We start from the raw sequence: 60948 nt of genomic DNA on the forward strand, positions 1-60948 counted from the left end.
AGCTCTCTGACTGAATCTGCATGTGCACAAACACAGCCGTGGGATCGGGGCGTGCATCTGGGCCCATCAAGTGGAGACCCCACAGACCCGCATACAACATTGCAGGAGGCCATGTCACCACACACAAAACCACGGTAGCCCCAGTATCTACACAGCACACCATTCCTCCATGGGGTCCTGAGACCACACACCCCCTCACCAGTCCCTACTCAGGTGGCAGGAGTCACCTTTTCCTCTGGCAGCTGGTCCTGAGGGGGCTAGACTGCTGTCAATGTGGACATGGCCCACGTCCACAGTGGGTCCTGTCAGTGTGGATGCAGACCCACATCCTCTCCAGCTTGTCCTGTCACCATGGGAGCGGCCCATGTCCTCTAGAAGTCTCCATAGCAGGTCCTGAGGAGGCCAGGCTCCTGTCCCAGCTCAACTGCACAGGCCAGGCTTAAGGCAGGAGCTGGGGTCCTGCAACCTTTGCAGGTGGTGGAGGCAAGTGCAGAGCTAGGGGAGCTCACCTTCCCAGGGTCCAACTGCTCCTGCTCCCTCCCAGGGTCCAACTGAAGCCATTTCATTCTGGAAATTCAAGCTGCATGGAGCCCGATATCCCCCAACTCCTCCAAAAATAGTGAAGGAACAATTAATCAGAAACAATATGGAATGACAACAGTCCCAGACCCAAACGGTGACACCGAACATGAACCTGGCTCTGACGCAGACCCACTCTGACCTCAACTTGTTCTCAAGCCTGGCCCTGACCCAAATCCAAGACCCTACCCTAGCCCCCAACACAAACAATGTTCACAAGAATCAAAAGGTTAAAACTGCAAATATCCATCAATGGTGAATGCATAAACAAAGTGTAGTGAAGTGTTTGAATTTAGTTTCAGGGTCAGGTTTCAGTCAGAGTTCCAGATCAGGCTTTGGATTTGGGGTAAGGGTTAAGATTTAGAGTGAGGGGCAAGGGAACAGTTAGAGTTTAGGGCTTTATGTTTATGATTTAGGGTTTAAGACTCAGGGCTTCTGGGATACAGTTCAAAGTCAAATTTGGGGTTTGGGTTCATGCTGGGATTTGGGTTCAGGGTTCATGGCTCAGAGTTCTAGTTTGAGGTTTGGGTTCGTGGTTCAGGGCTTGGATCCAGGGCTCAGGTTCAGAGTCCAGGCTTTGGGTTCAATTTCAGGTTTGGGATTCAGGGTTCCAGTTTGAGCTTTAAGGTCGGGTTAGGTTTCATTGTTAAAGTTAGGGGTTAAGATTAGTTTTAGGGATGACACATTTTCTTAAGTTGTCATCATGGATACAAAATTTCTACGAGAAGTTTCTAAATCTGAAATGTATTTCATCTGGGTGTGAGGAGATGGTTTAGAATTTGAGATCTCAGTAACTCCTTACCAACAGCATTCAGATCCAAGGGTCTCCCAGTCACCCACAATTCTCGTTTGTCTTGGCTCAAACATACCCTTGGCTTAGAAGGGCAAGCTGCTGCCAAAGTTGTGATAACTTCACAATAGTAGAGGTGTGAAACCAAATATTGGGGAAATGTTCGTGGAAAATGAAACAGGAAACAAGTAATTGGTCGACTCCTGATTCTTCCACAATAACAAAGACCAAGTTTCCAATAGAATCTGATAATGTTCCCTAGGAAGGCCTATGGTATTACCAGCACAGAAAGAAGGCCCCCTCCCCAGCTTTAAACTAAGAATTACAGCAGGATACTTCCTACTTTGTGTCAAAAATAAAATTTTATTTGGCTGTTCCAGTGTACAAATTGAGGAAGCACTGACAACATTTTCCTTTCTCAAATCCTCATCAACACATGGGTAAAATGCAGGCAATGTTGTAATGCACTGTTCATTGGAATACCAAGTACAAGGAGAGCTATTAGTAGTAATAAAAAGATATTGAATGTGAAACTCGGAAAAAGCCCCCTTTATGGGCACTTAATGAGGATCCCTAACCATAAGATCTAACATTTCATCCTATGGAATTTACCCATAACAATCATCAATAACAATAGCCTGTTGACCACTGTAACCACCTCACCTCTTGACCTCTAGGCTTGTAAAACACTCCAACCGCTAGAAACACACTTCTCAGAAGCAGAACAGGACTTGGCCACTCCTGGTGGACCAACTCTTACAGTGAAGTCAAAAAAATCCCACTAGGGCGCCTGGGTGGCTCAGTGGGTTAAAGCCTCTGCCTTCGGCTCAGGTCATGATCCCAGGGTCCTGGGATTGAGTCCCGCATCGGACTCTCTGCTCAGCAGGGAGCCTGCTTCCTCCTCTCTCTCTCTCTGCCTGCCTCTCTGCCTACTTGTGATCTCTGTCTGTCAAATAAATACATAAAATCTTTAAAAAAAAAAAAAATCCCACTCCTTGGAAATCTCAGCCATTAGGACAAAGTCACAGAAACCGCACCCAGAACTCAATAAAGGACAGACATCTCATGAAGTGGATGCTGCAGATCACCACCACTGCCACGAACACCACTAATCCCACCACTCCACTCCCACTCTACAGTGAACTCCAGATCTGTCCCTTCCCCAGGATTACAATGGGCATCGCATTCTTCCAATACTCCATCCTCAGAACAAAACCGTGAACTTTCCTCATCAGTCCTGTGTGCAGGCCCACAGTGAGCCCTGCAAAAGCCAGACACCTTCTTGAGAGCACTCAGCCTCTCACGCCTATCCTAGCAGATGGAGGGTGTTGTCCTAGCAGATGGAGGGTGTTGCTCTCCCTGACTTCTGACTTTTGTACCAACTAGAGAATACTTGGAACAAGTCTTGCCATACTCCATGCAAAAGGCATATTCTTCATCTGCAAAAATGATGGATGATGAAACACCAAGGATTTCCTGCACCTTCTTGAACCTTGGTAAATTTGAGATATACCTTGGCCAGAGCTATTATCCCCAATCCCCTACACACTTCCCTTATGCACTCCAGACCAGTTTCTGTCCACTTTGCTCATTCTCAGCCATTGTCTCTGCAGAGTAGTACAGTAGTACCAAGGTGCTGGGTCTGAGGTGCGAGGTGCTAAGTCAGCACCTTGGACCCACTTACTATCAGAAATTAATATTCTTTTTATTAACAGGTACATCCCAGAAGATCTTGCCACCACAGCCATTAGAAAAATCATTATAACAAAGGTCCTAACAATCTGTGCCAATCTCTTTGGCTCCACTCCCTGGATCCAGGGATTGCCTCATCCATGGGCATGTGACCTGGTTTCAGCCAATGAGGTGGGAGGAACCTCAGATCTCAGCCTGCAGAGCCAAGCGTAGGGTGGACCACCCAGGCCAGGGACTTTTCCATTGCACTTGCAGAAGTGGCCTCAGCCAGGCCCATGCCAGTGCCACAGAGGACCCAGGAAGCCAGGTGCCCATAACATTGCTGAGGGCTGTCGTACTTGTCCTGAAGCCTGCACATGCCAAATCCTCCACTAACTCAGGAGAACCCTACATGTGCTCATGGTCTTGCCTGAACAAGATGACCATCTCTGTGGTATATAACCTGCAGGATATACCTGCCAGGCAATGGGGACATACTCAGCCAAACAATACCTACATGGAATTCCATCACAGACAAATATTTTATGGAAAGCTCAAGGCCTAAAGAGAAAGGTGGGAGAATTCCTTAATTGTTGTCTTTTTTTTTTTTTTCCTTTCAAGTGGAGGGGTTGGGGTCAGGAAGGATAGATCCCAGTGTACTCCCCCTCTGACACTAGGAAAGTGTACACCCACTCTGCCTTTGGAAAGGAAGAGCCCTCTCTCTCATCATCCATCATGTTGCAAATCTGAAGTGTGGGAAACTACCACCCGTGGGCCAAATGGGACCTCTCCCTGTAATCTGTCAATCAAGTATGGTTAGAACATTAGTTATGGAGGTCTATGGCTGCTTCCAAGCCACAGTGCAAGAGTGGGGTCATTGTCAGAGACACCACATGGACTGCAATACCTAACAGAAAATCTTAACAGAAGACTTTACAGGAAAGTCTGTGCCAATCCCTGGTCTCAAAGATCCTAGGATCATGTCCCTTGTTTGAGTAGAACATAATGCCTTCTGTGTAAAATCTAATTTCTTCACCCTCAAAGGCAAGGGCTTCCATCCTTTTAGCCAGAAGTCCATCTCCATTCTCCTCTATTTACACCTTGAATGGCACATCTACATGTCTGCAGCCCAATGGGAATTCACTGTCGTTTACTTGGTAGTGATGCTAAGAAACAGAGGTGTAAAGGTGAACTTGTGAGGGTGAGCATGTGTTTCCTTTTTATTAGCCACAGTGTGCAAGGAGAATACAATGCAGTAGCATGCTTTCTGTCCCACAGGAATGGCCATGCAATGTAGTTCCATAATGATCTCAGAAGGAATCCACCTTCATAGAATAAACTTCATTTGGGAGGACTCCCAAATCCCTTGTCCTGGACACTATGTTCCACTGAGGCTGGGGGCACACAGAGGAACAGAGACTCGCCCCACCCATCAGGGTTTTGAAGGATGCCTGCTGTTCCAGGGCAAAAGATCCTGAAACTATTCATCTGCCTGTCATCCTGCCAGGCATCTGTTTGACAGAACTACTCCAAGCAGAAAGGGCAGACTGACAGACAACACATGATAGCCTTGTGTGACAAGTGCCACAACAGGGGACACTCAGAAGGACTGGGGGTGTGCAGGGTTGGCCATACCTGGGGGTAGGGGGACCAGGAATGCTCCAGGAGGGTGATCACAGCTATGTCACTATGGGGGATGCTCGGGAGGACTGGGGTATGCAGGGTAGGCCAGACTGGGGAGCAGGGAGACCAGGAGTGCTCCAGGAGGATGTCACAGTTGTGCCCGTGTGTGGCTACATGTGTCAGCGTGACCAGACATGGGCCAGACCAGAAATGAAAGGGCAGGTGGGTGAGGGGTGGTGTCCCTAAACTGTCTTCTGCAAGGCAAAAGTTTGGTAATGAGATTTCTCTCAGTATGATTTCACTTCACATGCATCTTTGAGTCCCTAAAGCTGATTGTGTAGAACATGAAGTATGTAGTTGGCCATTGCTTTCAAGTCTGAGGTGCCAGGGGCAGAGCACACTGGATATTTCATACTCTGCTTTCAGTATGATGACTTTTCCCACCTTCATTTCTGACCCAAGGACAGGGAAGAAAGGAAAAACAGATCTTCATTTTGAAATGTCAACAAAAATCCACAAACCCAAATTCTCACAGGAGCTGAAGGTTCAGGACCAGGGTGACAGGAAGGGGAGCAGATAGCAAGGAACCAAAAGAACGCATCATGTGCATGTGAGCTGGCCCACTTCTCTACCTGTCGGAAGCAAGCCATGCCTGATAGGGAGGAGTCACACCTGCACCTGGTCTGTCTGTTTACTGCCTTTGAGCAGAGCAGAGGATGTGCTGAGCTGGGTGTGGGTGTCAGGGGGAGATGCCCAGCTGGCCACAGATTCTATCTGCAAGTACCTGTAGGACCAGTTCCTGGTCCTCAGCTAAGATAAAACAATAATTATGTTTAGTTACCTATTTCCTGAGACAGGTAATGTGCTCAGTGCTTTGGTGACTAAATCCTCTCCCGTTTTATTTTTTTTAAACACCTAAGGCAGGAAAGATTGATGTACAAAAATCTGCCCATAGTTAATGTATGTAACTTGACCCTGACCCTAACCCTAAAAGCTAGTTAAGATATACTCAATTTAGAATATTTCTCATAATTAGAGGATGGTTTTTAGGAGCTAAGGAATTTAGGGACCAACCTTCTCTGTTTTATTCTCCCTTGAATCTGGTAAGTCAGAGCACTTTTGACTAGTGCTATCTGGAGAGTGGCCACACGGGGGAAACAGCGAGTAAACATTGCCGCAAACCCCACTGCAAAGACAATTCTTCCTTCATCCTGTGAAACTTTGTTCATTCAATGTTTACAGATCATTGTAGAGATTATGAAAAGTGTGACTTTGCTAAATTTTTTAAAAACCAAACTAATTCTTTCAACCTGTTAAGAATAAAAGATGTTTTCTAAAATCTCAAACTTGGTGAGCCCATGAAGGCCCAGGTGCCTGGGAAAAGGCTATTACTATTGAATATATTCAGGTCTACTTAGGAAACAAGGATGACTTCTATTCCACTTCTTTTCAGGACGAATTTGCGTTGACTAACTGCACTGAATCCAAACAAAATAGTGCAGTTCAGAGGATTACAAAGAAAAATCAACAGCCTCCAGAAGAATGAAATTATTGGAAAAATTAGATAGCTATGTATAGAATGAAGCTTGACCATTCTCTTACACCATACACAAAGATAAACTCAAAATGGATAAAAGACCTCAAAGTGGGCAGGAATCTATCAAAATCATAGAGGAGAACATAGGCAGTAACCTCTTCAACATCAGCCACAGCAACTTCTTTCAAGACATGTCTCCAAAGGCAAAGGAAATGAAAGCAAAAATGAACTTTTGGGACTTCATTGAGATCAAAAACTTCTGCACAGCAAAAGAAACAGTCAACAAAACAAAGAGGCAACCCTCAAAATGGGAGAATATATTCTCAAATGACACTACAGACAAAGGGCTAATATCCAAGATCTATAAAGAACTCCTCAAACTCAACACTCAAAAAACAGATAATCATATCAAAAAATGGGCAGAAGACATGAACAGACACTTTCCCAAAGAAGACATACAAATGGCTAACAGACACACAAAAAAATGTTTATCATCATCAGTCATCAGGAAGTGTCAAATCAAAACCACATTGAGATACCACCTTATACCAGTTAGAATGGCAAAAATTAACAAGACAGTAAACAAGTGCTGGAGAGGATGTGGAGAAAGGGGAATCCTTTTGCACTGTTGGTGGGAATGCAAGTTGGTGCAGCCACTTTGGAAAAACAGTGTGGATATTCCTTAAGAAATTAAAAATAGAGCTACCCTAAGACCCTGCAATTGCACTACTGGGTATTTATTCCAAAGATACAGATGTAGTGAAAAGAAGGGCCATCTTTACCCCAACGTTCATAGCAGCAATGGCCATAGTCACAAAACTGGAAAGAGCCAAGTTGTCCTTCAACAGATGAATGGATAAAGAAGATGTGGTCCATATACACTATGGAGTATTATGCCTCCATCAGGAAGGATGAATACCCAACCTTTGTATCAACATGGATGGGACTGGAGGAGATTATGCTGAGTGAAATAAGTCAAGCAGAGAGAGTTATCATATGGTCTCACTTACTTGTGGAGCATAAGGAATAACACAGAGGACATTGGAAGGAGAGGAGAAGGGATTTTGGAAAAATTGAAGGGAGAGATGAACCATGAGAGACTGCGTGTTGGAGGGGAGGGGGTGGGGGTTCGGTGAATCTCATGGTGGGTATTAAGGAGGGTATGTATTGCATGGAGCACTGGATATGATGCATGAACAATGAGTCTTGGAACACTGAAAAAATAAAAAATAAAGTTTAAAAAAAAAAGAATGAAATTATTCTGCTTCCTTACACCATACACACAAATAAACTCAAAAGAGTTTCAAGACCTCAATGGAAAACCTGAAACCATAAAAATCCTGCAAGAGGACACAGACAGTAACTTCTTCACATGGACCAAAGCAACATTTTTCTGGACTGTCTCCTAAGGCAAAGGAAATAAAAGCAAAAATAAACTACTGGGACTATATCAAAATAAAAATTTTCCACAGAGCAGAACTAGGAAGAAGTAATAATAAGAAGAAAACCTACTGAAATGGAGAAGATTTTGCAAATATTCTATGCAGTAAAGGGATAGTGTCCAAAATACATGTACAACTCAACACCCATAAAAATAACAATCCAGTTAAAAAAAATAGTCAGAAGACATGAACAGACATTTCTTCAAAGAAGAAACACAGATGGCCAAAGGTCCCATGAAAAGATGTTCACCATCACCAAGCTCAGGAAAATGCAAATCAAAAGTATAATGAGATATTACCACATACTGTCAGAATGGCACTCATCAACAGCACAAGAAAAAACAGGTGTTGGGAGGATGTGGAAAAAGGCGAACCCTCATACACTGTTGGTGGAAAAGCAACCTGCTGCAGCCACTCTGGAAAACAGCATGGAGCGTCATCAAGATGTTAAAAATAGGACCCTAGGATCCAGCAACCACACTACTGGGTAAATACCTAATTACTGGGTATTTATCCTCAAAAGGATGTATGCACCCTTATGTTTTTTGCAGCATTATTTACAAGATCACAATATGGAAGCAACCCAAGTGTCCATTGATAAAGTGATAAATGAGATAAGAGATGTGTACACACACACACACACACACACACATGCACACACACACACAGTGGCATATTACTCAGCCATAAATAGAGTGAAATCCTGTTATTTGCAGCCACATGCATGGATTTAGAGAGGATTATCCTAAGTGAAATCAGTCAGTCAGAGAAAGACAATACCATATGATGTCACTCTTAGGTAGAATTGAAGAAACAAACATACATAAATAAAGGAGAAAGAAGAGACAAACCAAAATACAGATTCTTAACCATAGAGAACAACCTGAAGGTTACCAAAGGGGAGGTGAATGGAGGGATGAGTGAAATAGTTGAAGGGGTCGAAGAGTACCCTTTTCTTGATGAGCAGTGAGTAATATGTAGAATTACTGATTCACGCTATTGTACACCTGAAACTGATATAACACTGTATGTTAACTCAACTGGAATTAAAATAAATGATAAAAACAATTTTTCTTTCAGTAACCTATTTGAAAAACCTTTGGTACACAATGTTCAGACACCCTACTTGGGAGTATTTCCTTGACAATATTTATTCACTCTATTCCTCGAGTTCAAATTTCACTGAATTCTTACATTTTACCCGTTAAGCCTAGCCCACAAAAGCCATGGTCCCTTTCCATCCAGGATCAGCACCTACGGATTCAAGAGAGTTTAAGTAGAGATATATGCCACATCATAATCTAGAAAGTTATTACTGTTTCTGTTTTAGTATGAGATGGTCACAGAGTATGGAACAGATTTCAGAGCAGGTTTGTTCTTTGTCCTGGATCACTAATTCAGTGGTTGTTACTTGGATCCATTTGGCTAATAGGTTCCCTGTGGATGAGCTTGCTTCCAAGCACATCCATGGAAGAAACAAAAGTGGGTGGGCTCAGTACAGGATAGGAAGAGGATCAAGTACAGACAAGGGTATGATCCCTCCCCTGATCCAGGAATTGGCATGGGTGCGGGTATGGGGACAGAAGCAACAGGAGAACACCAAGCTCATCAGCTGAATGCAGGAGACACAGGTCAAGTGACCTCATGATGTGAGGTGTGGAGGCTGCTCTGATCTATCTCTGAGAGGGAGAGGGGGAAAGGAATATGGAAGAGAAACTGCCTGCACCTGGCCCATGCCAGTTGCCCACCACTCCTGGCACATCTCAGTCTACACTGCTGACACAGCCTGGGCTCAGGATGGGCTGGCTCAGGTCCTTCAACACTCAGTGAGCCAGCTAACTCCAGGGCTCAGAGACATGCTGAGGGTGGTGGCAGGGAAGGCTGCCCCTCCGAGGTCATCCCTTCCTTCTTTGAGCAGACAGCCCTGCTGGACTGCTGAAAACCCACTGAGACGTTTAAAAGACATGCCATGGATGAACTAAGGCACAGAAAAACAGAAAACAATATAGATTTTAAAGCTCAGAGCTGTCAGTTGAGGAGGTGGGAAGAGCTTCTCTGAGGAGGACTGAGGGAAAGGCAGGCCAGGCTGAAAAGGAAGGCATGGCTCTCCTGATTGGAGACCTGCAGCCCCCTTCCAGGGCAGGGCATCATCCTTACTTCATAGGGGATCCATGGAAGTGTTCCCTCAGGGTGACAGAGCTGCCTCTTGAAAAGTCTACCCTGGCATCGAGTTGCACAAGGCAGAGGGGGAGGGCCACATGGAGGAAGGGCAATACCCCAGGACCATGGGGCAAGAGCAGAGGCTCATGATCATGAAGATGATGAAAAGTAGGAGGTGGCAGCATGGGAGCCCCAGCATGAAAGTGCCATGGACACAGTGCCCACAGCTATAGTGACTAGGTGCCTTCTGTGCCAGGCACGATTCACTTCAGTGGACTCCAGATTAGTCCTAGCCACAACCGAGGAAGTGTGCACCACCACCGTCCTCCTCTCTCTATGCTGCTGCTAGGAATCATAGTCACCAGATCCTGATCAGATTTCATGGAAACTGAGCACTGGCTTTCACACACTGTCCCCCGGTGGTGGTCTAGTGCGACCCTCATGCCTGGCCAGAGACTGCTGTCTACCTGTCCCCACACAACTTAACAGATGGGGGGGTGTCCCTAAATTCCCCAGGTACTGATGAGACAGATCCACAGGCCCCACTACCCCACCCACCACCAACACCCCGTGGGTCACTTGGGACCTCAGCTATTGTCACAAAACTCACCATGCCCTGTTCCTGTCACTTCCAAAAGAAAATTGGGTTCTGATCCCCCAATTTACCATACATCCTGGTTGCTGACTTGGGGCCATGCCATGAACCAACATGGCACCCTTCTGTTAGAGAAGGCCACCCTGCACCCCCCGGAAAATGTTTCTAAGGAAGTACAAGTCCATCAGGGCTACAGAGAGAATAGTAGTACACAGCCTGCATGGTAGTAATCAGTAATCTAACAAGGGCTGACCAGCCCCCCCCCCCCACCACCAATCTCACAAAATCCTTCTCTGTTCCCATGGAAGTCATGGTCTCGCCTGAGAAATACCCCAGGAAACTAACCTTTAAACTGAATGCTCCCTTCACACTTTGGTTCAAATCTTTTCCCACCACAATAGTATGAAAGTAGAAGTCAGTCACAAGAAGAAAATGGGACAGTCAAAATATGTGGAAATTTAGCAGCATGCTAGTAAACAACCAATAGTCAAATAAGAAATCAAAAGAAAAATTTAAAAGGACCTTGAGACAAATAAAAAAGAGAACCTATGAAAAGTTATGGGATGCCTCAGAAGTAGCTCTAATGGGGAAGTTCATAGAAATTCAGGTCCTCATCAACCCACCTGAAAGCTCTCCAATAAATAACCTAATATACATGGGAAAGAAGTGGGGTGGGGGGACAAGCAAAGCCCCAAATCAGTAGATAGAAGGAAATAACAAGATGGAAAGTGGAAATAAATCCAAAGGAGACTAAAAAGACAAAAGATCAATGAAAATATGAGCTGCCTTTTTTGGAAAGATAACCAAAACTGACAAACTTTTAGCTAGACTCACTAAGAAAAAGAGAGGGCTCAAATACAATTAGGAAAGATAATTGATTCCTGTGTCACTTCAAAATCCTAGAGGAGAACACAGAAAACAACCTTTTCAACCTTGGGCACGGCAACTTCTTGCAAGACATATCTCTAAAGGCCAAGGAAACGAAAGCAAAAATGAACTATTGAGACTCCATCAATGTAAAAATTTCTTCACGGCAAAGGAAACAATGAACTAAACTTAAAGGCAAACTACAGAATAGAAGATATTTGCCAATGGCATGACAGATAAAGGTCTGGTATCCAAGATCTACAAAGAACTGCTCAAACTCAACATCCAAGAAACAAAGAACCCCTCAAGAAATGGGCAGAAGACAGGAAGAGATACTTCTCCAAAAAAGACACACAAATGACCAACATTCCATGAAAAAATTCTCCACATCACTTGTCATCAGGGAATTCAAAACCACAGTGAGATACCACATTCCAGCAGTTAGGATGGCTAAAATGAACAGGACAGAAAACAACAACTGTTGGTGAGGATGTGGAGAAAGGGGAACCCTCTTGCACTGTTGTTGGGAATGCAAGCTGGTGCAGTCACTCTGGAAAACAACATGGAGGTTCCTCAAAAAGTTAAAAATAGAACTGCCCTACTCCCCAGCAATTGCACTCCTTGGTATTTACCCCAAAGATACAGATGCAGTGAAAAGAAGGGGCACATGCTCCCTAATGTCCATAGCAGCAATGTCCACAAGAGCCAAACTGTGGAAGAAGCTGAGATGCCCTTCAACAAAGGAATGGATAAAGAAGATGTGGTACATACATACCATAGAATAGTATTCAGCCATCAGAAGTGATGAATGCTCACCATTTGCACTGACATGGATGTAACTGGAGGGGCTATGCTAAATGAAATAAGTCAAGCATAGAATGACAATAATCATGTGGTGTAATTCATATGTGGAACACAAGGAATAGTGTGGAGGACCACAGGGGAAGGGAAGGAAAGCTGAATGGGAAGAAGTCAGAGAGGGAGACAAACCATGAGAGACTCTTAATCATAGGAAACAAATGGGAGGAAAAGTAGGCTGGGTGGTGGGGTAATTGGGTGTTGGGTATTAAGGAGGGGACATGTGGTGATGAGCCCTGGATGTTACATGCAACTAATGAATCACTGGCCATTACATCAAAATGATACCTTGCCTAAGTTAATTTAAATTAAAAATGTGAAAAACTTTTTAAAAAAGAAACATAAGCTATTACAATGAATATCACTAAAACACAAAGGATTGTTAGACAGTACTATGAGCAAGTAGGAGAAAACACCTTGGACAACCTAGAAGAAATGGGTAAGTTCCTAACAACAACCTAGAATGAACCGTGAAGGGAAAAAAGAAATCTAAACAGACTGATCACTAGTATAAAGAGTGATTCGATAATCAAATCCTCCCAACAAACAAATGTCCAAGACCAGACAGTTTCACTGAGGAGTTCAACCAGATGGTATAAGAAGATTTAATACCAACCATTGTCAGACTGTTTAAAAGATAGGAAAGAAGGGCATCTGTCCAACTCATTTTATTAAGACAGCATTACCCTCCTACCAAAACAAGAAAAGGCACTCTGAAAAGGAAAGTCCTATATGTCTCATGAACAGAGATGCCAAAATTCTCAACAAATTATTGGCAAAATTAATTCAACAATACATCAGAAGAATCACACAACAGGATCCAGTGGGATTTATTCCAGGGATGCAAAGATGATTCCACATCTGCACATCCACCAATGGGATACACCACCTTAATAAAATAAAAGATAAAAATCCTACAATTGTTACAAGAGATGCAGAAAGAACACTTGACAAGAATCAATATACATTTATGATAAAGAGTCTAAACCATCTGAGTATTGAGAAACATACCTCAGCCAAAGGCCCTTTATGAAAAGCCCATAGCTGACATTATACTTGAGGGTGAAATGCTGAAAACTTTTCTACTACCACAAGAACAAGATAAAGATGCCCCCTCTTAGCACTTTCACTCAACATTGTATTAAAAGCCCTAGCCAAACAATTTACACAAGAAAACAAGACAAAAAAAGATATGAACTCTAAATAGGAAAAGAAAATGGTCACTATTTGCAGATGACATGATATTATATGTGGAAATCCCTAAAGAGCCCACAAAATAACAAATTTTTTATTAACAAATCAACAAATTTGAATAAATTAGAATAAACAAATTCAGTAAAGATGCAGGATACAAAGTCAGTATACAGAAACCTGTTGCATTCCTATTTTAAAAGAATGTATTTATTGAACACAGAGAGAGAGCACAAGCAGAGAGAGCAGCAGAGGGTGAGTCAAAAGCAGACTCCTGGCTGAGCCCAATCCCTACTGGGCCCAAGGAGCCCAGTGCCAGACTCACTCCCAGAACCCCAGGATCATAATCTGACCTGAAGACAGACACTTAACTGGCTGAGCCACCCAAGTCCTCCAATTTGTATTTCTATATACTGATGACCAACTTCCACAAAGAGAAATTAAGAAAGCAATGCCATTGATAATTGCATCAAGAAAAAAAAAATCTAGGAATAAAAGTAACCAATAATGAGAAAGACTTGGTATACTAAACACATGCTGGAAAAGGAAGGAAAAACATGTGCATGTTGTGGGGGGTAAAGGTATGGGCCAAATATTTGGAAGATGACACAAATGGAAGCATATGCCATGCTCATTAACTAGAAGAGTTAATAATGTTAACATGTCCACCATACCCAAAGCAATCTACAGATGTGATGAAATCCCTATCTGAATTCCAATGGCATTATTCCAAGAAATAAATGATAGTCCTAAAATTCATACGGAATCACAAAAGACCCCCAAATACCCAGAGCAATCTGGAGAATGAAGAGAGAGAGAGTCCAAGATGGCAGAGGACTAGGAGACCTTCATTTTATCTGCCACGAGGAATTTAACTAGATAGTTACCAAATCATCCTGGAGAGAGGGCAAGATGGGAGACCCTGTTTCAACTGGTCCCCTAAAGTGAGCTAAATATCTACCAGAACACTCTGAACACCCATAAAATCAGCCTGAGATGTAAGATTATACACTTCTGGATCTCTATGGGGGCAGAAGAGAGCAGTGGAGAGATAAGCGGAGTGGGAACACTTGGACTGATATTGGAGAATAAGCAAAAGAGGGAGGGAGCCACTAGAAGCGACCCACTGTAAAGTAATACTAAAAATGCCCTGTGGTGCCACAAGGAATTTAGCTATCAAACCATTCTGAACACCTGTAAATTCAAGCATAGATCCAAGAAAAGAATAGCAGCAACTCTACAAACAGAAAATCAACCAGTTTCCACGAGGTAGGAAGTACAGACAAGTGAGGCTAAGCTGATAGGTGGGAAGATAAACCCTTGGGGGAAGGAGCCTCTGTCAGCCAGCTACTGCCAAATGCTAGGGGCAGCAGAGCACAAAATCAGAACTTTTAGAAGTATGCACTGGTGAGGGATGTCACTCTGGCGGCTGGGCAGGGGTGGAACCCTCGATGGAATAGTGTGGTCTCAGGATCCTCGTGGTCCCAGGAATACCAGGGGTGCTTGAGGGCAGCAGAGCTCCCAGGTATCAGAGAGGGAAACCAGCTGCAAAGAGTGAGCCCGGGAGTGGGCTTTAAGCCGGAGGTTGCCCTAAATTGCAATCTACAGCACAGTCTGGCCACTGCTCTTTGAGAAGAGGCCCAAGAAGAGGCACAACTGGGGAGAGCCCACTTCCTCCCCCAGGAGGAGTTGGTGCCTGAGCAAGTTGCAAGAGTCTACTGGGTTTGGAGACTCCAAATGGGATTATGTACCAGAGATAGAAATGCTTGGTCACAGGTCTGATGAGCACGGAGTGTGGACAGAGACCAGAGAGACAAGAAGGATTGACCACTTCTCTGTGAGGGCACACTGAGGGGTGTGACCCTGAGCCCTCAGCTCCAGAGCCAGAGACAGGTAGGCCACCATGTTCATCCTTACCTCAAAAGGTTGGGATCATTCCGTGCATATTTTCAGACCACAACACATTGAAAATGAAACTCAATCACAAAAAGAAAGGTGGAAAGAACTCAAATATGTGAAGGCTAAAGAGCATCCTACTAAGGAATGAATGGGTCAAATTGTCAGTTCAAGATGAATTTTAAAAATTCATGGAAACAAATGAGAATGAAAACACAACTGTTCAATGTCTTTGGGAGGCAGCAAACTGATCCTAAGAGGGAAGTATATGGCACTAACAGCCTTTCTGAATAACCAAGAAAGGTCTCAAATACACAACCTAACTCTATACCTAAAAGAGCTGGAGAAAGAGAAGCATGGAAAGCCTAAACCCAGAAGGAGAAGAGAAATAATCAAGATTAGAGCAGAAATCAATGAAGTAGACACCAAAAAAACAGTAGAACAGATCAACAAAACTAGAGCTGCTTCTTTGAAAGAATTAATAAGATTGATACAACCCTGGCCAGACATCTCAAAAAGGAAACAGAAAGGACCCAAATCAATAAAATCATGCATGAAGAAGGAGTGATCACACCCAACACCAAAGAAATACAAACAATTATGAGAACATAGGATGGCGACTCTATGTCAACAAATTGGGCAGTCTTGAAAAAATGGATGCATTCCCAGAAACATAGAAATGACCAAAACTGAACAACGAAGAAAAAGAAACCTGAAGAGCTCCATAATCAGCAAGGAAATTGACACAGACATCAGAAATCCCCCCAGGAATTAAGAGTCCAGCACCTGATGGCTTCCCAGGGGAAGTCTAACAAACATTTAAAGAAGATTTAATACCTCTTCTGAAACTTTTCCAAAAAATAGAACTGGAAGGAAAACTTCCAAACCCTTTGGTGAGGCCAGCATTACCTTGATCCCCAAAGCAGACAAAGACCCAATCCAAAAGAAGAATTACAGACCACTATCCCTGATGAATAAGGATACAAAAATTCTCACCAACATACTACCCAATTGGATCCAGCAGTACATTAAAAGGATGATTCACCAAAAACAAATCAAATTTATTCCTGGGCTACAAGGGTGGTCTGACAACTGCAAATCAATCAGTGAAATACACTAGCTTAACAGAAAAAAGAACAACCACAGGATCCTCTCAAAAGATACAGAAAAAGCATTTGACAAATTATAGCATCCCTTCTTGATCAAAACTCCTCACCGTGGAGAAAGAGAGGGTACATACCTCCACATCATAAAGCCCATCTATGAGAATTCACAGGGAGTATCATTCCCAACAGGGAAAAACTGAGAACTTTTCCCTTCAAGTCAGGAACATGACAGGGATGCCCTTTCTCATCACTGTTGCTCAACATAGTACTAGACTTCCTAGCCTCAGCCATCAGACAACAAAAAGAAATAAAAGGCGTCCGAATCAGCAAAGAAGTCAAACTCTCACCCTTTGCAGATAATAGGGTACTTGATGTGGAAAACTCAAAAGACTCCACTCCAAAATTGCTAGAACTCATCTAGGAATTCTGTAAGGTGGCAGGATATAAAATCAATGCATAGAAATCACTTGCATTTTTCTATAGCAACCATGCAACAGAAGAGAAATTAAGGAGTTCATCCCATGTACAACTGCACCCAAACCATAAGATACTTAGGAATCCATCTAACTAAAGAGGCAAAGGATTTGTATTCAGAAAAATATCGAGTAGTCATAAATGAAATTGAGAAAGACAAAAAGAAATGGAAAAATGTTCATGCTCATGGACTGAAAGAACAAATATTGTGAAAATGTCAATGCTACCTAGAACAATACACAGATTCAGTGAAATCCCTATCAAAACACCATCCAGGGGCGCCTGGGTGGCTCAGAGGGTTAAGCCTCTGCCTTCGGCTCGGGTCATGATCTCAGGGTCCTGGGATCGAGCCCCGCATCGGGCTCTCTGCTCAGCGGTGAGCCTGCTTCCCCCCTCTCTCTCTGCCTGCCTCTCTGCCTACTTGTGATCTCTGTCTGTCAAATAAATAAAATCTTAAAAAAAAAAAAACACCATCCACAGTTTTCATAGACTTGGAATAAATCATCCCAAAATTTGTGTGGAAGCAGAAAAGACCCCGCATAGCCAAAGGGATGTTGAAAAAGAAAACCAAAGGTAGTGGCAACCCAATTGAAGACTTCAAGCTCTATTACAAAGCTGTAATATCAAGAAAGTATGTACTGGCACAAAAACAGACATACAGATCAAAGGAGAAGAATAGAGAAACCAGAAATGGACCCTCAACTCTAAGGTCAACTAATCTTCCTCAAAGCAGGAAAGAATATCCAATGGGGGAAAAAGTGTCTTCAATAAATGGTGCTGGGAATATGGGACAGTCATTTGCAGAAGAATGAAACTGGACCATTTCCTTATACCAGACACAAAAAAATAGATTTCAAATGAATGAAAGACCTCAATGTGAGACAGGAATTCATACAAATCCTTGAGGAGAACAGAAGCAGCAACCTCTCTGACCTCAGCCAGAGCTACTTCTTCCTAGACACATCTCCAAAGGTGAGCAAAAATGAACTGTTAGGATTTCACCAAGATAGCAAGCTTTTGCACACCCAAAGAAACAGTCAACAAAACCAAAAGACAACCAACAGAATGAGAGAAGATATTTTCAAGTGACATATCAGATAAAGGGCTAGTATCCAAAATCTAGAAAGAACTTACCATGCTCAACACCCACAGAATAAATAATCCAATCAAGAGATTGGCCAAAGACATGAACAGACATTTCTCCCAAGAAGACATTCAAATGGCCAACAGACACATTAAAAAGTGCTCAATCTCTTGACATTAGGAAAATACAAATCAAAACCATAATGAGATGCTACCTTACACTAGTTAGAATGGCTAAAATGAACAAGTCAGGAAATGACAGGTGTTGAGGATATGGAGAAAGGGGAACCCTTTTATACTGTTGGTGGGAAAGCAAGCTGGTGAAGCCACCCTGGAAAACAGTATGGAGGTTCTTCAAGAAGTTAAAAATAGAGCTAACCTACAATGCTGCAATTGCACTACTAGGTATTTACCCCAAGGATAAAACTGATCTGAAGGGGCACCTCTACCGCAATGTCTACAGCAGCAATGTCCACAATAGCCAAAGTATTCAAAGAGTACAGAAAGCTCAGAAACTGATAACCATAGTACTATTGGCAAAGTTTATTCATTCATATATTAAAGGTATATTTAAACTTAGTTCTAATAGAATTATTAACTCTGAGTGGGAATTAATAATATTTATGTCCTGTTCCAACACAAAGTAAATGGAAATAAAGTACAGCAGATGCTCACAGACACAATTCAAAGTGCTGGCGGTTGGCTGCAGGGAGCAGTGCCCAGGAAGGAGTTGGTTGGGGTGCACACCGCCTCTATAGTGGTTCCCCACAAACAGATACTGAAGGCAATGTTCACTTCTTGACTTTTTTCATAAAAGGAAAATCCTCTTCAGCTTTCCTCCTGCTACTAGAACTGGGTAATAACGTAGATCTTTTTCCTGTCAGTCATATGCATTGTGGACTTCATTGGCAACATCTTCACACTCTTTGTTAGGACCTTTCTCTGACAACTGTGATTTGCAAATGAGTAGCTGGATCTATAGCCTTTAACAGGTTGAACATTTAGGTTGAACTACTTAAGTAGTATTCTATTCTTTCATCAGACTACAGATCGTGTCTAATTGTCTTCTTTTGTGATGTTCTCAGTTCTGATGATGGATATCTATATTTCCTTCTATATTACCTTCCATGGTAGTTTTACTAAAGTGAATTTAATTTTTCCTTAAAGTATGGATTCTAAATTATCCTATTTCATAATATATATTTAAATGAAACAGCATGTTTAAAAATACATTTATTAGAAGCAAACGTTGGAACAGCATTGGGCTCCCTGCTCACCAGGGAGTCTGCTTTTCCCTAACCCTCTGCTTCTCCCCCTGCTTATTCTATTTCTCTCTGTTAAATAAATATATTCTTTAAAAAAAAATGTGGGGTGCCTGGGTGGCTCAGTGGGTTAAAGCCTCTGCCTTTGGCTCAGGTGGTGATCCCGGGGTCCTGGGATCGAGTCCTGCATCAGGCTCTCTGCTCAGCAGGGTGCCTTCTTCCCTTCTCTCTCTGCCTGCCTCTCTGCCTACTTGTGATCTCTGTCAAATAAATTTTAAAAAATCTTTTTTAAAAAAAAGAAATGCAACATGTCTCTGTATATTGACTTTGTATCCTGCAGCTTTACTGAATTTGTTTATTCTAACAGGTTTTTTTATTTTTTGTGGACCTTTTCAGGATTTCTATGTGTAGTATTATGTCATCTGCAAATAGTGACCATTTTCTTTTTCTATTTAGAGTTCATATCTTTTTTGTTTTGTTTTTTGTCTAAGTGGTTTGACTAGGGCTTTCAATACTATGAGGAGTGAAAGTGCTAAGAGGGGGTTATCTTTATCTTGTTCTTGTGGTAGTAGAAAAGTTTTCAGCATTTCACCCTCAAGTATAATGTCAGCTATGGGCTTTCCATATAGGGCCTTTGGCTGAGGTATGTTTCTCAATACCCAGATGGTTTAGAGTCTTTATCATAAATGTACATTGATTCTTGTCAAGTGTTCTTTCTGCATCTCTTGTAACAATTGTAGGATTTTTATCTTTTATTTTATTAAGGTGGTGTATCCCATTGGTGGATGTGCAGATGTGGAATCATCTTTGCATCCCTGGAATAAATCCCACTGGATCCTGTTGTGTGATTCTCCTAATGTATTGTTGAATTAATTTTGCCAATAATTTGTTGAGAATTTTGGCATCTCTGTTCATAAGACATATAGGCCTTTCCTTAGTCCTTATAAGTCCTTGTCTTGTTTTGGTAGGAGGGTAATGCTGTCTTCATAAAATGAGTTGGACAGATGCCCTTCTCTATCTTTTAACCTGTTGAACTCCTCAGTGAAACTGTCTGGTCTTGGGCATTTGTTTGTTGGGAAGATTTGATTATCAAATCAAAGTTTTTACTAGTGATCAGTCTGTTTAGATGTTTACATGTGTGTGCGCACGCGTGCGCATGTGTGCGTGTGCACGTGCACACACACTACATCTTTATCTATCTGTCAATGGAAATCTGGACTCTTTCTGTAGTTTGGCTATTGTAGACATTTCTGTTGTAAACATTGGGGTACATGCGCCCCTTTGGATCACTACATTTGTAACTTTGGGGTAAATACCCATTAGTGCAATTGGTAGGTCATAGGGTAGCTCTATTTTAAACTTTTTGAGGAACCTCCACACTGTTTTCCAGAGTAGCTACACCAGAGAAGCATTTTCCTGATTAATGGAAAACAACTCAGTTATGCTTATCTACCCCTTCTAGAATGTTATGCAGTAACATTCTAGTTAATATAGTACATAATAAAAACAATGAAAGAGTAAAAAAAAAAAAAAAAGATAATCAGGCTAAAGAAGAAAAATAACATAATCATATCAATAAATGCTTTTGACATAATCTAACATGCATTCATGATTAAAAATTTGATAAACCAAGAAAATAGGGGAATGTCCTTAACTTGACAAAGAATATCTACAAAAATCCTACAACTAATATCATAGCTAATGGTGAGAAATTTGCAGCTGTCCCTCTCAGATCAGATAAAGAATGTCCCCCTCACCACTTCTTTTCAATACTGTACTGAAAGGTCTAGCAAATTAAATAAAGCAAGAAAAGGAAATAAAAGTTATACAAATTGGGAAAGAAAAAATAAAGTTATCTTGGCTCACAGATGATATAGTCACCTATGTGGAAAATCCAAAACAACCAACAAAAAACTCCTGAAACTAAGAAACAGTTATAGCAAAATTGCAAGGTTTATGTATAAAAGTCCTTCACTTTCTATATGCCAGAAATGAATAAGTGGAATTTGAAATTTAAAAACACAATACCAGGGGCACCTGGGTGGCTCAGTGGGTTAAGCCTCTGCCTTTAGCTCAGGTCATGATCTCAGGGTCCTGGGATAGAGCCCCACATCAGGCTCTCTGCTCAGCAGGGAGCCTGCTTCCTGCCCCGCCCCACCTGCCTCTCTGCCTACTTGTGATCTCTGTCAAATAAATAAAGAAAACCTTAAAAACACACACACACACACACACAATACCATTTCTTACCACCTCAAAATAATGAAATACTTACATATAAATCTAACAAAATATGTACAAGATCTATGAGAAAAACTACAAAAATTTGATGAAAGAAATTTAAAAAGAACTAAATAGATATTCCATGTTGATGAATGAGAACACTCAATATTGTCAAGAAGTGCTTCTCAACTTGATCTATAGATTCAAAGCAATCCCAAACAAAATCCCAGCAAGTTATTTTGTGGATACTGACAAACTGATTCTTAATGTTTATACAGAGATGAAAAAACCCCAGAATAGGTAACACAATATTGAACATAAGAAAAAAACTGAGAGGTGCCTGGGTGGCTCAGTCAGTTGAATGTGCGACTCTTGGATTTGGCTCAGGTCATGGTATCATGGATTATGAAATGGAGTCCCACGTCAAGCTCTGCACTCTGTGGAGTCTGCTTGAGATTCTCTCTCTCTCCCTCTGCCCCTTTCCCTGCTTGTTCTCTCTCTCACTCTCTAAAACAAGTTAAAAACAATCTTTAAAAAAATGAAAAGAACAAAACTGGAAGACCGTTACTATCAAACTTTAAGATTTACTAAAAGTCAAAAATAATCAAGACAGAGTGGTATTGGTAAAATAAGAGATAACAGATTGGTAGAAGAGACTAAAAAGTCTACAAATAGACACATGTAAATAAAGGCAATACAATGGAGAAAAGACAATCTTTCCAACAAATGGTGTCAGAACAACTGTATATTCACATAGAAAAAACTGATTCTAGATACAGACTTTAACATCCTCCACAAAAATGAACTCGAAATGGATCACAGACCTAAATGTAAAACACAAAATTATAAAACTAGAAGATAACATATGAAAAAATATAAATTACCTTGCATTTGGCAATGACTTTTTAGCTATGATACCAAAGGTGCAATCCACAAAAGAAATAATTGATAATCTGGGATTCATTTATATAAAAATTCTGTTCTTTTAAACACGGTCAAGAAATTGAAAAGACAATCCAAACACAGCTCAGCAAAATATAAAAAAGAACTTTTAAAACCTAAAAAAATAAACAATCTGATTTAAAAAAAAATTAACCAGAGGCCTTAACAGAGACCTCACCAAGAAAGGTAAGCAGATGGCAAATAAACATATGAAAAGATTCTCTGTATAATATGTCATCAGGGAAATGCAAATTAAAACAATGAATACCACCATGTAGCCATTAGAATGGCCAAAGTCCAAAACGCTGACAAATGCTGTCAGTGATGTGGAGCAACAGGAACTCTCATTTATTGCTGGTGGGAATGCAAAATGGTACAGCCACTTTGCACTGGAAGTTTGGCAGTACTTTACAAAACTAAATACTTGCAGCATATCGTCTAGCAATCACACTCTTTGACATTTAATCAAAGGAGTTGAAAACTTATGTCCACACAAAATTCACACAGGTATTTATAGCACCTTTATTCATAATTGCCAAAACTGGGAAGCAACTAAAATGTCCTTTGGTAGGTGAATGGATAAACCATGATACATTCAGATGGTAAAATATTATTCAGTGATTTTAAAAAATGAGTTAAGAAGCCAAAAAATGATATGGAAGAACCTTAAATGCATATTACTCAGTGAAAAAAGTCAATTTGAAAGGCTACAGACTGTACAATTCCAATTATATGGCATTTCAGGAAAGACAAAACGGTAAGATAGTGAAAAAAAAAATCAGTGGTTACCAGGGACTGGAGTGAGCAGGCTGAATAAGAGGAACACAGTGGATTTTTAGGACAGTAAAAATACTCTATTATAACATAATAATGGATACCTTCATTTTATATTTGCCAAAACCCTTAGAATGTACACGGAGAGTGATTCCTAATGAAAACTATCAGCTTTGGTGCTAATGATGCATCAGTATGGGTTCATCAATTGTAGCAAATGTACTCCAGTAGGAATGATGGTAACAGGGGAGGCTATGCATGTGTGAGGACATGTGTTCTACAGAAAATCTCTACTCCTGCTAGATATTGCTGTGAACCTAAAACTGTTCTGAGAATTAAAGTCTATTTCAAAAAAAAAAAAAAAAAGAAAAAGAATAAGAAAAATGAACACTGCATAAGATACCTATGGGATGCATACCATCTTATGCATAATGGAAGTCCTAGAGAATATTTGCAGAAATAATGTCAAAAACTTTCCAAATTTGATAAATACCAAACAAGTTCAATAAATCTCACAATGATAAATGCAAAGAAATCTACACATTATATTCAAATTGTGAAAAGCCAGACACAAAAAAAATCTAGAAAATCTAGACAAAAGTTATTTCTCATCAAAACCAAGGAGGCAAGAGGGTAGTAGGATAACATATTTATGGGATACAGAAAAAGAAGTGTTCAGAGGAAAATTTACTATGGTAAATGCTTACATTAAAAAAGAAGAAAGACTACCAGGTGGTGGGTATTGGAGAGGGCATGGATTGCATGGAGCACTGGGTGTGGTGCAAAAACAATGAATACTGTTACGCTGAAAATAAATTTAAAAAATTAAAAAAAAAAAAGAAGAAAGACTGTGAGCCCATAATTTAGCTTTCTGAATGAAAGTATTGGAAAAAGAAGACCAAACAAGCCAAAAGGTAGCAGAAGGAAATAAATAATAAAGATTAGATATAGGAGTTCCTGTGTGGCTCAGCAGGTTAAGTGTCCAGCTCTTGATTTTGACTCAGGTCATGATCTCACGGTCGTGAGATTGAGCCCTGTACAAGGCTCCACACTCAGCATGGAGGCTGATTGAGATTTTCTCTCCCTCTGCCCCTCCCCATACTCACATTTTCTCTCTCTCTCTAGAATAAAGAGATATATTAAATCTTAAAGATTAGAAATAAACATGATAGACAACTAGTAAAACAAAAGAGAATAAACAAAACCAAAAGTTGATTCTTTGAAAAGATAACAAAAATGACAAACTAAGAACAAAAAAGCAAATAACTAAAATCAGAAATAAAAATGGAGATATTACTACTGGTTTTATAGTAATAAGAATAATAAGAGAATACTAAGAAAAATTATATACCAACAAATTATACAGCCTACATGAAATTGACACATTCTTAGAAAGATATAAATTACCAAAACCCACTCAAGAAGACACAGAAAAATTTAAGTAGGCTTACAGTATAGTGCAGCAAGTATACAGATTGAATCAGTAGTCATAAACCTCTTAACATGAAAAACTTGGGACCAGATAGCCTCACTGGTGAATTTTTCCAAACATTTAAGGAAAAATTAACAACAATCCTTCTCAAACTTTTCCAAAAAGTAGAAGAAGGAAGATATCCTAACTCATTCTATAAAGCAAGTATTATCCCAATACAAAAGGCTGACAAAGTTACCATAAACAAACCTACAGATCAATATCCGTTATGAATGTAGATGTAAAAATTCTTAACAAAATACTAGCAAACTGAATCCAAGGGCATACTAACAGGATTATACACCATGACCAAGTGGGATTTATCTCAGGAAGCAAGGGTAGTTTAACATGAGAAAATATACCACATTAACAGAATGAAGGGGAAAATCCACATTATCATCTCAACTGAGACAAAAATTAATTTGACAAAATTTGTCTTTTCATGATAAAAATACTTAGAAAACCAGAAATAGTAGTGAAATTCCTCAACATGATAAAGGACATTAATGAAAAACCCACAGCTAACATACTCAAAGGTCAAAGACTAAAGGCTTTCTCTAAGATTAGTTATAAAACAAGGATGCCTCCTTACACCAAAGATATTCAACACTGTACTGGAGGTTCTGAGTAAAGCAATTAGGCAAGGAAAAAAAATAATTAAAAGGCACCCAATTAGAAAGGAATACATAAAACTACTATATTGTCACAATAGGAAATACCAAAGAATTAAAAGAAAACTACCAGAGCTAATAAATGAATTCAGCCAAGTTAGTAGGGTATAATATCAACATATAAAAATCCATTGTTTTTCCTATATATAAGCAATGAACAATTTGAAAAGAAAATTTACAAAATAATTAATCTGTAATTGCATGCAAAGAATAAAATAACTGGGAATAAATTTAATCAAGGAAATCAGAAATATGTACACTGAAAAATATAAAACATTGCTGGAAGCAATGAAATCATATTTAAATAGATGGAAAGACATCCCATGTTCATGGATTGGAAAACATTATTGTTAAAATGTTAATACTACCTAAAAGAATCTACATCTTCAGTGTAATTGCATCAAAATCCTAGAAGAAAACCTAGTAGAAAATTTTTGTGACCTTGAATTGGGTAATATATGACATTAAAAACATAATACATAAAATAATTGATTGATAAACTGGACTTTATCAAAATTGAAAACTTCTGTTCTTCAAAAGACACTGCTAAGAGAAACAAAAGACAAATATGTATATTGGGGAAAATCTTTGCAAATCATATGCCTAAGAAAAGATGTGATTGTGAATATATAAAGAACTCTCATAACTTAAAAATAAGAAAGCAACTCAATTTAAAACAAGGGTAAATTATTTGAACAGACATTTCATCAAATAAGATATATGGATAACAAGCATATGAAAAGCTGCTCAATAACTTTATCATTAAAGAAAATGCAAATTAAGTTCACAGTGAAACAACACTACACTCCCATGAGAATAACTAAAGTTAAATTAAAATTAAAACAATACCAGGTGTTAACAAGGTTATTGAGGAAATAACTTTCAAACACTGTTGGGGAAAACATAAAGTCACTCTTGAAAATATTTAAGCAGTTTCTCAAGATGTTAAACATACTCCTACCATATGATCCATTCATTTACCTCCTAGGTATTTACCAAAGATAAAAGGAAATATATGTCCATACAAGGGTTTGTACATAAATGTTCATAGTGGCCATATTTGTAATAGCCCCAAACTGAAAACAACCTAAATGTGCCACCAGTGCATGAATGGAGAAACAAATTAGGTATATTCATTCAACGTAAGGTTACTTAGCAATAAAAAGCAACAAACCACTAATATACAAACTACATAAATAAATGTCAATGTAACTATACTGAGTGAAAGAAACCTGGTAAAAAAAAAAAAAAAGAGTATGTAATACATGATTTCATTAATACAAAACTCTGGACAATGCTAATTAGAGTGACAGAAACCAGATCGCTGATCAATTGGGAGTGAAAGGAGGGGAAGGACAGGAGGGACAGAATAAAAGGGGCAGTAGGGAAATGTTGAGGATGAGGGGTATGTCCACTATCTTGGCTGTGGTGATGGTTTCACAGTGTATACATGAAGTCCAAGGTTATCAAATTGTGTACTTATAAAACACGTGATTTATTTCAATTATTGTGCAAAAAAAAGTTGTTTCAAGAAAAAAAATTCATAGCCAATAGGCCAACATTTTAGAACATGCATTATCTTAGGGGATACTATTCTCAGGAAGAAAACTTCAGCAAGCCAGAGATAATTGCATAAATTGTGGCAATAGGATCCATAATGAGCAATGAATCTGTAACTACATAACTGAGCTAAAACAAATGTGGGAATTATGCTAACATATTTGTGAAGAGTATACTACTGTTTCCAGGTTTTTTTTAGCTTCCTAGAATCCATTCCCTTTGCAATGTGACATAGCAGTTGGCTCTCTGACTTGCTTTGGCCAACAGAATGTGCACAGAATAATAGCTCAGAGCTGCATGTGCTCATTATTCTCGAATTTCTTCCATCCTTATGCAGGGAACATGACCTGGCCAACCCATGGCCCAAGGAAGATGACAGACAGGGAAGCAGAGCTGAATCACCTTTCACCCTGAAACCAAATCTACCTGAGCTGAGTCTATATTAATTATCCCTCAGGTGCATGAGAGGGAATAAGTTTGAGTGAGGTTAGGGTGAGTTTAGGGTGGCTCATTATTCAGCATGACTGTGGTAATAGCTATTGGATACATACATATACTGTGATGTATAAACTAATAACATTGAACTGAGTAATTAACAAATAGTAGTAGTGCGGAAAACAGGGAGAAAAGTAAGAGAGCAGATATGCTAATTTATTTCTACTCATCAAAATTTATTAGATTAAGTTGATAAATCAAGTGATAGATGTACAACTATATCTAAAACTACAAAGATAAATATTAAGAGAATATGATTTTAAAAAGGGTAGTAGAAGAAAAGGTGGAAGAAGAGAATTACACTAATTTCATTATTGTTCCTTTCTGGACATTAAAAGAACTGAAAAAATGGAGAATTATAGAAATTATATAAATATATAGTTGTAACAGGAACTAGTTGAGCAAAAATAAGATTTCTAAGTTATAGGATGAAATATACTATAAAACAAAGAGACCTATGGTGAAATATATTTTGAGATATTAAACAAAGGATCTGATATAAAATAACAATATTAAAGCCAAATATGTTTATATTATTAATGGATATAAATGTGTTAAATGACTGTATTAAAAAGTTCTGATTAGGGTGCCTGGGTGGCTCAGTGGGTTAAAGCCTCTGCCTTTGGCTCAGGTCATGATCCCAGGGATCTGGGATCAAGCCCCACAGGCTCTCTGTTCCGCAGACAGACTGCTTCCTCCTCTCTCTCTCTGCCTGCTCTCTGTCTGCTTGTGATCTCTGTCAAGTAAATAAAATCTTTTAAAAAAAAAGTTCTGATTAGATTGTAACACAAAGTCTTATCATGTAACACATCTAATAGAATGTTATCCAGAAAGGTAGAAAATAAAAGAGCAGGTAAAGGCACACTACAACGTTGCAACTAAATAAAAACCACCACCACAAGAGAAACTAGGTTCATGATGTAAGTTCAGAAAAATTTGAACTGAGGGCAAAATTATGACCACTTCATTATAATAAAGAGACAGTTATGAATACCTGTGAGTCAATTACTGAAGTATCAAGTATAAAAAAGAAAGAGAAAGAATATAGTCATATCAGGAGTGGGAAATGATGTGTTGAAATCCATGACACATAAAGAGGGAGAAAATATATAAATTTAAGTGACATTATTTTTTTTTTTAAGTAGGCCCATACCCAACGTAGAGTTTGAACTCAACCCCAAGATCAAGAGTCATAGCTTACTTTACATATGTCATCCAGAAAAAGGAAGATTTTCCCCTTGCCCAGCAACAACCCAGCCAATGAGGAAAAGTCAATATCCCAAACTCTTCTTCTTCTCCTCCAATGAATTTTTGTTCAAAACAACCCCTCCAAACTTTCTCCTTTCCTCTATGTAAGGATGGTCTCCTCCTTTCTTTAGACTTGCTTGGGGATAGCCAGTTTGCTTGTCCTGATTTCCTCTGCTATTCCAAACCAAGGTTGCTTTTGTGGACTAAACTGCTTACCTTCTTTTGATGGTTGACATTTCTTTTTCTTTTGTTTTTAATTAATTTTTTATTTTTTATAAACATATAATATATTTTTATCCCCCTGGGTACAGGTATGTGAATTGCCAGGTTTACACACTTCACCATAGCACATACCCTCCCCAATGTCCATAACCCCACCCCCCGACATTTCTTGATGTTGGAAGTGGAATCAAAGGAGACAAACCCTGGAGAACCCAGAACTATGCACAGTACCCACTTGAGCTCTTCATACTCTTTGCAAGGTGCATTGTCTTCTTCTATTTTGATTTGGGTAAGTCTCCTCTCTGATTCAAGCTCTCTCCTTTTGGTCAATCTTTTGGACTTTACTTGGGATCTGTTTTTATAAAAATATCAACCTTTCTGTTGAGTAATCTTTTGTTTTCTAAATTTCTGGTTGTTTTATTTTGTTTGTGTTCTGAGCTCTCCAACTTTACTGTGCATACTTGTTCTCTATTTCTGTTAACTCCCTTCTGTTTCTGTTTCCATTTGTTGAAGCCTCTTGGTAAGTCACCCATCCTGTTCAAAAGATGGGAATACACGTGATTTCTAGTGTTATAAAACAGCTATTGGAAAATAGGGACCCTCATGTTATGTTTTAGAGAGTCCAAAGATAGTTTCCATTCAATCCTTGGACCAGATTCTTGTGCCTTTCTGAAAACTGGGTAAACTTTTGGATACTTTGGAATTAGTAATGGCCATTCTGGGGAAACTTTATTTTAGATAAATCCACCTTAAGGGGATCCCTTAAAAGAGAAGTTTGCAACATCTCAGTGACAATGGAATGCATTCTTAGAATGGAATGCAGAAGATCCTGAAAGACAAAATGATTCCAAAAATAGTTCTGAAAGGATCCTTATAGTATACAAATAAAAAAATCTTTAGTAAAAACTTTGGACATCTGAGGAGGTAACATTAACTTAGGCCATCTGCCAGAAACACAATTTGGATTTAACTATTCTTTTGAGTTTTATACCTGACACATAGCTAAAATTTCTAAACAAAAGTTGTAAGATCTCTGTGTCTGTCTATATATTATGTAGGTCTATGTATGTATGTTATAGATATGTGATATTTTTCTATCTCTGGATGATATTACCAAAATTAATTTGTAAAGAACTCTATTTAATTGGCTTTGAGAAATGCTTCTAGGGGCACCTGGGTGGCTCAGTGGGTTAAAAATGCTTCTATAAATTAAGTAGACTGGTTCAGATGTTTTTTTGAATTCACATGCTCTGAGATAAACTAAAAGCTAGTTTAAGTTTGTTGGTTTCATAAAAATAAGCATGTCCTCAGAGTTATCAGCATTAAATGTAATCAATTAAGTTCATGTTATTTCTGTTGCAAAATTTGTCAGCAAGAAAATTCACTTGAGATTATTGCTGATTTTGTCAAATGTCTCATTAGCTTTTATGAGTAATCTAAACATAATTTTGGGGAGCAAGTGTTACAGATAAATGAAAATGGAATGAGAATCTTTTAAGGTAGAACAATTATGTTTTATGGTATGTGTGCTTAGAACATACCTTCCCCAAATCTTTGGTAACTTGAAACTTTAAATGATGAAATTTCATTGACTATCTAGACCATTTTTCACCAAGACCAAATACTAAAATGTTAATTATTGAACATAAGTTTATCTACTTTGGGGTTTCTATTTCAGAAAAACTGAAGATAAATTTGGGTCTGTGGGTAACAACATCTTGTGCCACATTGAAAGACTGTACTAGTTAAAAGGACATATGCTTCTAGAATTATGAAATGTATTTATAAATAAGTTTGCCAGTCCATCATTTCTTACTTCTTAGCTTTCACTAGGAACTGAAATCTATGGATTAAGAATGCTAGTTGATATATGTAAAAATAAAGCTATCAGAAACAATGGGGGTGAAATAAAATGATTATTTATGAAAGGTAAGCAAGAAAAATAGGATGTCCGTTTACAGCAACAATAAGTATTAGAATGGATATGCATTTTCTTGTTGAGGAAAAAGACAGTAATTTTATTCTAAAGAAAAATGATTACCAGAATAAGAGAGGAAAAGGAACAAAAGTGGAATAGATACAGTAAGTTGTAGAAGGATTGTGAAAAAAGACTCTCCAGAAAGAAATATTTTTGTGGTCCAACTGAAATTGAAATGGGTTTTTTTAAGTTAAAGAAAAAGACAGAGAAAGAATTTTAGTATCAAAAATATACTGGTACAGAATTAAAATTTGGTTTTTTCTATTAAAAGGACAGAGTTTCCTTAGATTATTGCTTTGCTCTTAATAAGAAATTGTAAACAAAGTTTCTTTACCTTTAATGTAATCTGCCTAGGGAACAAAGATTCTGTTTTATCTTTATCAGGTCTTTGATTTCTTAGAAAAATGGAACCTTGTGAGCCTGGTGGTGGGTATTAAGGAGGGCACATTGCATGGAGCACTGAGTGTGGTGCATAAACAATGAATTCTGGAACACTGAAAAGAAATTTAAAAAATAAATAAAAAGAAAAAGAAAAGAAAACTGGAGCCTTCTCTATTAAAAAAAGAGCTAATGCTTTTGGCAACTATAGAATCTTCTGTATTTGCCTTTAAAATGTTTTTGTCACTCTAGTTAGATGGATAATTATGTCTTGTTTCATAATTTTCTGTGGTCCTCTTTGGTCAGGTGTTTAAAATCTTTTCATATTTTTGACAGACTTAACAAAATTCAAATACTGGGTGAAATCTTTTTGAACTTGAGTTTTTTCAGAGGGTTCCTAGAACATCTCAAAGGTTTCTAGAACATTTGTTCTCTCTCCCTACCCAAAAGGAAATTTTAAACTAATTAGGCTTTTATATGAGAAGCTTGTCAAATAAGAAGAAACACCAAACTTTTTTAATGTTATATTTGGATATGTAATTATGTGCTCCAAAATTTATATGATATTCCTAAAATTCTGGTGTCCTGGTAAAATGTTCTCAGTCATAATTTTAAAATATGTGTCACAGAAATAAGCAAATTTCTTGTCAATTCCTCTGTAATGAACTGTCATCAGATATTTAATAATGGGCATTTTTAAGTTACTTGTTATTGTTTTACTCTGATGCTTTTGCAAATGTATTTCATTTAAAGAGAAATTCATAAAAAGAACTCTGACAAATACTGTAGAATACAGGTCTCTCATAGCTTTAGGATCATATAACTGAACTGAACATAAAACTTTTTCTCTTAAGTGGTCTATGGCTTACAAAAAATTGGTAAAATCTTTGTGAATAAAGACAAAATGATTTTTTTCTTCCTAAGTGTTTCCTCCAGAATTCAGAACCTTGTGTATTTTTTCTCGTGGCAGGATAATTATTTGTATGAGTTCTATAAGAATCTATTCTCTTTGTAAACAGGCCAACCGCTTCCATCTTGGCTAAGATCCTATTAGAAAGGATTATTCCTATATGGGGAATTCCCTCTACCTCTCACGTCTGAATTTCCTAGCAATTGAGGAACCCACTTTACTGGTCAGGTGCTTCAACAAATTTGTGCTGTTTGGCCACTTTTGCAACATTTTCACTGTGCCTACCACCCTTGATTTTCAGAACCAGTTGAATTACTAATTCATCATTAAGACTGAATTAGCAAAATTTGTAAGACCCCTTGAAATATCCTGGCCAAAAGCACTGTTTTTGGTTCTTCTGAATCTCAGATTCACCCCTTTTGAAACTGGAAAACTCCCTTTTTTGGGATAATCACAGTATGCCCAAAGTACCTAGCTAGCTCCTGCTTCCTTTGATCCACAGCTGATAAAGGGACATATACTTCCAATTTGCTAAGGTCTAATAAAATCCTAAGAGAATGAGCATACTTGGTAAAACAATCTTTCCATAGTGCTCCCAGGAGACAAAACCATTAGACATCATCATAACCTGCAGCCTGGAGACTTCATCTCCTAGAAAAGACACTTTCAGCAAGAGTCCCTCCAACCTTGCTGGTCAGAAGGGACCTTACCAGGAATTGAAGCAAATGACAGCCAAGGCAGATGACTTTCCCAAATGATTGGGCTAGGCATGTACACTTTTTTTCTTGCTATTGCTTCTTGCCTTTTTTCTTTCTCTCCTTTTTGGAAAGACAATGCTCTTATTTTCTTTTTCCAATCTATTGCAAAAGGCAAATCTTTCTAACAGTTGCATCTATCGCCAGAAACTCTAATCTATTCAAAATGTCAGAGACCCCTTGGTCTTACCTGTCATCAATTTCTCCTTAGTATCAAATACCACTACTGATTAAACCCACAAACTTGTGCATGTTACCTAGGGAGCTAGGTTATTATAGTCAGGTGTTCCCCTACTTACCCCAGTCATAACTATGTTAACTCAGTTAGACACTTCTACCTTTGCCAATCGTACAACCTTTATTTCCTTCCAATCCACATCTTTTCCTTACTTAAATATGATCATTTGCCTGTACTCAAGGGTAATACAAATGGGCTAACTCCTCTTTGCAAGGCTTTTAGAAAAGATAGTTTTAGGATGGGATGGCACTTTACGGAATGTCATCCTAATTTCTCTGACCTCTGGCTTGAAAATTTCAATCAGGAAATTCCAGTTAATGTATCTATTAATAACGAGACCTTAACTGAAGTCCTCTATGCTCCACCTGGTTTCAGTTTTGTCTGCAGTGGATGGCATTTTCATGGGCATATGAATGTTTAGATATCTGGTGAACTGGAGACCAGTGCTTATTGGGACATTTAACCATCCCTGTTAACATCCATAACAAATCAGAACCCATTGAGCCTCTGTGGCTGCCTTAAATGAACTTCCAAGAGGCATCAAGACTCGGTAGGGAGGGGCGCCTGGGTGGCTCAGTGGGTTAAGCCGCTGCCTTCGGCTCAGGTCATGATCTCAGGGTCCTGGGATCGAGTCCCGCATCGGGCTCTCTGCTCAGCAGGGAGCCTGCTTCCTTCTCTCTCTCTCTCTCTCTGCCTGCCTCTCAGTGTACTTGTGATTTCTCTCTGTCAAATAAATAAATAAAATCTTTAAAAAAAAAAAAAAAGACTCAGTAGGGAGAGGTTTTCTTCCTTGGGTTAGAGTAACTACCAATGAGCTCTAATACTAGGAGAGCTAGCCAATTCCACACCAAAGCAGTAGCAGCCCAACACTCATCATTTGACTCATCGGCTAAGATAATTTTGGACAATTGCATAGCCTTTGACTACTTGCTGAACAAGGAGGCATTTGTGCAATAGCAAACACCACCTGTTGTTGCACCTGGATAAATGCCTCTGGAGAGATAGAAACTCAATTACACAAGATCAGGGAACAGGTACACTGGTTACAACAAATTTCACCTGATGTCCCCAGTCCTTTGATGTGTTCAGTTGGCAACCTTCAGATTTGGGTCATGGTTAAGAACCATTATACATTCTGGAATTGTCATGTTACTTTTAATTCTATTTCATATAATTATTTTTAAACTTGCTGCTTGTCAAGTCTCTACAGAAGTAATGCACCAAATAGAATAATGTAGCTCAACACTTTGAGATGATTTCCAAAGCTTACAATCTGGACAAGATACAACCTTAGGAATGGAAAATACCTGAGAGCTCCTTCTCCTACTTTCTTTGTTGCACAAATGTGGTTCCTGTGGTTTTCATCACCTGAAGGTCTCCCCGCAGCCTGGGACAGGAATACCAGGAAAGGTCCTCTCTGCCACTAAGGGACACAGACAGACCTAAATGTTTAATTAATAAGTAAATAACCAACCACATGCTTGAGTAGCAATGAATTCAAGGAAGGATCTTGATCAAAACAGGGAAATGGGAAAATGAATAAAGGAAACCTAATTCAAAATGGAGAAGGGACTCAATGAAGGGAGGATTTTCACTCAGGCACTACTCTTGGCAGCTTACCTTACATACTTCAGCAGGAAGAAACTTACTTTACATATCCCAGCAAGAAGAAGGAAGATTTTCCTCTTGCTTGGCAACAGCTCAGCCAATGAGAGGCTGTCACAACATCAAATTCTTGCTCTTCTTAATGAACTTTTGTTCAGAATAACCCCTCCAAACCTCTTCCTTTCTTCTTAAAAATTGCTTTCTTCTTTCTTCTTCAGACTTCCCTATGGTTCACCATAGTTTGCAACGCCTCCGCTCTTCCTGAAAAAACTCAATTTTGCTTGCTACACTGCTTACTTTTTTCTTTTAATGATTGACAGTAGTCCTGAATGGGAAGGCAACTTTGTAAATATGTCAGTTATCCTCCCAATTAATCTATTAATTGAATACATTTCTGATCAAAATCTTTTTAAAAATTGCAATAAAGTTTGACAAATTAATCCTTAAAAAAACATTTTTGGAGGCGCCTGGGTGGCTCAGTGGGTTAAGCCTCTGCCTTCGGCTCAGGTCATAGTCTCAGGGTCCTGGGATCCAGCCCCGCATCAGGCTCTCTGCTCTGCGGGGAGCCTGCTTCCTCCTCTCTCAGCCTGCTTCTCTGCCTACTTGTGATCTCTGTCAAATAAATAAATAAAATCTTTAAAAAATTTTTTTGGTATGGGATTTTGCAAACGTATTCAAAACTAGAATAATAGTTTAATGTAACCATCACCAAACTTCAATAATTACCAACACGTGGTCAATTTTGGGCAACTTTTAAACTCATCTAAAGGTAGTCATGAAAAGTTTTGAAAAGACAAAAGAGGACAAACTTTTTCTTACTTTTATGTAATAGAGCTCTTGTAGAGAGGCCTTCAATGGACTCATGCTTTTGAGGAAATTTAGAACGTGGTAAAGGTACAGTTTCAAATCAGTGTGTAAAGGATGATTTAAAAATTAAAAATTAATAAATACTGTTGGGTCGGTTGACTACCCAATTGGGAAAAATTGAAGTTAATTAATTTACAAGACCTCAAAAATAAATCTCAGATGGATCAAGGACCTAAATATAAAAAATAAGCCTATAAGAAAACCAGAAAATTTATAAGGAATAGATATAAAATCTTAGTGTGAGGGTGCTCCCAAATCATACGAAAATAATATATTTGATTGCAAGAAAATTTTGAACTTCCTCAGGGTGAAACAAAGTTAAAAGACAAGTGACAGAGAGAAATGCATGCCACACAGACCAAGGAATGGACAAAGACACGGTTATATGAAATAGGTGGAGCGTTTAAGAATATAAAGTAGTTTACTGTCACCCAAGTATACCGAGCATGGCTTCCCATGTCAAGCCCCAGAAATAGGTTAGATGATGGAATTCGGGTGGTTATTTTCTTCCGCATGTTTTCCTGGAATTTTCCATTTTTTACAATGATCACGTGTTTCATTTATAACTTAAAAATTTAAAAAAATCTTTAATAACTAAAAATTCTGGCCTGCCTTACATTGTTCCCTGTTTGAGGCATTCATATATTGTCAGCTTTGTGCTAGCTTTATGACAGGGAGGCGCCGGTGTTTTTTCTTCCTTTGTGTCACCACGAAACCTATTACAGAAATGAATCCTTATAGATAGTGAAAAAGAAATGCTCAGGGATTGGCTAAAACAATGTCGCTGTAGGAGATCTGTGTGGCAAATATGGGCAGCTAACCCTTCCTCATTACACATTTCTCCCTAACCTCTATATCAGTTCCAGTCGCATAAGTCACTCCATCAGGCCAGTACAATGACACGCAAGAATTCATTCCAGGTGCGCGCGTCAGCGTGACTCCCGCGTCTCCCGGTCTGAAGCTCGTCTGGGAACGCCCCCTCCCCGCCCCGTCGCTTGCTGTGTTGTCATCACGTGGCCGGAGCGGACCCTGACGTCAAGGTAGGGGAGGGATTGCGCAGGCGCAGAAAAGGGGGCGGGGGACTCGGCTTGTTGTGTTGCTGCCGGAGAACCAGAGACGGTCCTGCTGCGGCCGCAAGCCCTTCCAGCTACCTGACAATGTCGTCTCATTTAGTAGAGCAGCCGCCACCCCCGCACAACAACAACAACAACTGCGAGGAAGGTGAACAACCTTTGCCCCCGCCAGCCGGCCTCAACAGTGAGTGCAGGGCCGGTGGGCTCGGCGAAGAGGGTGGGGGGGGCGGGGGAGGAGCTGCTCCGGCCGCCGCCGCCAGCTCTGCGCGGGGTGCGGGAGGAGAAGGCAGTCCATTGGCCGAGGCTGAGGATGTGCGGGTGACTGACAGCTCCCGTCACCTGTCAGGAGGAGTGGCTCCTGTCTTCCTGTGGCCCGTCTCCCCTCCCTCCTGGTCTTGGTCGGGGGGCTGCTTGGGCTTGCAGTCGGGGAGGGCTGCTGGATGGGAGGAGAAGGGGGCGAGCCGATCCCACCTGCGGTGGGCCCCCCTAGCTTAGCCAATCGGAACGCGGAGGGGCGGGCCTTGGGGGCGCGGGGAGCGCGGTGGGCGGAGCCGGCGGCGGAGGGGACGTGGGCAGGGATGGGGACGTGCAGCTGGGACGCCGGGGGATGGACGCGGGCGGCGGGCGGCGGGCCGAGGGGAGGGGGCGGCGGGAGGACGCGCGGGCGGTCAGGTGTGCGGCGGGGCTCGCGCCTGGCCGGGTTGACCCCAGCTCTCTGGGTCGGCCTCCCCTTAGGACTCGGAATGTAAGCCCTCCAGTTCCCTTCCTTTGTTACCACAGGCTGGTCAGGAAAATCATTTGGTAATTTAGTGGTTACTTGTTTGACGGTGGGGGTGGGGGTGAGGAGGCTGTGCTACTTTTTTTCGTGTTTTGTTTTGTTAATTTTTTTTTTTTATGAGAGTTGGCCCAGGTGAGTTTTTTGGTTTTGGTTTTTAAACGATGGGGTTGTGTGCCCTGAAAACATTTTGTGAACAGCCTCTTGAGCCATGCAAGATTGCATAAATTATGGAATCTGGGGCAATAAATGTTCAGAAACGGGATTAAAACCACACTGATACAGTCGAGCGCTTGGAAGTTAATGTGCAATATTTGAGTTACGACCAGCTGCAGTTGCTCATCATAACATTCTGGTGCTCAGACATCTTGTCCTAAGGTTTTCCCCAGTTGTCTTGAAAGCTCAGTTTTCTTGGAAAGATCGTTGCCCAACCTTTCTGTAATTGATCTTATGAAAGAGGCAGTTGGGACAGTTAGCATATGGCCAGATGAAATCGTTTAAAAATCATTTGGATGCTTAACTGATTTTCAAAGGCATTGCAATCTCTTTCATAAGAGGGAGGTGTTCCATCGTGGCCTAAAAATTATTTTAGGGAAAAGAGTTCCTCCCCACAAGATGGGGATAGAATTTGAGTATTTTAAGATATTTTCATTGCTTGTTGCTGCTGTTCCATCTTTTGATGGATAAATTTTTCTTAAATGTTGAGTTTTTGAAACCCAGGTGACTTATGTTCTGGAATTTAAGATTTGTATATTATTTCCCACAGAAAGGATTAATTTATGTGTCTGAAACATTTGCTTCATGTATTTAATGTGCACTTAAAACACTGCTTACCATTTTTAGCATACTGTTTTAGAAGCATGGAATTTTAGAATGGGAAGACACTTTAGTGCTTACTGTCTCTGTTATTTACTGGTAAAAGAGAGCAAGAGTAAAGTATGTTTTCTCAAGTTCACAGCAGGCTAGGACTTAGAGCTGAGATTTTTTACTTTCTGATAGTAGCCCAGAATCCCCTGGTAATGTGTGTTTCCTTTTCTCCCAGTAGGTTATTCTACCTGATGTACAGAGGTGACCTGCCTATCTAGCTCTCTTTAGTGTACTGTTTCTTGATTGTACTCGCCATTTTCCTGCAGTACTCTCAAGTTGGCTGTTTGGTTAGTATGCATACATGATTTCACAGGAAAAAAGGAATTTTAGTTTCCTTTGATCATTTAACAAAAACAGCAAATGGGGTCGAGTTGTCTGTGATTGTTTATCTCTTGTGTTTGATAGACATAAGAGGTATTTGATGTTTTTGGTTGTTGAGTTGCTGCTACGTTTATATTAACCTTAACAGAAGTGGAAGAACACTTTGTGTATGATACCAAAATGTTGGCTTTGGGAAGTCTGCTAGATAGAAAGTACTTTTTTTGAGTAGGGTGAGCTTTGAAAAGTTACTGAAAACCTTTTAGCTAGTGCCATATTTAATTTCTCCCTTCTTGTCTTTTATTTTGTGTTTTTAGTTCATTATACAACAGTGGTTTAATCAAAACAAGAAGCCTTACTGATTCCTTCAAGTGATTTTTGGGCGCTAGGTAAAACAACTTATTCAGATATCTAATACTACCCAAATTGCTGATAAGTTGAAGTTCTTTGTTCTGTAAAGTTGCATAACTATGAAACACAGGAGATGAACTCATTGTACAGATTATCTGTGGTTTGGGATTTTTCTTCAGTTCAGGGGTCAAGACAGTTTTAACAGCAAATTATTGAAATATTTGGAATAATGAAACCTTTCTCTGACTTTTTTTTTTGTTTATTTACCATTGGGAAACTATTCATTTTCCTTACAAAATCAGTAGATAAATATCTGAACTACTGGCAGAGTTAAAACAACATTTTTCCAGTTTCCAGTTTCAGTTTTATTCTTAAGAAAACTAACAAGTTATGTAAGAATATCTGTATACATTTATGCTATATAAGTTGGTAGGTAATATAAGAAAATCTTGTTACTTTTTAATGTAGGAAGTACAGCCTTTCTTTTTCTTCTTCCTTTTTTTTTTTTACCGCCCCCCCCCCCCATTTTAAACATCTTCAGCTGTGATGTACTTGCTCCCCCAGTATGGTGAGAAGGCTTTTAAGGCTATGGCATGTGAGACTTACTGCTTCATGATACTGTTTTGAATACATAAGTAACTGGTGTGTAAGTATCCACTTGTGGAAAATGACCTACTTTTTTTTTTTTTTCTTAAAGATGTTTTTTATTTATTTGACACACAGAGATCACAAGTAGGCAGAGAGGCAGGCAGAGTGAGAGGGGGGAAGCAGGCTGGCCGCTGAGAAGAGAGCCCAATGTGGGGCTCGATTCCGGGGCCCTGGGATCATGACCTGAGCCAAAGGCAGAGGCTTTAACCCACTGAGCTACCCAGGTGTCCTAACTTTTTTTTTTAAAGAAGAATTTTGGTGACTGTTCTTGGTCTGGATTCCAGCATCCAGAACTTTACATAAAATAAAGGCTTCAAGGAAAGAACATCAGACATAATGGAATGTGTTACCCCTGGTTAGGATAAGAGTTATACATGGGACCTTGGAAAGTTGTGGAAAAAGATGAGAACTACTCTTCTTCCTTCTCTCCCTTCCTCTACCCCTCAGCTCTCCCACTCCCTCCTCCTTCGCAATTACTGGGCCAATCCTCACAATATACTATATTACAAAATGTAGAAGTGTGAATCTCTTAGGAATTCTCAAACACTTAAACTAAAGTATATCTCATGTATTGTGTATGTGTAGAGTCTGGCATAGAGAGGTCTTTTCAGTTTTAAGTAGTGTTTTACTATAGTGGAGAGAGCCTATAGTTTTTAATTTTAAAGTCTGATTATTAGGAAGAGAATTCACTCAGATTTTTTTCTACTTTGTATTGCTTGGACAGCACAATCCTCATATCTTGTCTTGTTTCCTTTCCAAGGAGAAGGGGACTTGTGAGAATTGGTGGAGTTAGAACATCAGGAAATTCTGAGGCTGTAAATCAGGAATGAACTAGGTAATGAAAAGCGTGTGTAGTCCATCTGTTGAGAAAGACAAGTTTATTTTTTCCCATCTTAGTCAAAAAATGAAGGTTTTAATAATTTGTGTGCATAACTTTTTGTGCAGTGCTGTTTATGTCCATAGTTACCTATCTGGAAGAGAATTATTAAGGGAAGTCTACTTTTTTAGGTGTCTTAATGCACATTGTCAGATTATCATTTATTGAAGACCTGATTATAGATAACATGATAATAGAAACAATTTGGGTAATGGTTAACCTTGACATTTGGATAATGGTATGAGATGAGATGCAAAGCAGTTGTTTTGAAGTAAGGTAATATACATTGACATTGAAAGACATCTATCTTTAAGCTGTTAGGTAAGAAATGCTTCTTACAGGGGCCCCTGGGTGGCTCAGTGGATTAGGCGTCTGCCTTTGGCTCTGGTCATGATCTCAGGGTCCTGGGGTCAAGCCCTGTATCAGGCTCTCTGCTTGGAGGGGAGTCTGCTTCTCCTTCTGCCCTTCCCCCTGCTCATGCTGACACACTCTCTTTCTCTCAAATAGATAAAATCTTTTAAAAAAGAAAAGAAACGAAAGAAACGCTTCTTAGAGAAAAATATGTATAGTACAATTCAATTTTTCTGTAAAAACAAAACCAAAGAACAGCACTGTATTTCATTGAAAAAGCTCTGGAAGTTGACATAGGAACCTTTGAAAAGTAGCCTTTAGGAATAGGAATGGGAGCTTGGGAGGAGAGCTATTTTTACTTTATATGTTTATTTTCAAGAAACACATTTTTGCAATAAGATACATTTTTAAAAGATACAGAATATAATTACAGTAGTGGCTAACACATAGCACTTTCCATATACTAGTGACCTTCTTTATTTTTCTCCATGCTTTATTTCAACCTTCTAACAATCCTATGAGGTAGATGTAATTATTATCCCCAGTTTACAGATGATAAAACTGTTAAGGGGTTAAGTAACCTGTCTAGGGTGTAACAGCTGTAAGTGTTAGAGTGGGAGTCTGCCTTCACTCTCTACTCTTAACCACCGTATTAGTATATGCCAGATAAATATTGTCTGCCTTAAGTAGAAATGACTTCATTTATGCTGGGTATGAAGCTAATCACAAACATCAGTTTTACTAAGGTTTTCCAGGTATGTCTTCTCAAGTTCCTAGGTTATGATTGCTCATGCATTTTTAATGCAGAAAGTAGAATTTAGATACTCGTTTGGAAGTCCTTCAAAAAAGTAAGGTCTGGAAAAGCTAATACTGCTACAGCACTTTTTTCTTTGATCAGCTATTTAAAGTGAAAATTAACTATATTTAAGGGAAGACTGGCTTCTACAGAGACCCATCATGAACTCCTGGTTCCTTAGGTTTTTACCAGAGCAGCTCAGGTCTTTTGGTTGTTTTGTTTATTTTATACTTCAGTCTTCTATACAAGAAGAATGGATTCTGCTGGTGTAAAATAAGTTTGACAATCCTAGAAAACAGTATGAGTAGAAAAATTTATCATATACCTCTTTCTTTTTCTGTCTCTTTCTGTTAAAATACTTTGCAGAACTCTAAATTTAGGGATGCTTTGGCATATTGCTCATATACTCCAGAGGCACTTGAAGTATTTAAATTACCTTTAGTTAGTGTTAAATCTGTCTTAGCTTTGTTAGTTGAACTTGTTAATCCATTTTGAGTTCTGTCTAGTCTGTGCCCATTTTTGTGTATAGAATGAGGTCACAGAGATGTCCTGCAACTGTGTTGTTTGGCAGTACAGTCCCAAAGATTTGGCGGTGGTTATGGGACTGTGACACATACTGGGACTGCCTTAGAGGGAAAGGACGGAAAGGGTAACTTCATTTTCATTTAGCCAACGCTGTTCTAAGTACTTGACAAATGTAAGCTCTTCTAACTAGTGGATAGCTGAATATCTCCACCTACTGGGTACTTTACTTATGTCCTGTGTTTAATCCTCAGAGCTGCTCTTAGGGATCTGTATTTTTGAATATCTGTTTTACAGAGAATACTGAAGCTCAGAAAGACAGGCAGAAACTTGGTGGTGGAGTCGGGTTTCCACCCAGGTCTGCCTTTGAGCTTTTCCTTCCAGTAAGGATGATACTGAGTTTACTTTGGATCTAGAATAGTCCTCACCTCACTGAGAGTGCATTTTAGGGTTTGAGCCTCTTTTGGTGATGGTTCTGATTTACTGATGGAAGACTCTTCAGCCACAGAACTCTAATGCTTCTGCTGAGAGTTTGGAGGAATGGCCCTATCAATCTGCTTGGTTATATTTTATAAAATAAAATTTATTATACAGAATGGAAATTAGGAAGAAAATTCAGCAGTGTTTCTTTTTGTTGTGAATTGGCTGCTGTTACCAATTCTTATTAAAATTAAAGCACTGTAATGTGTTCAGCAAACTCACTGAGCCAATAAATAAATATTTTCAAGAGCTATCCAGATTACCAGGGCCACGTCTCCTTTCCTGTGGCTCCACCCTCTTTGACTGTTGGCCTAAGAAAACCTCAGTGTCTCCTGTACAGATGCGCAGTTTCTCCCCTAAAATCAACCAGGCTTTGTGAAACTCTCGGAAATAGGAAGTGGTGGGAGAGAAGAAAGGACAAGTCCACGAGGTATGGTTAGTGCATAGGAAGAGGATAGAAAGAGGTGAGGTATAAAGGAAAGGAATAAACTAATTTGTGGGGTAGAAAGAAAGCTTTTTTCAGATTTTTTTAGTATTATCACCAGCTTTAATTAGAGCTATGTGCATTAATTTTATGTGGCACATTTGTACACAAATTGAAAATTTTATGATTGGATTTAAGTTCTCTAGAAGCCTCTAATTGTGCTGATTAGGACAGTTGTTAACTTATTTAGATGACTTCTAAGAAGTTTCTAAGCCATAAGTTTACTTCATCTGTGGGGAGGATACAACTAAATAGCTGCAGTAGACTATGGGGAAAAATACGCATAAATATGTTATATTAAACATATATAATTAAAATAGTAAAGATAAGTAGTAATAAAGTAACCACTTGTTTTTTTGAAAAGCAATCTCATGCTTATCATATATAAACTAAGCTTTAACTAGAGAGAAAATTGGCTAAAAGACGCATTTTCTAAGATAATAGTTGTAGAGTTCCAGCTTCTTCTAAATTGGTTGATTGCATGAGCTACTTCAGGAACAGGAACTATATATATTTTTAGACTTCTGTTGCTCCTTATTTATTTTCTTCAGAATACTCTTGCATTTGCTTTGAGGCCAGACTGAATTCTTATCAGAATTCACCGCATTCACATCTGTGTGCACATGACAGAGTTTGGTTCTGCTGTGGTTAACTTAAGCTATCTGACTTGTCCAACAGGTTCCTGGGTGGAGCTACCCATGAACAGCAGCAATGGCAATGATAATGGCAATGGGAAAAATGGGGGGCTAGAACATGTACCGTCCTCATCCTCTATCCACAATGGAGACATGGAGAAGATTCTTTTGGATGCACAACACGAATCAGGACAGAGTAGTTCAAGAGCCAGTTCTCACTGTGACAGGTAAGTAAGATCCATACAGATGGGTTACAAGGTCAGTTCCCATTAGAGAAAAATAATAAATTTACTTTCATTTTCATTTTACAGAACACAACTCTTGGTTTATCGCAGCATGTGTAATTTAAATCAGATAGCTAATTGACAAATATTTGAGTGCCTGTGTTTTTCACTGGATTAAATCAATTTCCTTGTTCAGATTGTATCATTTTTTGATGTTTATCAGTTTTGAAGTCAATGCCATAAATGTTTACTTGTAGTATTAAACTTTCTCCCATTTTCCTTTGTGTCCTGTTTAACAGATCACATTCTGCGAGTTACGTATCTGTCCCCCCTTCAGGACTGTGAGGCTCCAAAAGGCAGGAGTCATTTCATTTCCTTTGTACCCTTGACAGTCGTCATGCTGGTGTGCGGTATACACTCAGTAAACATTTGGGTCCTAGAAACTGCAGGTTGATTCAAGTTATAGTGGTATTTGCATCGTTGGAAACACCAACCAAGATCTGTAAAGATAGTTAATTTGGAAGGCCATTCTGTGTCTTCAGAGGAACTTCTGTTTCATGCCTCATTTTTCTACATTGGCCTTTGGGACAGTAATTCCACTGTTGAAGGACTGCTTTTGGTGAAAGAGTAAGGATACAGTGATACGTATGAGTAAAATGAAACTGAGTTGTTCATTTATTTTGCAGTGTAAGCTTTGATTTTTTTTTCCGGAGGGATGGGTGGTATATGTGACAGTTTTAGACTGGTGGCAGCCATGCTGTTAGCATTATGGGCTACTGGATGATCTTCTGGCTGATGAAGAGTTAACTGCTATTAGTCATGTAAAAATGCAGATGCACAAGGCAAAGACTGAGGCAACACTTAAAAATGTGTACTGAAAATAAAAGTGATTATCTCCAAGGGATGGAATTGTGGATATTTTTCTTTTGAATATTTTTGTACTTTGTAAAAATTGTACGTGTAGCATATTTTATTTGTCAGAAAAAGTTTAAAAGGAGTAACAGGAGTTCGGTCATGTTTGAAGTTCCTACATATCTTATAATCCACTGATGTTACCAAGGTAGCAGAGGACCGGTTTGCTGGCTCTGGCACTCTGTGCGCCCCCGCCACCCCGTCTTATCTCTCTGCCTTTGTCCCTGTGCTTCTTAGGAGCCTGGGATGGCTCTTGTTATAAGCAGAAGGAGAGCAGATGGCTCTTTGCTGAGCAGCTTCCCAATGATTCCAGTTGCAGCAGCATTCGTCTGTCTTTCAGACTGAAGTTCATATTAATTACATTTATATTATGGGACTTGTAAGGGGTTTCTGAAGTTTTCTGCTTCTTCTGGGCCTGTTTGTAAGACTTTTACTATACATTCAAGTACATGACCTTTGATCATTGGTATCAGCGTATCTCTTTTTTTTTTTTTTTTTAAAGATTTTATTTATTTATTTGATATACAGAGATCACAAGTTGTCAGAGAGGCAGGCTGAGAGAGAGGGGGAAGCAGGCTCCCTGCTGAGCAGAGAGCCCGATGCGGGCTCGATCCCAGGACCCAGGGATTGTGACCTGAGCTGAAGGCAGAGTCTTTAACCCTCTGAGCCACCCAGGTGCCCCCAGCGTATCTCTTAACCTGTTGTTCACTTGCTGTTGTCATTGAGCAGAGAAAAAGGTACTGGCTTGCTTTTCTGGTCATCTTATTTCACTTGTGGTTATAGTTCTTCTTGTGACCGGATAGGTTTAAGTTAGGTTTCTAAATACATGAAGCAAGGCGTGGCACGTGCTTTTGAATACTTCCCTAACCCTCAGCTTCTGTATCTTTAGGCTATGGGTTCCTAGTCATCTTTCAGAGAAGGCCTATGACTGTAGCCCAGTAATACTCTCCTGTGCTAACCCACCATAACATTTTTAAAATGTCTTCACAATTCATGCCCTTTGAATTGCCAGGCATCTCTATATTTGAAGTCGTCGAGAAGTGTTTTTGGTAGATGGAAGCATTTTTAAGGCTGTTGGATATTCGTCCCAGAGCTAATTTATATATATAGTGACCCCTGAATGACATGAGTCTGAACTGCATAGCCATGTGGCTTTTTCTTCCATAAATCTAGTATAGTACTGTAAATGTAGTTTCTCTTCCCTATGAGTTTCTTTAACATTTTTTTCCTCTAGCCTACTTTATTGTAAGAATACAGTACATAAGGCCTATAATGTACAAGATATGTGTGAATTGACTCTGTTATCTATAAGGCTTCTTGCCAAAAGCACGTTGTTAGTAATTAGGTTTGAGGGGAGTCAGAAGTTATACACAGATTTTTAACTGTTCAGGTTGGGTCCAGTGCCCTACAATGTTCAACGGTCAACCATATTTTCAATTTAAAAATTATTCCAGAGATACATTTTTGTCACTGTAGTGGTTATTAGAAGATAACCCCTATGTGTTTTGTATTACATTTTACCCTACTGCAGGAGTTGTCAGCCTACACAGTAGGGAGACCCAGAGAGCTTTTAAAAATATCAGTGCACAGGCCACGTCCCTGGAGGTTCATATTCTGTCATCAGGGATGGGGTAGAGACATGAGGGTATTTTAAAAGCTCCCCAGCTAATTCTAATATGAGCCAGGGTTGAAGCTCTAATGCATTCCAAATTGTTAGTAAACGGTTCACCAGTGAAATGTTTAGTACTCTTCTAAGTGAGATTGGTACAGTGATAGGAGTGTAGAAGTGGAACAGTGCTTCTGTAGGGTTCTTGACTATTTCATTTACTGCTTGACTTACTCCTGGCTCTGTGAGAATGGCCCTTAATTTGATATCTGGCTGTGAATGCAACAGTGTCATATGAGTATAATGACAGTAAACTGAGGACAGTAAAAGTGCCTCCTTCCATCTGGTTCCTGTGCTCTAGCCTGAGATTTCTAGTTCAAAAAAATGTCTAAATACACTAACATATTTGTGTGATACAGAACCAGCTTTTCTCTTTTGCTGTCCCCATTTAATGCTCTTTTATGTTAATTATAATAGTCTGAGACGCCAAGGCCAAATCAGTCTGACACATTTTGGGTGATCTTATTTATTTTTGAATCTGTCTCACCATCTTCTCTATATGTTAACATTGTGTACGAGCTCTTGGGGGCTTTAACAGATCACATCTCCTTTGAACTGGTTAAGCCTGGAGAGTTTTCATCTCTACTTTCAATGAGATTTGGCAGCATGGGTGTAGAGTGGAAAATCTAATGACCTGCTGTGGTTACACAAGCAATCATTGATACGATTAAGAATTGAACTTACCATGTTGTTTTCATCTATCATATCAAGTATAGTTCATGATCATGTGTTTTTATGTAAAAGTTTACCTGTAAATTTTGTTTCTGGAAATACATCTTTATACTTTTTATTGAAGGTTCTATATTCGTATATAAGCTTATATAATTCACTCTGAAATATCTCAAAGCAGGAATTTCTGAAATAAGTAGAATGGTGATTCTAGTCTCCATACTCCTTTACATCCCTAAAAATTGCTGGGATCCTCAAAGATCTTTTGTATATGTGGGTTATATATTTTGATATTAAATTATATTAAAAATGAAAACAGATTTTAAAATGTATTCATTATCAATAATAAACCCATCGCATTTCTGTGTGAATAAGTTTTTTAGAATGAAAAATAACTTTTTCATAACCAAAAATAAATAAATAAGTAGTAGCATTGTTTTACATTTTTGCAAATCTCTTTATTATCTGGCTTAATAGAAAACAGCTGGATTCTCATTTGCTTTTGCATTCATTCTGTAATGATAAAACATTTCATGTAGCCTTTGGAATGACAGATGTGACAGAATAAGAATAAAAAAAGGCAAATCATAATAGTATCATGAAAATAATTTTAACCTTGAAAACCCTTTGAAAGAGTGTTGGGGGAGGTGTTCAAGACATGAGTGCAGGTTGACCCTGGAGCTGGACTTGGGCAATTGGAAGCTCCCCATTCCCTCCCCTGTTCCTGGAATGTGCATTCTACCTGCCTTCCTGGCTCCCAGAAGCTGACTCAAGAATATAGCTTTGAGGGGCGCCTGGGTGGCTCAGTGGGTCACTGGGCCTTCGGCTCAGGTCATGATGTCAGGGTCCTAGGATGGAGCCCCGCATTGGGCTCTCTGCTCAGTGGGGAGCCTGCTTCCCCTCTCTCTGCCTGCTTCTCTGCCTACTTGTGATCTTTGTCTGTCAAATAAATAAAATCTTAAAAAAAAAAAAAAAAGAATATAGCCTTGAGACAGAAACATGGTGTTTGCACGGCATACATGACTAAACCCAGTTAAGGCCTCTATATACTTTTTAAAATTTGGGAGGTGGATGTGATCTGCTCACCTCACTGTCACTCCAAGACAGGCCTGGTCTGTAAATTCCCTAGTTTAAAGCTGCCACCTGCCACCCTGGAGTGGTCTGCCTCTTGCCATCCTGTGTGGGGGCCGGTTTCAGATTACACCAAGGAAGCTGTTTTGGAGGCTGGGAGCCAACTAGACTCTGAGAACTGCTTTCACACTTTGAAAATCCCTAGTGATGAATTATTTAATGATGAAAGAACTTTGAGAAAAAGAACCCCAAATTAGGTTTCTGGTTTTGAAGATCTTTATAACTTTACTGGAAAAAAGTAAAAAGAGAGAAATTATCCTTGCAAAGGAAATCATCATCATCACAAAATTCCAGAATATTTTGAGCATAAGATCTTGCTCTATTTCATTTGTTCTTTGGGGTCAAGATAATACTTTTTGATTGCTGCTTTTTCAAAACCATACTACTCTTGTAACTTTCAGTTTTCTAATTTCCAGTGGAGGTTAATTTACTTTACAAAAAGAGAATTAAAAGTAATGGCTAAATTCTTTCTCTTCTAGCCCTTCCCCACAAGAAGATGGGCAGATTATGTTTGATGTGGAGATGCACACCAGCAGGGACCATAGCTCTCAGGTGTGTTGTGTGCTTATTTTTCTGGTGTACATTAAATAATTAGGAATGTGAACCTCTAAATAAGTATGTTTTACTTAAATATATTAAAGAGTAAGAAAACTTTAAAAAGTAGTTTGAAGCTGTTTTAAGTTCTTCAGTTTCTGATTTTGGAATTTACTTAGGATGATACAGCTTTGTACACCTTGCAGCTGAGAATTTGGGGTCCTCTCACTGTAAAAGAATTGGAAAACTCTTGTCTGTAATGTATCATTCCAGTATTCCAGGCTAGTTTCTTGAGTTTATAAATAGAAAGCTGAGACAGATGTTTTATTTAAGGTCACAAAATTAATGAAAAGGAAAGTTGTAGAATCAGGTGTGAAAACTTTTTCCTGCATCTCACAGCAAACCAGTGACTTTTGAGATGAGTTTCAACAGCTAGAGAGAATATTCATCTGAATTTTGCAGGGTCCCTTAAGATAAATGTAGTTCGCTAAGAGTTGACGTTGTCAGTAAAATAGATGGCTGTAGTATTGAAAGTATACAACAATTAATATTCTGAAACCTAAGAGAAGTAACTGTTACTAGTGATTTAAAATGCTCATAGCTGGCCCTTGACTGGATTGATGTGTTGATTCGCCTAAAAGTGCCAGAGTGCAAATTTGTGAGGACCAGAACCATTATCTCTCTCTACCGTGTTCATGGGCTGGCAGAGTATTTGTGGAAAGAATGTTAAAAATGCATTTGGACAGAAACTTTGCATTGTGGGATTCTCCCTGCATAGTGACCTATTCCCCTTTTGCTCTGGAAATACTGTGCATGATAACATGGGGTGCACCCAGTATTCTGTTTCAGAAGGCTGCAGTTTCTCCCTGCTTTTTTCATAGTCTGTGCTGTTCTCTAAAACCTAGAAAATCTACGGATTGAATATAAATTTGTTTTATGAGGAGCTTTATATTATAGATAAGATTGTCGTGTACAGAGATATTCTGACTGCAGTTGTTGAATTGCTGGTTTTGTCACATGCATAAGCCATAACTAATGAAGAAGAAAATAGTAGTTTGCATGGCAAAAGTGTACTAAGGAATCCCAAGGAAGAGAAGTGAAATTAATTATTTGTTGTAGTCTTTCCTGAGGAAGATGTCCTCATTTCATACTGTCTTTTGTACTGGCACTTTGAAAATCTAGATTAGCATTTTACAGAATATGTTTCAACAAACATTTGCTCAATGGGAAGCTCCATAAGATAGTTCCAAAGTCAAGTGGAAGTAATACAGTCCCTGGGCTCCCTTTCTCCCCTTCCCCATCCCCAGTAGTCACAGCACATGGTAGCACACTGACGGCTCTGACAATTCCGGCAATAGAAGAATCTCTTAGTTTAAACCAAGTGTTTCCCAAGCTTATTTGATCTTAAACCTCCCTCCCCCACACATACATTTTCCCCCTAATAATCTACCTAACAACCTATTGGAACACTCTCGTAAGTGCTGTCTTGATTCATGGAGTGGCAGTAGACATTTAGCCTTAACTGATACTTGAACTTAAATAAAATTGTAGAGCTGACTGCATCCAACCTAGAATTCCAGAGGAATTTATGAAAGCCAGGGTAGAAAATACAACATTTTTGGCTTCTATGTCAGATTATGATAGTATTGCTCGTGTGGTCCCAATTCAGAAATCAGTACCTAAAAGAATATTAGTTACCATCAGCGTTGTTGGGTAAACCATATTAACAATCAGAGCAGTCCATATAAACATGATTACATCTTTGGAAAAGCAGTTTTAAGTCCTTTAAGAAAAATGTGTTTTTTTAGAGTAAGACTTGTAGTAAAAGAGAAATCAGTAGGTATGATTTATTTAAACTTTCAAAAAGCCTTTTCCATTGCTTTTTTAAAATTGAAGAAATGATCATTTAAAAATTAACAACTTTAGGTTTTGGGAGGGTGGGTTTTTTTTCATGAGCGAGAAGCAAGCTCAGGGTTAGCAAACAGAAACATATACCACAGGACTCTTATGGGATTGCCCTTATCAAACATTTATATATTGTCTGTACGAGGAACAGAGAATGTGTTCAGCCTATTCTAGGAGGAGGAAGGAAAGACACTAATACATACTAGAAGTATTCTAGGTGCTAAATTTATTTTTAAAAAAAATTTTTCCCACTTTCAGTGTTCTCATTCTAGTGAAAGAGGTCATATTAGCCCTTAGAACAAATGGGAGAAGTGGGGCTTTGTCTTCATTAAATCATTAATCTAAGATCACAAAGCCAATGGGTGAGAGAGCCAGGATTGAAACCAGGGCTGTCTGAGCCTGCAGCTCTTGTGCCTTCTACTAAAATAAATCCATGCATGGGGTTGATTTCAGGAGAGCTCACGAAGTCCTGAGAATGAACTAAGATGTGCTGGGTGAGTGATGGTATGAGGAAGCCTAAGGTATAATGCATTTAGGAAAAGGGTCATTCAGACTATACTTTTAGGACCATAGTCCTCAGAAGTCTCTGTTTTATTTAGGTCTCTTGAAGTCCTTTTTGTAGTGTGTTTCTGGGGTTAAAGGGGCCAGCACAGTGTTGGGTATCACTGTTACTGGTACAGAGCAAAATGTCCTCCCTTTCCTGTCTGGTAGAACTGGGGTTTATGGACCCTATTCTGTGTGGTTTTAATAGCTGCACATAGAGACCATGTCAAGAAAGAACTTGACATGGGCCATGGAGGGAGAATGTAAGTGCTTTGAAGGTAAAGGACTTGCACATGAGAACAGGCTAAAATAGTCAGAAGAGGGTTATTGATTCGTTAAAAGTATGAATCGTATTTATAGATAAAGTGCATTATTACCATATTAAGTACATTTTTCCAAGAATTGGAAGGTAATTTAAAACCTGAAACTGGCAAATTTAAGATTAGTAAAGGGAAGCACACAGCAGTCGTAAATGAGGATAGCATAGGATTCTTGGTTCTTAAGGTAAGCGTTCTAAACTGATTTGGGGAGTTTGTTTTACTAATAGTCCAAAGATAACTTTGCTTCACTCAACTGAGAGAAAATGACATCATAAAGTAAATTAAGCCATAAAATCTTACTACATTTTCATTCTCTTGGAAAGTAGGAAATATTAACTTGTTCACAAATTTAAACCTCAGTCTTCGAGCAGTTTTAAGGAGAGACAATGCGAGACCAGAGTTGGAAACTGTAACCAGAAGTGACATGAATGTGTTGAATATAGTCAAATATTGTGTGTACACAAACTGATCTATAAGGAAATTGTAGCAACTTCATTTTGATTTAGGATGTTTTCAGATTTATACCAAAAAGAGCCAACTCATGATTCTGAGTAACCTCAATACCCAATGGAAAAAGCTTAATCCTAAAGGCTACATTGTGTCATTCAGTGGAATTTGCCAAGTCCAGCAGAACTAAGTAAGAATGATACTACCAGAGTAGCAAAAATCCACAGGGATTTTACTTTTGGTTTGATAGTCTCTAGAGGTAGGGTCGCCCCTCTTACTCTCTGAACTACCTTCCTGGGGCACCTAGCTCACAGAGAACTAGCCCTGTCAAAAAGAACCACATGCTTATATCAAGCTCTGCATTTCATAGCTATCTACCAAAAAGAATGAATTCTATTCAAACAGAGTAACAAATCAAAACATTTCTTAGCTTTGAGACCCATGGGTCTGAGGTCCTAGCATCACATTCCTTAAAGCTGAGGGAATGGTATTGTTCATTTTTAGGACCATCTCATTTCTGAGGGTTCTTGTGAAGGAGAAGCTATTGGGAATTTTGCTTGTTCTTGGCCTGAAACTGTAGGTTATCATTACCAAGAAAAAGGACTTACTTTTCTTTTACCTGATGGAAAAAAATGTCAAATTCTAAGCCATTATAAAATAAATGATTCCAAAGTCTTTTAGCTTATGTAATTTTGAATAAACCTCGGAAAATGTTTCATTAGTGATTTGTCTAAGGAAGTAAAGCCTAATGCTTAGGAGTTGGGGACTCAAAGAGACTGTTTACCTGGTTTAAATACTGGCCTTATCTCTTGCTCCTTACAAAACTTCAGGCACTTACGTCTTCGTTTCCTCATCTGTAAAATGGAATATTAATAATTTCTGTTTTTATGGCATTGTTGCCAAGTAAAAATCATTAATGCATATAATGTGCTTAGAATGATGCTTATCTCTTGATAAATGATTAATACTGTTATTACTTACTTCCTCATCACATCTCCCACTTGTTTTCTCATCACTTTATATTGATTAGCATATACTTTTGGAGATTTTTAAATTTTTAATAATGAAAAGTTTTGAGTATGAACAGAAGTAAAGAGAATGTTGCAGTGGGCCTCTGTATAAGTATCACCCAGATGCAGCAGTTACTGATGCTCTCCACATTTCAGTGAACATTGTAGCCCGAAGTGCACTTTCCAGGTTCACATCCTATGCTTTGGTTGAACAATGGTGAGGCCCACTCAGGTTCTTTTTAAGATATTAAATGCCCTGATCTCAGATCACTGGGTCAGTTTTTTTAGAAAACTGGCGTGTTTCTTACATGAAAATTGCTGATGCACAACCTTAAGAGTTTTAGTATATTTTCTGTCTAGATTTCTCTTTTGTAGTGGGAACAATTGGGCTTCCTTTTTTTTCTTTTTTAAAGTTGTAATTCTTCTTCACAGTCAGAAGAAGAAGTTGCAGAAGGAGAGAAAGAAGTTGATGCGTTGAAGAAAAGTGTTGACTGGGTGTCTGACTGGTCCAGTAGACCTGAAAACATTCCACCTAAGTAAGTCCTTGCACATGTCTTCTCAGGGAACATGGCAGACGCCATTCCCACCCAAAGGCAGTGGACCTGCTCACTCCCAGGTTGCTTTCAGCAAGTGCGTTTCGGAGTTTCTGACCCCAGCCTCTGCTTTTCTTCCCCCAGGGAATTCCACTTCAGACACCCCAAACGCTCTGTCTCTTTAAGCATGAGGAAAAGTGGGGCCATGAAGAAAGGGGGTATTTTCTCCGCAGAATTCCTTAAGGTGTTCATTCCGTCTCTCTTCCTCTCTCATGTTTTGGCTTTGGGCCTAGGGTAAGTACTGGTCGACTCCTAATGGGTTTTCCCTTCATTTCATCCCCTCTTGTGTTTCCAGACATAAGAAATAGATGTGAAACAGTTTGCTTTGCTTTTAATGTTTCAGTGCAAATAGGGAGAGCTTAAAAGAATTATTGAAGCTTGATACAGTATTGGTACACTGGTAAGCATTTTCAATAGGGGAGTTTTATTTTTCTTACTTGAAAATAAATTATTCATGTTAATCTTCTCAAAGGTCATCTTCCTAACCCCTCCCCACTCCCCCACCCCCACCAATGATCATCTTTAAGTGGGCTCTTCTGTGCTTGAATTTTTCCTTTTTTCTTGTTTATAAATTATTCAAGATTAGCTAAGTTTTATTTATTTTTTCATTTAAGTTCAATTTAGTTAACATACAGTATATTAGTTTTGGGGAAAGAATTTAGTGACTCATCAAGATTAGCTAAGTTGTTTTTTTTTTTTTTTTTTTAAGATTTTATTTATTAATTTGACAGAGAGAAATCACAAGTAGATGGAGAGGCAGCCAGAGAGAGAGAGAGAGAGGGAAGCAGGCTCCCTGCTGAGCAGAGAGCCCAATGTGGGACTCGATCCCAGAACCCTGAGATCATGACCCGAGCTGAAGGCAGCGGCTTAACCCACTGAGCCACCCAGGCGCCCAAGATTAGCTAAGTTTTAAAGTAAACTAACCTAGGGGTGCCTGGGTGGCTTAGTGGTTAAAGCCTCTGCCTTCGGCTCAGGTCATGATCTCAGGGTCCTGGGATTGAGTCCCGCGTAGGCCTCTCTGCTCAGCAGGGAGCCTGCCTCCTCCTCTCTCTCTGCCTGCCTCTCTGCCTACTTGTGATCTGTCTGTCAAATAAATTTAAAAAAAAAAAAATCTTTTAAGTAAACTAACCTTTAAGTGTATAAACTTAGGGTTGATTTGAACATTTTTTTTTCCCCAGAAGGGAAAGTACACCATTCTATTTAATAGTCCTTGAGTGAAACTGGTAGGTTGGTTCAGGATCCTGTTTTTTCTTTTTTTGTGGCATTTCCATTTATTCTTCTAAAGTTGACCCCACATTTACCTATACATAATGAATTTTTTTAGGATTGTCTTTTAAATTCTTTCTTTCTTTTTTTTTTTTGGTCTTGCTGGAACAGTTGAGGAAATCTGTTTTTGAAGGAGTTAAACACTAGTTGTTGTTTTTTTCTTTTTATAAGATATATGTTATTCTCTTTAAGCAATATCTGTTATTCTCTTTAAGCATGTGCAAAGAATCATTTTCTCTATATAATATGCAAAAGCTCTTATCTCCCTTATCTCCTCTGTAAGGAGCTCAGCATATGGGAGAGATTTACTCACAGTCATAAATATGGAAACATAAACATAACTTTCCCATAAACTCCTTTTGTCTTCCTGAGTACCTGATCTGTTTTTGTGATGGTGAAGGCCATGATCACAAACAGCAGAACGGATGGAAGGGTTTGTGGAGGAAGGGAGTGTGTGAGTGTTGAACAGAGTTGGTGTGAGGGCAGGCAGGGGAAGGAGTTCAAATTCCCCTTCAATATTTACTGCACAGTAGTTCATTTGCCCTCAAGAACTTGGTTTTTATAACTTCCAGTAGCTCTTCCTTTCATGAGTCTACAGATTGTCCCGCTTCCTGGTGTAACTATTGTTATAGATGAGTATAGAAAACAAAGGATTTGAGAAAGTTGGTTTCATTACACTGGAGGTTGGTGGGACTAGCTTCCTATTTTCCTTAACTTCCCTTCTGCTTATGCTATTTACTGGTAAAATACTTGCTTGGCAGGGAAAAGTAATATTAGGCCTTGAGCCTGAAGAGTTAAATGATTAGTTAAGAGCCCACTATAAAGCACTGGCAGCTTTGTGATTTGGCATGTTACTGTATTTTGTATGTAAAATACCAGTAGAACTTTCTGTCTGCTGTAAGGGAACGTGTCAAAGGAAGTTGGCTGTGCTTTGTCATTTGGAGAGATCTGTTCTCTCTGGTTTTACTTCATCTGATCACTGCCCCTGTGCTGTCCAGTCCTGCCTAATGAGTAAACATAATTACATAAAACCAGTTTGGCTGCCTGGTGACTGGTTTTAAGGAAGGCAGCAGTGATTTCAGGGTGTTAGGGAACTGTGCACATACACCTTTAGAGTCTTTTACAACATGGAGTTGTTAGGTGCAGTTCATCCTGTGGGCAGCTGGTTTGCATCCATTGACACTGATGAAACACTCTACTGTTTCCTTTCAGCATCTATATCGGAAAGCGACTCAGCACACCTTCTGCCAGCACCTACTGAAGGAAAGAATAGCCCCAGAAAAGCGTGTGACCTGTGAAGTGGTGTATTGTTACAGTAGTTTATTTGAACTTGAGACCATTGTAAGCATGACCCAACCTGCCACCCTATTTTTACATATCCAAGTTCCAGTAACTCTCAAATCCAGTATTTTATTCAAACTCTGTTGAGGCATTTTACTAACCTCATTCCCTTTTTGGCCTGTAAGACACTTTAGAATTTCCTAACAGAGTTTACTGTTACTTAGAAATTTGCAAGGGCTTCTTTTCCGCAAATGCCACCAGCAGATTATAATTTTGTCAACAATGCTATTGTCTCCTTTTAGTGCCACCAGACTTAGACCTGCATCATTCATGGTATAAATTTTACACTTGCAAGATAACTACCATCTCTCTCTTCAAATGAGATCAGATTAGCAAATGATAGCTTTGTTGTTTTGTTTTGTTTTGTTTTTTCAAGACAAAGCAAGCTTCACTAAGCTTGAATTTATAGTTATTAAAAAAAGAAAACAAACAAACAAAAAAACAAGACACAAGAAAAAAAATATCCTGGGCAATAAAAAATTATTTTAAACAAGCTTTGGAGCCACGTTTTGTCTAAACAGCCTCCTAATGGCGCCTTTTAATTTATAGGAGGCCGGCTACGTAAGTGATGGGTATGAAGTAGAATGAGAACTAAACTACATCAACAGATTTTAATAGTAGTATGTTGTAATGCTGTCTTTTCTATGGTGTAGAATCCTTATTTCTCCTAAGGAACGTCTCAGGCCTAGAACTATACAAAATTGCTTTGGGGATTTGTGTGTATTTGGTATTTTTGTTTAATTAGCTTTAGCTGCATGTGAATTTTTCATGACTTTTAAGTTCTGTCTTTTGTTTTTTAATTCTTTTCTAAGAAGGGGCTTTGGAATGAGTTCCAATTTGTGGTATAAATATAGGCTTCTTATTTTGGGAAGCACCACTTATACTCTGAAGCCTTTAAACTCTGAAGATGATTGTTTCAGAGTAATTTCAAGCACTTGTGCAACTTTGAAAACCAGACTTGGGTTGTGGGAACAGTTGACAAAGTTCTGAGAAGATGCCATTTGTTTTCCTTGGATCTCTCCCTTTTTACTGTTGACCTGCACAAGCCTCCCAAGGTGGTGCCCAGGACTGTGCAGGCACCGGTCACGTTCTCCCGGGGCCATCTTTTCGGTCGTGTTTGACTCCTACAGTCCCAGAGCGCTCGGCAGCTTCCTTCAGTGATAGACTGTTTCTGTTTTGTTTGTTTGTTTCTAAAATGTGAAGCTTTAGGACCAAACTGTTAGAAAGCAGCAGGATTACCAGTTATTCCAAGTAGATTTATTGGATTTTGGAACAACTAGCATGACTCTGAAGAGGATACTATCATATGTTTTATATATAAATAATTACTGTTTATGTTGTAGACATTACTCCTGACAATGTAGAGAACCATTGTTAATTTTAAAACTGGCCATTTATTCATTAAATAAAGCACATCAGGTTTGCCTGGGATGAGAACACTGGCAACCAGATTTGCCAGTTTGCAGAAAGACAGATGTCTTTCACATTAAGTTTTGTAAAATGGACATGTTATAGTGGAAAATAACCTACAGATTAAAAAAAAGTTAATTTCTGATTATCTTTTTTCATAAACATAGCTGGTTATCTTTAAGAAAGATGATATATCCAGAATTGTTTTCTGAATCATTTTGTTTTCTTTCTAGCACTTGATGCCTAAGTAATTTTGGATATCTTTTTATTATACCTTGTTTCTATCTTATTCTCAAACCTGGTAACACTTGATTTGCCTTCTGTAACCTATTTATTTCAAGTGTTCATACTTGGATTTCTTTGGAAGGAAAGTGAACCGGACAGCCCGCTGATTTTGAAAACCCCGGGTAAAATTGGAAAGGCTGATAGAGGTGAAAGAAATAAACCGTTAAACTGCTACAGTATGCAGTTTGTATTACAGTTGGTATCCTGGGAGGGAAAAAGTAAAATCAACCTTAAAATAAGAGCAACTTTTTTTTTTTACAGGTAACACATTGCCATCCTTTGAAATTCAATAGAATTCTATCAGTAGTGTGGTTGAACTTGGGTATATTTATGATTTCTTTTCAACATTGGAAATAAATTTAGTTCTGCCTTTTTCTTAAACTATCTGTGAAATTTTGGACTATTACTTAAAACATAAATACATGATCACAGTAAAACTTCTCCTAAGATGAAATCATGCAGTATTTATTGATAGCTCTAACATACAGAATACATGTTTATGCTCCTACCCAGATTTGTGTTGAACAGAAACAGATTGCATGGTTGGAAAGGAGATTTTGACAATTAACAGTTGACGTTTTAAGACTAATGTTCAAAAAGCTTTATACCTGTTTACAATTTGGGGACGAAAAGGCAGCCTTCATTTTTCTTGATTGATGAAAACTGGCTAACAGTACTTGTAAACAGAATCATGAGCAAAACTGCACAAACTTGCACATTGAAAAGTGCAACAAGTTACTTTGCAGTAAAATTACTTACTATTCTAAAAAGTGAAAATTGAAGATTTAGCCAGTTGGGTGAATTTTTAAGTGAACCAGTTGTTGAAATTATTGGAATTAACTGAGCCAAAGTGATATGCATTCTTCATCTATTTAGTTAGCACTTTGTATCATTATATACAGTTTACAAGACATGTATAACTTGTAGCTATAAACATTTTGTGCCATTAAAGCTCTCACAAAACAACTTCTGTCAGCATATCATTTTATGTCATGTGTGTGGCTTGGGAGTTTAGAGATGACGTTTTCCATCACTAAGTTCCTTAAATACTTGAGGGCCTAACAGTGTGCAGGTGCATGGGAACAAATGCTATTCCTGTGTTCCTGACTTCCCTACTCGCAGGGAGACTCTAACCACAAAATATTATTCATCAGAGAAGTGTGTATGAAATATTATGGGGCCAGATCATTCAGAACTTTCGTGGTGCAGATGGCATCAGGCTATTTTTACGGAAGAGCTGATGTATTAAAAGATGAGTAAGTACTTATTCAACAGGTGCAAAAGGGAATCAAGAGTATGCCTATTGGGGCGCCTGGGTGGCTCAGTGGGTTAAGCCGCTGCCTTCGGCTCAGGTCATGATCTCAGGGTCCTGGGATCGAGTCCCGCATTGGGCTTTCTGCTCAGCAGGGAGCCTGCTTCCCCCTCTCTCTCTCTGCCTGCCTCTCTGCCTACTTGTGATTTCTCTCTGTCAAATAAATAAATCTTAAAAAAAAAAAAAAAAAAGAGTATGCCTATAAAGGAATGGAAGAAACTGACATGTGAAACATTCTAGAAAGAAGTGGAAGGTCATTGTGACTGGAAAGCAGGATGGGTAGAGAGGAAATTGAAAGTGTAGTTTAGCATTGAACCAGGTTGAGGTTTATGTGCTCTTCTGGGAGCTGAAGATGAAGATGAAGTTGTAGATGGTCCTGGTAGAGTAAGGAGAAAGCACCAAAGGCATTAAGAGAGTTGATTCTCTGGCGCCTGGGTGGCTCAGTGGGTTAAGCTACTGCCTTCGGCTCAGGTCATGATCTCAGGGTCCTGGGATCGAGTCCCGCATCGGGCTCTCTGCTCAGCGGGGAGCCTGCTTCCTCCTCTCTGCCTGCCTCTCTGCCTACTTGTGATCTCTCTCTGTCAAAAAAAAAAAAAAAAAAAAAAGAGTTGATTCTCTAGGTAAGGGATAGGGCCTGCCCAACGGGTAACCCCAAGGATGGGACAGCTGGGCCAGGGTGGATATGAAGATCTGAGGGAAAACCAAAGTCAGTGGTGAGATGATTTAGAGAGGAAGATGCATGTGTGCCTGTCCTGCCCCCACTTTTTTTTTTTTTTTTTTTTGCTTTGAGTTTCAATTGATGCCATTTACTGAGGGAGGACTGGAAGAGAAATGGAGTAGTGGGAGGAACGAAAGATGACTTCAATTTTGAATACCCTGAACCTGGTTGGAACCTAACAAGTAGATACTTCTTCCATAGCACTAGCACTCAGGAGAAAGGTCTGGAATGGAAATGAAATACACAAGGCATTTATGCATGTGTATTTTATACTATTTGAAGATTTGACCAGGAGGAAAGGAGAAAACAGTGAATTCCAGCAATTGAAGACTGAGCAGAAGAGAAGCTCAAAAAGGTGAGTGATGTAAATAGTAAGGTAGGAGAACCACCCCCCTAAAAGGGGAGGAGGTGGCCAGTCCCATCAGACTTAGTGGTTGAGGAGGTAAATTGAAGAGAACCTTTTGATTTTGGTTGTTGAATCACCACTGATCCTTCAAAGAGCATTTTCTGTAGGAGCAAAAGAGGGGTCCCCAGGCAAGATTATATTGGGTCAGTTAAAGACTATCAAGGAAGTGCTGGCTTTTCTCAATCTGGAGATGACAAAAAAGAAGGGAAGATTTCTTAAGAGGAAACCAGGTGATACTATTGTTTACTTAAGTCAGATATAGGATAGGAGTAGGTCTAACAAAAGAGCACAAAAGGAAGACACAAGGGAGCAGGAAAATACTGGAGTAAGACCCTGAAGGGAGTAGTTGGGATATATTAAGGACTCAGAGGGAAGATTGACCTTGGAAAAGAGGAGAAGGATTTTTGGAACCATTGCACAAACCTAAACATTCATGATGGGAAGTGGAGAGGTAGGCGAGCAAGCATCAAGAGAGGTCTTAAGAGCAAAAGAATGAGGAGTTGAGGAAATTCAAGTCTAATAGACCATTCTGTCTATAAAGACTAGGTTTTGAAGATGAAAACGGTGTAGATGCAGAAGGAAAATGGGTTTGTTCTCCATCAGTATCTCCT

General features: G+C 39.2%; 1 protein-coding gene and 1 pseudogene across 3 annotated transcripts; one reads left to right on the forward strand and one right to left on the reverse strand.

Moving 5' to 3' along the window:
• LOC131826592 (histo-blood group ABO system transferase 2-like) overlaps nucleotides 1-5313 on the reverse strand; it is an 11712-nt pseudogene extending 6399 nt beyond the window's left edge.
• Nucleotides 5314-36524: 31211 nt separating this feature from the next.
• On the forward strand, nucleotides 36525-58867 carry BNIP3L (BCL2 interacting protein 3 like). Of its 3 annotated transcripts, none has more exons than XM_059176314.1 (6): nucleotides 36525-36725; nucleotides 43689-43872; nucleotides 48727-48799; nucleotides 53439-53542; nucleotides 53684-53833; nucleotides 56078-58867. In XM_059176314.1, the coding sequence occupies exons 1-6, from the start codon at nucleotides 36626-36628 to the stop codon at nucleotides 56124-56126; spliced, it is 660 nt and encodes a 219-aa protein (XP_059032297.1). In that variant the 5' UTR covers nucleotides 36525-36625; the 3' UTR covers nucleotides 56127-58867. The 3 variants fall into 3 exon arrangements, with proteins under 3 accessions (XP_059032297.1, XP_059032304.1, XP_059032301.1); XM_059176321.1 differs by lacking the exon at nucleotides 36525-36725 and adding an exon at nucleotides 37211-37286; XM_059176318.1 differs by lacking the exon at nucleotides 36525-36725 and adding an exon at nucleotides 42815-42956.
• Nucleotides 58868-60948: the final 2081 nt, after the last annotated feature.

Source organism: Mustela lutreola, chromosome 1, assembly GCF_030435805.1.
Source record: "Mustela lutreola isolate mMusLut2 chromosome 1, mMusLut2.pri, whole genome shotgun sequence".
Taxonomy (NCBI): Eukaryota; Metazoa; Chordata; class Mammalia; order Carnivora; family Mustelidae; genus Mustela; species Mustela lutreola.

Coding starts and splice junctions, on each gene's coding strand:
- BNIP3L (XM_059176314.1), top strand. CDS start 36,626: ATGTCGTCTCATTTAGTAGAGCAGCCGCCACCCCCGCACAACAACAAC. Junction 36,726..43,688: donor CCCGCCAGCCGGCCTCAACA/GTGAGTGCAGGG, acceptor CTTGTCCAACAG/GTTCCTGGGTGGAGCTACCC. Junction 43,873..48,726: donor GCCAGTTCTCACTGTGACAG/GTAAGTAAGATC, acceptor TTTCTCTTCTAG/CCCTTCCCCACAAGAAGATG.